This window comes from Bombina bombina, chromosome 4 (genome assembly GCF_027579735.1).
Source record: "Bombina bombina isolate aBomBom1 chromosome 4, aBomBom1.pri, whole genome shotgun sequence".
NCBI classification, from domain to species: domain Eukaryota; kingdom Metazoa; phylum Chordata; class Amphibia; order Anura; family Bombinatoridae; genus Bombina; species Bombina bombina.
Window position 1 is genome coordinate 170,237,498 of NC_069502.1, and position 72,089 is coordinate 170,309,586.

The 72,089-nt window shown below is 40.0% G+C and overlaps 1 protein-coding gene across 1 annotated transcript; it reads right to left on the reverse strand.

The window, feature by feature from the left end:
• Positions 1-15,042: 15,042 nt before the first annotated feature.
• On the reverse strand, positions 15,043-47,633 carry KLF11 (KLF transcription factor 11). Its single transcript, XM_053709694.1, has 4 exons — positions 47,478-47,633; positions 41,538-41,798; positions 19,784-20,729; positions 15,043-18,254 (listed from the first exon to the last, which is right to left on the reverse strand). The coding sequence occupies exons 1-4, from the start codon at positions 47,517-47,519 to the stop codon at positions 17,956-17,958; spliced, it is 1,548 nt and encodes a 515-aa protein (XP_053565669.1). The 5' UTR covers positions 47,520-47,633; the 3' UTR covers positions 15,043-17,955.
• Between the last annotated feature and the right edge of the window lie 24,456 nt (positions 47,634-72,089).

A 72,089-nucleotide genomic window follows, 5' to 3' on the forward strand; every position in this document is an offset into this window, starting at 1 on the left:
CGTAAGAAATTTATCTATCTGCTCTTGTCGTCTAGGTATGTTATGTACATGGGTGCTTGGTGTGTTATGTAAATTGTAAAGATCCATATAGTAATTTCGGAATATGTTAGCTATTGAATGGGATGAATGGTGTGTTTGGTTACTTTTATCTTTTAGTTGGAGGATGTATGTTGACTTTGTCTTTTTCTTAAGGTATCTTGCTAGTGCACGACTCGGTTTGTTATGAGTAATATAATTTTGTTGTTTAAGAAAGATGTTTTGCCGCCTAAATTCTTTATTCAGTACAGATGCTAAATCACGGCGTTCTTTAGAAAGTAAATCCAAAAGAACGGTGTCCGCTGGGTTATCTTTATGTTGCTGATCTAATTTATCTATGTTTTTAATAAGTTCTGTAGTTTTTTCTCTTTTAAGTCTGTTAAGTCTTGCTTTATGGGCTATTAGTTCCCCCCGTATAACACACTTATGTGTTTCCCAATTGGTTCCCGGGGATGTGTCCGATTCTTTATTAAAATGAAAGTATTCTGTAATGTGTTCTGATAGTTTCTGTTGTATTTCCAGATTAGTAAGCATTCTATCATCTAGCCTCCATATGTAGTTAGTTATAGGTTTACTGGGCCATTTGAAAGTAGCAAGGACGAGTGCATGGTCAGACCAAGCGACCGGAAAAATGTTTGCTGTCCCAAATAGGCACATCCCCGTAATATCTGTAAAAATGTAATCTATTCTAGTATGTAGTTTGTGTGGATAGGAATAGAAAGTGTAATCTTTATCTTTAGCGGTTATGTGTTTCAGTAAGGAATTAGTTTTTGTTATCACTGATGATGGCGTAGAGGAGTGTTAAACTGAACAGTCAAGTTCGGTTTGTAAAGGTATATTAAGATCCCCTCCCATGATGAGTGTGCCCTTTTGATGTTCTAAAATCAGATTAGATAGTTCTTTCATAAATATATGTTGTTTCGATTGTGGTGCATAGAGGGATACGATAGTTATTGGGCGTCCATACATTAGGCCTATGACCATTATATATCTTCCTTCCTTATCTCTTATAATTTTGCTGTCTTGAAAAGGTATTCCTTTTTTAACTAATAACCCTACTCCCTGAATTTTGCGTTTAGGATGTGATGCATAATAGCATTTGCCAAATTTGTATCTAAAAGTCTTGGGCTCTCTACCTTTCAGGAAATGTGTTTCTTGTAGGAGAATAATATCCCCTTTGTGTCTTTTAATATCAAATAGTGCAGTAGTGCGTTTTCTTGGGGAGTTCAGACCTTTGGAGTTAATGGTTAGTATCCTTAAGGATGGGTCATTTACCTGAGTGGCCATATTTGTTGGTAGTAGGAGTCAATATGGATATGGCGAGGTGAGAAGCAATAGAGGTGAAACATGCAGTATCAATACCATATATGGAAATTTTCGAACATTGAAACATTAGTAGAGTCCAGTCATTATACATAACAAAGAACCATAACATGTGTAAACATGAAAAAGTTGACATATGCCAACCACAATAGCAGAGGGAAGCTGTTGCCATACATCTCTAAAATATACTGTAGATTCAACAATATAGTGTTTTTCTAACTAGATAAATAAGAAAGAGAAAGGGTATGGGAGGGGAGAGGGGAGCAATAGAGAAAATTATGAAATCTTTGACAAAAACAAATCAACTAATCCGCTTTTATCTTTTTAGGACTGGTAGATATGCACTTATATCATTGCCTCCTTTAAGAGGGGGTTAATCCTATCTAATAAACAATGTATATATAAAACTCATGTTCTTAACTAAACAATATTTAACTCTAACGATATATTAAAGTTCCCAGAGAGTTCATTGAAAGATTAATACAACGTCATTGCAACAGGGAAAATTTTCCCCACGTGAAATAGTCCTCCATTTAAACACATCTGAGGTATTTAGTTTGGTTCTCAGTCTTTTACATATCAGTTCTGTGTGTTAGGAGGTGTGAACATAATGGCGTTAACCTAAATTAGTTCTACTTTTCCAACTGTCTTTTAAATGTTAATGCCATAAAGTATGTTGTATTGTAAGTGTCACTTGCTTGTCTGAAAGAATAGCTAGCACATAAATTGAAGGACATCAAAATTATTTCCATCAAGTATTAATACTTATCTGGTCTCGTTATTCATGCTGTCAGATCAATTCAGGATATTTGTAGTCTGATGGAGGGCCGTCATTTTCTTTTTCTCTGTATTGTGGTCCACTTTTGCCTCTGATCTTTTGGTTGTTGTGTTGGAGGGTTTTGCTCGTCAACAGAGCCATCAGTCGAGTAGTTTTGCGGTGCCTTAAAGTTGATATTTAGACCTTTGGACAGTGGCTCTAGGTCTGATGAATCCTTATACACAAATTGTTGTCCGGCATGGGATATGATGATACTAAAGGGAAAGCCCCATCTGTATTTTATTTTGTTTTCTTGAAGAGTAGATGTGATGAATTTTACCGCTTTCCTTTTTTCAATTGTTGCAGGGCATAGGTCCTGGTAGATTTGTAATTCGTGGTCCTGGAACTTGAGTGATGTAGATGTTCTCGCAGCAGACCATATGCGTTCCCTATCTCTATAATGCAGCAACTTTATAATTACGTCTCTCGGCGGTGCGTTTGCTAAAGGCCTAGGCCGCAATGCTCTGTGTGCACGTTCAATAGACATTTCAGTTATCTGCGTAGATTGTGTTATGGCGTTAAACATTTTGATTAGGTATGCTAAGATCTTATCTGGGGTTATTTCCTCATGTATTCCCCTGATTCTCAAATTATTTCTTCTTCCTCTATTCTCTAAGTCTTCCACTTTATCTTGTAATGACTGAATGGAAGAGGCTTGTTGTGCTAACCCAGATTCTGCTGAAGAGACCATTGTATTTAAGGTTTCCTGCCCTGCTTCAAGGTCTTCAATTCTGCAACCTAATTCATTAATATCTTTTCTCACTGCAGAGAGCTCTGATTTAATAAACGTTTTAAGGTCTGCTATGTCTGATTTGGAGGATAATTTTTCCATAATGGATCGTATATGTGAAAGTTGTTCTTGGGACGCCGGGACAGTTTGAGCAATCTGCTGTTGATCTGTGTTATCTTCTTTAGACATTTGTGTGCTATCTGAGTCTGTCTGTTCCTGAGGGGTAAAATATACTGTAAGATTGGATGTTTGATTTATTTGTTTACTACCTTTATCAGGTTTATTAAGCCGTCTTGCAGCCATATGTGCACTTTATTAGTGTTAATACAGAGATCTGAAGTTTCTATTATTATCTGTTATATCTTCTTTGTGTTGACGAGGGCTCTCTGCCCCTCTATTGACGATTTAAAGATAGAATGTGAGGGAAAGGGATGAATTATTTATTTCTGCATATGTCCTTTCTTATCTGTCTAAGTATTTCTCCCCTTTGAAATACCATCCTTTCCTCCTCACCTCCACTCCCTCCTCTATTTACATTGATATCTTGCTCTCCATCTATGTAACTATATTTCTGATAGCCTGTGTTGTCTATGCATTTATATATTTCAGGGCTGTGTAACAGTTATTAAACTTTCTATGCAGCATTTTATTATGTGCCTGCTTGCAAGATGGCGCCTTAGGATCATGTGCAACCTTCACCCAAGCTGAGTAATATCTGGAGGCTAAATATACCTTTAAGCTGTCCCAGTTTAGTAGCATTGCAGCCTCTAATAGCCAACTCCACAGGAGAGAAAAACTCTGACTGATGCCAGTGGCATGTATAATCAGCGTAGCTGCCGTTGTCTCCGTCTCTCCCTGTTGCGCAGTTAAAAATCCTGCGTGTAGTCTGACAGGCTCCGCTTCTTCAGAGGTCCGGTATGCATATTACTGATATTTGCAAGTCCTGAAAATCAGCACCTCATGTTTGGGGTATTCTCCCCTAGCGCCTTCAGTATTTGCAGTATAATAAAAACACTTTTTTATTTGCGATAAGGCAAACCACGGAGCTAACCTACTACACAGCCATGTCCCTGCATGGCCAAGCTCCGCCCCCCGGCGGAGCAACAGGTTTAAACACAGGCTTGATTCTAACTAAAGCCTGACAAAATGCCTGAATGTTTGGAACATCTGCCAGGTGCTTGTGTAAAAGGATAGACAAAGCAGATATCTGTCCCTTTAAGTTACTAGCTGATAATCCCTTCTCCAATTCTTCTTGGAGAAAAGATAATAGCCTAGGAATCCTGATCTTACTCCATGAGTAACCCTTGGAATCACACCAGTAAAGATATTTACGCCATATCTTATGATAGATTTTCCTGGTGACAGGCTTTCGAGCCTGAATCAAGGTATCATTGACCGACTCAGAGAAACCACGCTTTGCTAAAATCAAGCGTTCAATCTCCAAGCAGTCAAACGCAGAGAAATTAGATTTAGATGCTTGAATGGACCCTGAATCAGAAGGTCCTGCCTCAGTGGCAGAGTCCATGGTGGAATGGATGACACGTCCACCAGATCTGCATACCAAGTCCTGCGTGGCCACGCAGGTGCTATCAAAATCACTGAAGCTCTCTCCTGCTTGATTGGCAATCAGACGAGGAAGGAGAGGGAATGGTTGAAACACATAGGCCAGGTTGAAGGACCAGGGCACTGCTAGAGCATCTATCAGTACTGCCTGTGGATCCCTTGACCTGGACCCGTAACAAGGAAGCTTGGTGTTCTGACGAGATGCCATCAGATCCAATTCTGGTGTGCCCCATAGCTGAATCAGTTGGGCAAATACCTCCGGATGGAGTTCCCACTCCCCCGGATGAAAAGTCTGACGACTTAGGAAATCCACCTCCCAGTTCTCTACCCCTGGGATATGGATTGCTGAAAGATGGCAAGAGTGAGTCTCTGCCCATCGGATTATTTTGGAAACCTTTATCATCGCCAGAGAACTCCGTGTTCCCCCTTGATGATTGATATAAGCTACAGTCGTGATGTTGTCCGACTGAAATCTGATGAATTTGGCCACAGCCAGTTGAGGCCACACCTGAAGAGCATTGAATATCACTCTCAGTTCTAGAATGTTTAATCGGGAGTAGAGTCTCCTCCTGAGACCATAAACCCTGTGCTTTCAGGGAGTTCCAGACTGCACCCCAGCCCAGTAGGCTGGCATCTGTCGTAACTATGACCCACTCTGGTCTGCGGAAACACATTCCCCGAGACAGGTGAACCTGTGACAACCACCAGAGAAGAGAATCTCTGGTCTCCTGATCCAGATCTATCTGAGGAGATAAATCTGCATAATCCCCATTCCACTGTTCGAGCATGCATAGTTGCAGTGGTCTGAGGTGTAGGCGAGGAAACGGAACCATGTCCATTGCCGCTACCATTAGTCCGATTACCTCCATACACTGAGCCACTGACGGCCGAGGAATAGAATGAAGAGCTCGGCAGGTGGTTACAAGTTTTGATTTCCTGACCTCCGTCAGAAATATTTTAATTTCTACCGAGTCTATCAGAGTCCCTATCTCTATAATGCAGCAACTTTATAATTACGTCTCTCGGCGGTGCGTTTGCTAAAGGCCTAGGAAGCAATGCTCTGTGTGCACGTTCAATAGACATTTCAGTTATCTGCGTAGATTGTGTTATGGCGTTAAACATTTTGATTAGGTATGCTAAGATCTTATCTGGGGTTATTTCCTCATGTATTCCCCTGATTCTCAAATTATTTCTTCTTCCTCTATTCTCTAAGTCTTCCACTTTATCTTGTAATGACTGAATGGAAGAGGCTTGTTGTGCTAACCCAGATTCTGCTGAAGAGACCATTGTATTTAAGGTTTCCTGCCCTGCTTCAAGGTCTTCAATTCTGCAACCTAATTCATTAATATCTTTTCTCACTGCAGAGAGCTCTGATTTAATAAACGTTTTAAGGTCTGCTATGTCTGATTTGGAGGATAATTTTTCCATAATGGATCGTATATGTGAAAGTTGTTCTTGGGACGCCGGGACAGTTTGAGCAATCTGCTGTTGATCTGTGTTATCTTCTTTAGACATTTGTGTGCTATCTGAGTCTGTCTGTTCCTGAGGGGTAAAATATACTGTAAGATTGGATGTTTGATTTATTTGTTTACTACCTTTATCAGGTTTATTAAGCCGTCTTGCAGCCATATGTGCACTTTATTAGTGTTAATACAGAGATCTGAAGTTTCTATTATTATCTGTTATATCTTCTTTGTGTTGACGAGGGCTCTCTGCCCCTCTATTGACGATTTAAAGATAGAATGTGAGGGAAAGGAATGAATTATTTATTTCTGCATATGTCCTTTCTTATCTGTCTAAGTATTTCTCCCCTTTGAAATACCATCCTTTCCTCCTCACCTCCACTCCCTCCTCTATTTACATTGATATCTTGCTCTCCATCTATGTAACTATATTTCTGATAGCCTGTGTTGTCTATGCATTTATATATTTCAGGGCTGTGTAACAGTTATTAAACTTTCTATGCAGCATTTTATTATGTGCCTGCTTGCAAGATGGCGCCTTAGGATCATGTGCAACCTTCACCCAAGCTGAGTAATATCTGGAGGCTAAATATACCTTTAAGCTGTCCCAGTTTAGTAGCATTGCAGCCTCTAATAGCCAACTCCACAGGAGAGACAACTCTGACTGATGCCAGTGGCATGTATAATCAGCGTAGCTGCCGTTGTCTCCGTCTCTCCCTGTTGCGCAGTTAAAAATCCTGCGTGTAGTCTGACAGGCTCCGCTTCTTCAGAGGTCCGGTATGCAGATTACTGATATTTGCAAGTCCTGAAAATCAGCACCTCATGTTTGGGGTATTCTCCCCTAGCGCCTTCAGTATTTGGAGTATAATAAAAACACTTTTTTATTTGCGATAAGGCAAACCACGGAGCTAACCTACTACACAGCCATGTCCCTGCATGGCCAAGCTCCGCCCCCCGGCGGAGCAACAGGTTTAAACACAGGCTTGATTCTAACTAAAGCCTGACAAAATGCCTGAATGTTTGGAACATCTGCCAGGTGCTTGTGTAAAAGGATAGACAAAGCAGATATCTGTCCCTTTAAGTTACTAGCTGATAATCCCTTCTCCAATTCTTCTTGGAGAAAAGATAATAGCCTAGGAATCCTGATCTTACTCCATGAGTAACCCTTGGAATCACACCAGTAAAGATATTTACGCCATATCTTATGATAGATTTTCCTGGTGACAGGCTTTCGAGCCTGAATCAAGGTATCATTGACCGACTCAGAGAAACCACGCTTTGCTAAAATCAAGCGTTCAATCTCCAAGCAGTCAAACGCAGAGAAATTAGATTTAGATGCTTGAATGGACCCTGAATCAGAAGGTCCTGCCTCAGTGGCAGAGTCCATGGTGGAATGGATGACACGTCCACCAGATCTGCATACCAAGTCCTGCGTGGCCACGCAGGTGCTATCAAAATCACTGAAGCTCTCTCCTGCTTGATTGGCAATCAGACGAGGAAGGAGAGGGAATGGTTGAAACACATAGGCCAGGTTGAAGGACCAGGGCACTGCTAGAGCATCTATCAGTACTGCCTGTGGATCCCTTGACCTGGACCCGTAACAAGGAAGCTTGGTGTTCTGACGAGATGCCATCAGATCCAATTCTGGTGTGCCCCATAGCTGAATCAGTTGGGCAAATACCTCCGGATGGAGTTCCCACTCCCCCGGATGAAAAGTCTGACGACTTAGGAAATCCACCTCCCAGTTCTCTACCCCTGGGATATGGATTGCTGAAAGATGGCAAGAGTGAGTCTCTGCCCATCGGATTATTTTGGAAACCTTTATCATCGCCAGAGAACTCCGTGTTCCCCCTTGATGATTGATATAAGCTACAGTCGTGATGTTGTCCGACTGAAATCTGATGAATTTGGCCACAGCCAGTTGAGGCCACACCTGAAGAGCATTGAATATCACTCTCAGTTCTAGAATGTTTAATCGGGAGTAGAGTCTCCTCCTGAGACCATAAACCCTGTGCTTTCAGGGAGTTCCAGACTGCACCCCAGCCCAGTAGGCTGGCATCTGTCGTAACTATGACCCACTCTGGTCTGCGGAAACACATTCCCCGAGACAGGTGAACCTGTGACAACCACCAGAGAAGAGAATCTCTGGTCTCCTGATCCAGATCTATCTGAGGAGATAAATCTGCATAATCCCCATTCCACTGTTCGAGCATGCATAGTTGCAGTGGTCTGAGGTGTAGGCGAGGAAACGGAACCATGTCCATTGCTGCTACCATTAGTCCGATTACCTCCATACACTGAGCCACTGACGGCCGAGGAATAGAATGAAGAGCTCGGCAGGTGGTTACAAGTTTTGATTTCCTGACCTCCGTCAGAAATATTTTAATTTCTACCGAGTCTATCAGAGTCCCTAGGAAGGAAACTCTTGTAAGGGGGGAGAGAGAACTCTTTTTTATGTTCCCCTTCCACCCATGAGATTTCAGAAAAGCCAACACGATGTCCGTGTGAGACTTGGCTAGTTGGAAAGTCGACACTTGAATTAAGATGTCGTCTAGATAAGGCGCCACTGCTATGCCCCGCGGTCTTAGAACCGCCAGAAGGGACCCTAGCACCTTTGTGAAAATTCTGGGATCCGTGGCCAACCCGAAGGGAAGGGCTACAAACTGGTAAGGCCTGTTCAGAAAGGCGAACCTGAGAAATTGGTGATGATCTCTGTGAATAGATATGTGCAGATACGCATCCTTTAAGTCCACAGTGGTCATATATTGACCCTCCTGGATCAGTGGCAGAATAGTCCGAATAGTCTCCATCTTGAAAGATGGGACTCTGAGGAATCTGTTTAGGATCTTGAGATCCAAGATTGGTCTGAAAGTTCCTTCTTTTTTGGGTACCACAAACAGGTTGGAGTAAAACCCTTGCCCTTGTTCCGCTTTTGGAACTGGGTGAATCACTCCCATGGTATGTAGGTCTTCTACACAGCGTAAGAACGCATCTCTTTTTGTCTGGTTTGCAGACAATTGAGAAAGGAGAAATCTCCCCCTTGGGGGCGAATCTTTGAAGTCCAGAAGATATCCCTGGGAAACAATTTCTAAAGCCCAGGAATCCTGAACATCTCTTGCCCAAGCCTGAGCGAAGAGAGAGAGTCTGCCCCCTACTAGATCCGGTCCCGGATCGGGGGCTACCCCTTCATGCTGTCTTGGAGGCAGCTGCAGGCTTCTTGGCCTGTTTACCCTTGTTCCAAGCCTGGTTAGGTCTCCAGACTGACTTGGATTGAGCAAAGTTCCCCTCTTGCTTTGCAGCAGGGGAAGAGGAAGCGGGACCACCCTTGAAGTTTCGAAAAGAACGAAAATTATTTTGCTTGGTCCTCATTTTATTTGTTTTATCCTGAGGGAGGGCATGGCCTTTCCCTCCAGTGATGTCTCAAAATAATCTCCTTCAGTTCAGGCCCGAATAGGGTCTTTCCTTTGAAAGGGATGGTCAAAAGCTTAGATTTTGATGACACATCAGCTGACCAGGACTTAAGCCATAACGCTCTACGCGCTAAAATGGCAAAACCTGAATTCTTTGCCGCTAATTTAGCCAGTTGAAAATCGGCATCTGTAATGAAAGAATTAGCCAGCTTAAGAGCCTTAATTCTATCCAGAATATCATCTAATGGGGTCTCCACCTGAAGAGCCTCTTCCAGAGCCTCGAACCAAAAAGCAGCTGCAGTAGTTACAGGAACAATGCACGCAATAGGTTGCAGAAGAAAACCTTGATGAACAAAAATTTTCTTTAGGAGACCCTCTAATTTTTTATCCATAGGATCTTTGAAAGCACAACTGTCTTCAATAGGTATAGTTGTACTTTTAGCCAGTGTAGAAAAAGCTCCCTCCACCTTAGGGACCATCTGCCACGAGTCCCGCATGGTGTCAGATATGGGAAACATTTTCTTAAAAGTAGGAGGGGGAGCAAACGGAATACCTGGTCTATCCCACTCCTTAGTAACAATGTCTGCAATCCTCTTAGGGACCGGAAAAACATCAGTGTAAACAGGAACCTCTAGATATTTGTCCATTTTATACAATTTCTATGGAACCACAATAGGGTCACAATCATCCAGAGTCGCTAACACCTCCCTGAGCAACAAGCGGAGGTGTTCTAGCTTAAATTTAAAGGCCGTCATATTAGAGTCTGTCTGAGGGAGCGTCTTTCCTGAATCAGAAATCTCTCCCTCAGACAGCAAGTCCCGTACCCCTACTTCAGAACATTGTGAGGGTATATCGGATACGGCTACTAAAGCGTCAGAAGGCTCAGCATTTGTTCCTAACCCAGAGCTATCGTGCTTCCCTTGTAACCCAGGCAGTTTAGATAAAACCTCTGTGAGGGTAGAATTCATAACTGCGGCCATGTCTTGTAAGGTAAATGAAGTAGACGCACTAGAGGTACTTGGCGTCACTTGTGCGGGCGTTGTGACACTTGGGGAGAACTAGATGGCATAACCTCATTTCTTTCTGCCTGAGAATCCTCTAGCGCTACATTCTTAAGGGCTACAATATGCTCTTTAAAATTTATAGACATATCAGTACAAGTGGGACACGTTCTAAGAGGGGGTTCCACAATGGCTTCTAAACAGATTGAACAAGGAGATTCCTTGATGTCAGACATGTTTAACAGGCTAGTAATGAGACAAGCAAGCTTTGAAAACACTTTATTCAATGTAAAAACAACAATTTAAAAAAACGGTACTGTGCCTTTAAGAGAAAAAAAAGTTCTGCAAAACTGCTTAAAAATGCAGCAAAATTTTCGAATTTTTTTACAGTAAATTCAGTAAGCCTTAGTAAGGTTGCCCCACCAGTAAAAGAAGTAATTAACCCGTTAATAACGAAACCGGATTGACAAGTGTCAAAACCGGAAAATACACAGCCAGCACCTTGCCACAGCTCTGCTGCGGTGCCTACCTGCCCTTAGGGGATGAATCTGAGGGAACAAAGCTTCGTTTTGGCCCCAAAATTGAGTCAGGACCCTCCTGTGTTGCAGCTTGCTGTCCAGTAGTAAAAAAAAACTGTGCATCTTAGGCCCGAAAATAGGCCCCACCCACCTCACTCGATGTCTGTGGGGCCTTAAAATAACAAACTAATGTGTTTCAAACAGCCATGTGGGTTATAAAACCTTAATATGAGCCAAATGAACCCTCCAAATAAAAGTCCCCAAAAACGTTTTCCATATTTCTCACAATAAAAACGTTTGCTCTATTATAAATATAAGTGTCAACCAGAAAGTAACTTAGCCCTTATGCAAGCTTGTAATACCACAATAAGTCTCTGATTACAGCTTCCCCTTCCTCTTCCCCTCATGGGGATACTGTCAGCCTTTTCTTGAAATATCACAGTTTTTCTAGAAAAAAATGACTGAACATACCTCAGTGCAGCATAGCATACAAACCGTTCCTCACACTGAAGTTTTCCTGTACTCCTCAGCTTCTGTGGGAACAGCAGTGGATCTTAGTTACAAATGCTAAGATCATCATCCTCCAGGCAGAAATCTTCATCTATTTTCTGCTTGAGAGTAAATAGTACACACTGGTACCATTTAAAATAACAAACTCTTGCTTGAAGAAAATAAAAACTAACATTTTGTCACCACAATCACTTTACCCTTCCTACTTGCTTAGAGCCGGCAAAGAGAATGACTGGGGGGTGGAGTTAGAGGAGGAGCTATATAGACTGCTCTGCTGTAGGTGCTCTCTTTGCCACTTCCTGTTGGGAAGGAGAATATCCCACAAGTATTGGATGAATCCGTGGACTCGATACATCTTGCAAGAGAAAGGTTGTGTAGCTGTGTTATGTTATATCTAGGAAAACGCATTATAAGCAAGTGTTGCTTGACACACATCAGACTGATATACTTCAGGAAAGTTTTCCTCTGTGAAAAGCACAACTGGGCTAAAAGAGGCTGCTCCTAGGTGGTAACTCGACATAGAACAAGCCACTGAGATGTTGTTTGTTCCTGGTAGAGCGCTTCTCTCTTTGTATGCAAATTTTTATGACACTGGGGTGGTCTCCCTAAGGGTGATGGGGGAAACCAGATATGGACTCCTATATGGCTGCACCTCACTGACGAGGCCCAATTGAAGGCCAAAATGATCGTCTGGGTTTGTCATGTTCCTTGTTCAGAGAAGAATTTCCTGGTTAATACTTAGATAACATAAATCACTAGTGTGTGAATTATGTCTGAAAAGGTTATGCTTTTATACACTGTAATGAAGTATCTTCTGATGTCAAAAAAATGAATTAATACTAAAATATAACTTTTATTATGATTGATAAAAAGAGACAGCTTATATATGTGGTATATTGCTGTCCTCACTTTTTGATTTAAAAACACTTCTCCTTTAAGTTGACATATATTATTGGTTTAAATCTGGAGTTGAATAAAGTAGTAGGAATTGTTAGGTATAATATCTATAGCCTAATAACCTTTCAATTATATTTCTAAATTGTTGTAGCCTTATTCATGGCTCGTTGCAGAAATTATTATGTTTTGATTATAGGCTTTATAAAAAAAGTTTGGAATTCCTATGTGATACTTTAATCACTGATGTTGGTATAAGTTAAGAGGTGACTAAAGAGTAGAAATATAACTCGTGTGGCTACATATATCAATAATGAATTTTATTGAACTCGACTAGAATTGTACTTTTAGTGTGATGTTTGTGCACAATTGGTTACTTAAGTGTTAAAGCAACCTGTAGTTACTTGCTTCTTCTTATAAGTTGGTACTTTAAAAGTCAAGAGCTAATAGAAGGAGAGTTCATAAATTTTCTGCAGCAAACAATAGTATAGTGTTGGTCTAATTATATGACAGCTTTAATTATACTGTTATTTAAAGTACTGTTGTACTTGTATTCATTCCTTGCAGTAACGCTTACGCTTCTTTTTAGTTATATTAGATCCGTAATAGGCTTATTACATTCAAGCCTTTTATTTAGATCTTGTGTACTGGAATGTTTTTACAATTTTTGAAACTATTAAGTAGCTGGATATGCTCTTCTGATTGATTCCATATACTGCTGCATTTGCAACTTGAAAATGAAACAAAATGTTTCCTTTTAAAATCTTGTACTCAGTATAATATTGTATCCGTTAATACTTGTCATAAATTGTTTTGCTAAGTATTTACTAAAAAGCTATGAAATTGTAGGAGGATAATCCTTTTAGCTTTGCTTTTTGTTTGTTGTTATTTTAGCAAAACAGTTTGTACTTATTACGAGGTATGCTATGTTAAAGGGACAGTCAAATCCCAAAAAAAAACCTTTCAGGATTCAAATAGGGCATGCAATTTTAAACAACTTTCCAATTTACTTTTATCACCAATTTTGCTTTGTTCTCTTGGTTTTCTTAGTTGAAAGCTAAACCTAGGAGGTTCATATGCTAATTTCTTAGACCTTGAAGGCCGCTTCTAATCTAAATGCATTTTGACAGTTTTTCACCACTAGAGGGAGTTAGTTCATGTGTTTCATATAGATAACATTGAGCTCATGCACATGAATTTACAGAGGAGTGAGTACTGATTGGCTCAAATGCAAGTCTGTCAAAATAACTGAAATAAGGGGGCAGTCTGCAGAGGCTTAGATACAAGGTAATCAGAGAGGTAAAAAGTATATTGATATAACTAGACATGTGCGATTCGATTCGGAAATTCGGATCGATTTGGATTTCCGAATTAAAATAGTGCAGAATTTACCGAATAAATCCGAATTAGTTCGGATTTATTCGGATGGCCATGGATTACACTAGTATTGTACAGTATATTAGGTTATATCAGTCTGCTATGGGTTACACCTAATATACAGTACATAATACTAGTCTAATACACAGCACATCCCACCAAATTCCGAATTTCCGAACCGAACCAAATCCAGCCGAATTTATTAGAATCCGAATGAATCCGAAACTAATCCGAACCGAATTGATTCAAATTTTTCCGAATTCGAATCGATCCAAAATTCGAAAAAATCCGAATCAATCCAAACCGAACCGAACCGAATTTTTTCGCCATGCACATATCTAAATATAACAGTGTTGGTTATGCAAAACTGGGGAATGGGTAATTAAGGGATTATCTATCTTTTAAAACAACAAAAATTCTGGTGTTGACTGTCCCTTTAAAGCCATTTGCCTGGCTTTTTTTCCTAACACCTGAAATCTAATGTCTTTGAGCCTTTATAACTTTTGTGTGCAATATTTTTTATATATATAAGACAGTGCTATTATGGGTATAACAATACTTTGTAATTCATTTTTGATGTTTTTTTGTGCAACTTTTTTGTATCGTGAAACAGTTAACCAGAGCTCTGAAGTTGCGCTAATCATTCTATCATAACTTGTGACTGCACTCAAGCGATCGCGTTTACTTTCAACTCGTAATATGAGCAATAAGGCCAACGAGTGCAAACACTAGCGATAAACCCCTTATTGCTCACGTGCAAACATTTATGCTCCACTAGTAATCTGGTACTAAATGTTTAATTTTAAAAGGTCTGTATTATCACACATTGTGTAATATTGTCTTTATGTATTATGTACGTTTATGTCGCTGCATTAAGCTAATTGGGTTGTTGGCGTAATACAGGTACGTAGGAAATAAATAAAGCATGCCACATAAATTGTAATATTATGTAACATGTCACACAAAAAAAGTTTGGAAGCCACTGTCCACAAAGATTTTAATTTATATTTTTTGCCACATTTTAAAATAAAACTATATTGGCAGCACAGGTTAGAGTTAGTATAGGTCCCAAATGGATTTTACTCTGTAGCTTTGCAGAACACCCAATTTATTGTTAGAAACTGCAGCATAAACTGTTCACTGAAACCTCATTGATCCGCTGAGTGTGACCTGAGATTCTCCACAAAAAAAAGGTATATCAAATTTGTTACAGCCAAATACAGTTGTGTAGCTGTGTCATGTTATATCTGGGAAAACACATTATAAACAAGTGTTGCTTGACACACAAATATATCCAGACCAGAGCAGATCAAAAGTATTTAGACAATCATATATTTCCAGGAACTGGAATTGTGAATGAGTAGGATAATGATAACAATATAAAAAAACACTAACACAAGTTTATTTTATGCAAATAAAATGTTTATCGGATTTCAAAAAGTGACAAAAGTCTCATAAAACAACTGAATTTACAAACATATTTATGAAATATTTAATAAAAGAAAATACTTATAAGCTTAATGTACAAAAAGTAATTAGTATAACTTGGGCAAAACAATGCAGGAAGGCTGCATTTCTGTTCATGCTACAAATGGCCTATTTAGTATTATAGTACGCAGAATTATTTACCGGTACTCATATAACCCCTTGAGGAATATAGGGAAATACAAGTTTAACCACCTGGTTGCCAGAAAATGTTTTAGCTGTCTTTAGCAGCCAAGATGTTAAAAATGTAGGTGTGTAAACGATCTATGATTGTATTGGAGGATCAAGGGCAAAATTAAATGACTAGATCGTGATGTCTCAGCTCAATAAATATTACACAACTATAAAAAATCCCTGCAATATAAAAAGGTGACTGCACAAAATCACAGTGGTAACACTGATGTCAGAGCACCAATATCATCCTTGTGCATGAAAGACGTGGGAGTGATTATATTTGTACATTTAATTCACAAAAAGTGATTATATTTGTACACTCATCATGATTTAAATACTACAAATAAGCTTTGCCAATTTTATCACAGTCCACGGCTCACCTTACTTGCTACAATATTTTGTAGGGCTGGTATAATGTGTTTATAAAATAAAAAATAGATTTTTAAGAAAAAAGGGTATATAATATTTAGAATATGTTTTCTTATAAATGTACAACAACAAAATTGTAAACATTACTGAACTAGAATTTCCCCAACATATTTTGTAGGGATTACTCTGTGGACGTTATTTATAGTCATGTTAGATTTCAGCTGTCATATGAATTTACAGGTTTTTTTTTTTAATCTAGACTTTTAATACAATAAAAGGGTTCGGTTATTTTTATACAAGTCTAGATAAAAATATAGAACCTATAAATTCATATTACAACTTACATCTACCACTGTTTATTTGCCAAATTAAAAAGTCTGATAAAATATATTCTAAATGCAAAGGACCCACTTGATGGCAATGATGCAACAATATACTGTGGTGTTCCATGCACAGCCCTTACTGAAATCTTAAAATGGTTCCTATATCTGCCATTGTCTTTAATAAACGTATGCTATGGGACAGGTGACATTTGTAGCATTACAGGCCCAGAAAGAAAAAAAATACAACTGAGGAAGCCTCTACGTGAAGCACAAAAAGGCTTACATAAGCAATCAATGCATGAGGTAATAACACTGAGTCATTCAAAAAGTACAGTGATACAAAACAAGATTTTTTATTCTGTCTAGGTACCTTTCCACAAGAGGCCTGCAGTGGACAGTGAATCGTGATATGATTAATAGGCAAAAACTTGGTCGTTGATACCTTGTGTTAGTTTATTTACAAAACATTCTATGTACACACTGTACCCTAAACTTAGCACAATGTAAGGCAGGTGCTAAGATATATCTGAAACTTGGGAGCCATCAACACACATATAATTTGGAGCCAAACATGGAGCTTTTCATACAAACACATGCAGAATAATCCAATAAGTTGTGGTTGAGAATTCCCCCATAAAATATATATGAAGATTTATTTTAGTAGATTCAGAAAAACAGATCTAAGGTGCTAGGCATATTTTTAGGAGCAGGAGCAGTGGTCAAATTGAAAAGATCCACTAAACCTTATTTTTTATACCCCTGATTTAAGGCATTTGTTACCAAGCTTTGGCACATTAAACATATCATTAGGTATTGTGGAAATTAAATTTTCAACTCTTCCCCACAGGAGTGCAGCCTTGGGATTAATGAATGCATAAATGAATTCCCATTTAACATATGTTAAATAAAAGAAAGTGAATGATTACATACAATACGATAAAACATGGTAAAACGTTACATACAGAAGAATAGTGCAAATACTTATTAAACAAGCTTTTTTCAAATTCCCTTTGATGAATATACAAGATGAACTTATCAACTATGTTTTAACCTATATGTGATGTGCATTTGGTTTGAGAACAGACAGTATAGCTACAGGGCCTGAAACTATGTTGATCTAAATACAATATAAACTTGTAAACACAGACTCACATAGGGAAAGGCAGAGTTGCGTTATATGATTGTACGAACAAAAACAATCTACAAGCCCTCCAAATTTCCGGTGTCTGTCAGAGAATTTAAATTCACAATAAAAGTTGCACAATGTTGATAAAAACATACTCTGTGAACAACATATTTTCTACTCACTTAGGAATTGATGATCAAAAACTCACCAGCACTGAGAGAAATTATGCTAAATCTTTGCATTTTTTCAGCATTATGTTGTTATGTAGGTGACTCTATTTCACATCCCTGCATGTCTAGATAAACAGCTCTCAAGCTAAAATTTGCCTTTGTAAAATTATTTCAGAGTGCTTGCTACTGATAAGACTTCTTAGATAATCTTGATAGAGCAGAGAGCTTAAGATCACAGGGACCTCAGTCCTTTTAAGTGCCTTACAGATTGAAAGCAGACACATACACTCTTATTTACTGCACACGTGCCCTGTCTCTCTGCAATACATATATATCCTTTCTGCCCTATTATAACACATCACAATTTCTGAAAACTGATACATGCTACTTCTGGCAAAATCATGAGCGCAGAAAAAAATCCACTTTTAAAAATTCTGCATCTGTTGCTAGCTTATTATTGCCAGTAAAATTTAGCTTTGCTTTCTCTGCAAAATTGAGGTTTTTATAAAATTGCGTATTTATCAGAATTTCTGTCATTTATGGTTATGACTTAATAGGGCGGCTGGATTCAAAATATGTATTGTATATGTGTTCAAAGTCAATGGCGTTTCAGAGCATTCATCCAAAGGTGAATTTTGATGAAAGTTTATTCATTCCCCAAACTTTTTAAACAGCAGGAGGTATTGAAAAGAGCATGCCTAAGGAAGGCCCAGTGTTCTGTGATACATCTGATGTTGCAATTTTGTTCAACTTTCCAACTTCTGCCTGCCATGCAGGTATTTTCTTATTGGCTGAGTGTCGTCGAGCGTGCTTGGTCAAGTGGTCACTGCGCATGAATCTGCGGTCACATACAGAGCAAGCAAATTTTTTCTCGCCTGTGTGAGTTCTTCGGTGCCTTGAAAGTTCATCTGAGCGTGCAAACTTTTTATCACAGCCTTCCCACCTACAGCTGAAAGGTTTCTCACCTGCAAGTAGAGAGGAAATTTAATAAAAATTGCCAAAACGTTGCAAAAATGATTTATAAGATACAAGAGTATTGTGATTTCTAACAACATTTATGGTTATTTTATGCAAAGTCTACCTCAATCATATAAAATAATTTAGTTTACTGCACAAGAGCTTTCTCTTGATTTGCACGACCTAAACAATGATGGAGATGAAGATGCACAATTCAGATTTTTCAAAGCTAACTCTACTAAATATCTTTCACTTATCAGATTTAACTGAAAACAACTCCAAAACAAGACTTGTTATACAAACAATATGATCATGGTTAGCCTTGTTGTCTGCAGACTCAAGCGAGGATTAGCTAATCCAATAATGCAAAAGGTGGCTAGAGTTTGGCTATTGAAAAACAATTGCAGTAAAAAGGATGTTTATTTGTTTTAAAAACATTAAGGCTTCAATGATATGTTATTCACTGTTCTCCACAGAAGATTTTGCAAGCCAGGAGGCATTATAAAGTAGCCCCGGTGGGGGCAGTGTAGTACTTTCTTATATTGTAACATTTTCTGCTATCCAAAGCACAAATTCATTGCAAATTTGAATTTAAATGTATTTAATAATAATTTAAGCAATAAACATTGGGAAAAAAAAAATATTAGACAATTTTAGCTCATTTTTAGCCGGGTGGTCAGTAAAATGAGTTAGGTGGTTCACCCATTAAAAAGGGCCTTGGGAGAACACTGTTATTCTATAGGAGCATAAGATAATTATCTTGTAATTTCAAGGTCTTTACTGTCCCTTTAAATGACAAGAACAAAATACCTTTTTTTTATTAAATTAAGAACAATGTGAACATCTGCCCTAACCTCTCTTTAAAAGCCTTTGCGCAGTACAGTGAGCGCTACAGTGCGCAGTACAGTGAAGACAGGGCCCGGGTCCCTTTTGTTAGGTTTGGCTCTTATATTTTAGGGACCCTATTGTCCTGTTATCCCCCTTATAAAATACATTCCAGCTGCAGCCAAATCAACACTATCATTCTGTAGACCGCTGCCAGCTGAAACCTCTGCCAAATGAAAGAGGGCTGTGGCCTACACGATGGTGTGATGTTGATTTGAAAAACTACCATTCCCAATATGTTCCACAGCTCGCTGGTCTGCAGAGGGAAGAGGGAGCAGTATATTGCAGCCAGCTGAGAATAGTGCAAAATAAAATCCTGCCAGTTATATCTTCACATTTTCATATCTCTGCAGTTTTAATAAATAATCTACAAGCATTTCAAAGCGCATTCTTTAAAGCTTTTTAATATCTATTTGAGCTGGTGATATGGGAAGGGGAATCATCTTGAAAGTTTCACCAAAGGGGAGGCCCACGTGTAAGACTTTAAAAACCTCTGCTCTAAATTTATAATTACTAACTTTGACTTTACCATACCTTTAACTTCAATTCATGCAGCTTAAGAATTTCATACAAATTCCAAAATGTCCTCTTCTCAGACAGTTATATAAATAAAATCACCTTTTACAGCGCTATAAATTCCCCTGTAACTCACCTGTATGTGTGCGGAGATGTGCTTTGAGGTGAGAACTTTTCAAGTATGTCTTCCTGCAACCAGAAAAGTTACAGACATATTTACGCTGCCTGGAAAAGTCCATCTGTGGTGGGCTACTTTGGCCTGAAGCAATAAACACTGGGGCAGGTGCTAGGGGTAATAGCTTTGTGTTCCCTACAGTCATAAGTGTTTGTGGACAATGTGGAGATGGCTGAGTGACAGATGCTTGAGGGAAGACAAACATCACAGCTCCCTGAGACATAGAAGTCCCCATAAGCACTTGTTGGGGAACTGGTGCATTCTGGGGCAGGATCGGCTTTACTGTATGGGATACAGCCTGTGCAGGTGGCTTAATAAAAGTAGAAATAACACCAGGTTGTGCACTAACTGGAATCATCTGGCAAATGACAGGGGGGCTGGGTGCAGGAACAGTAGCTGATGGGTTACAGTCACTAGAGTCTTCACATTCACATTTTGGTGGTGGAAGTGCCTGGGCATTAAGCTGGCAGCTTGTGTTTCTGTTAGGACATGCATTTGTGGGCTGGGAAAGGTGCAGTGCTAGAGGTTCACTCCTTGTGGCATCAGAGGCCTGTATGTCCTTGGAAGGTACGGAATGTTGGTCTTTTTTGCTTGCTCGGGAGGTTCTGTCTTCTGCTGGTACCTTTGTTTTCACTGAAGCTGCAGGAATGTAGTTAAACGCAGAGCTGTCAGCAGTGTGACGTATCACACTAGTGGCCATCGCCCTGCATGGTGGAGATGTTTCTGGACCCTGAGAAGGCTGCCTGTGGACGCTTAAAACCAATGGTTTGGATGGATTTGATGAAGTGACTGAACATCCTGAGCTATTCGACATGACAGTAACTGTCTTGGAATACGTGACATGGGAGTCAGGCGGGAGCGTTGTGCAGGGCTCAACAAAATCTGGACTGTGTGGTGGAGTCATGCACTGAAAAGAAAAAAATAATGGCAAATATTACAACTGCATGACTGGATGTGTTCTTTATACACCGTTCAGCTCACTCAAGCAAAATCTGCAGTCTAAATATTACATCCCTGTGGGCATACCAGTAATTGTATGATATTTTAACATATTATGACCTTTTCAGTAGTAAGATAAACTGGTTAATAGCAGATTTTAAAAATAACAATCTAAATCCTGATATATTGAATTTTGTCTTCACTGTATCACTACATTCCTGGATTGGGAGCTTAAAGCCCATATTAAATATGTTTAAGAAAATACAATGTGAAATAAACATACACATATTCCATAAAATAATGTAACCAAGAAACATATTAAATGTTTATAAAACCCACAGGGATGTACTAGGTTTGTTTGTAAAATAATTTACAAATATTTTTACTAATACAGGTAAATTGTTTATTCCCCTTTAATGAGTTCTCAATACATAGACAAATCCAAACTTTCAATATCTGCAATAAATCCATTATTATTTAACTGTTTTTAAAATGGTGCTTTTACCACATACTACATAAATATACAAGTAAATAAAAACCTATCTTAACAACTTTATCAATTGATGAACAGCAGTGGGTCACTTGCATGTTAAACAATATAACTTTGGCAGTGGTAACATTTAGGAGTTTTGCTAAAGCAAGCATTCTGCAAAAAAAACTTTTCATAAAATATTTGAAATGCACTGATACACTGACCATATTTGAGTAATGCTTTTTCTAAGTACGAGAGAAACATTTAGTATTGATCCTTTAAACATAAATGATTGCAGTCTAATTCATGAAAGCTGTGTTACAAACCATTGCAAAGTATTTGACACCTATTTACATGCAAAAATAACAACAATCAGAGCATCGTCATCTCAGGAGGAGACTGGTCCAAAGGGAGGTTTCTATAGTGAAACTAGGAAGTAAACAAACAGGCTACATAAACAAAGAATCAACCATATATCAGTATTTGTAAACGCCAGTTCTAATACAAAAGAACTCATTAATGTGACTGACTGAGTTAGTTGTTTCATAAAAACAAGACGTCCTGACATCAGTTGAAGGCTGAACTCCTAACCCTACAAATGATTTTCTTTGCAGAGGTCTTTCAGCATTTCCTGTAAATGGCTATTTATTAGCGTTTTCTAGACCATTTTTTTGTTGCATTTCCATTCTTCTCTAGATAAAAAACAGAATTTATGCTTACCTGATAAATTACTTTCTCCAACGGTGTGTCCGGTCCACGGCGTCATCCTTACTTGTGGGATATCTCTTCCCCAACAGGAAATGGCAAAGAGTCCCAGCAAAGCTGGCCATATAGTCCCTCCTAGGCTCCGCCCACCCCAGTCATTCGACCGACGGACAGGAGGAAATATATATAGGAGAAACCATATGGTACCGTGGTGACTGTAGTTAGATAAAATAATTCATCAGACCTGATTAAAAAACTAGGGCGGGCCGTGGACCGGACACACCGTTGGAGAAAGTAATTTATCAGGTAAGCATAAATTCTGTTTTCTCCAACATTGGTGTGTCCGGTCCACGGCGTCATCCTTACTTGTGGGAACCAATACCAAAGCTTTAGGACACGGATGAAGGGAGGGAGCAAATCAGGTTACCTAAACGGAAGGCACCACAGCTTGCAAAACCTTTCTCCCAAAAATAGCCTCCGAAGAAGCAAAAGTATCAAATTTGTAAAATTTGGCAAAAGTGTGCAGTGAAGACCAAGTCGCTGCCTTACATATCTGGTCAACAGAAGCCTCGTTCTTGAAGGCCCATGTGGAAGCCACAGCCCTAGTGGAGTGAGCTGTGATTCGTTCAGGAGGCTGCCGTCCGGCAGTCTCATAAGCCAATCGGATGATGCTTTTAAGCCAAAAGGAAAGAGAGGTAGAAGTCGCTTTTTGCCCTCTCCTTTTACCAGAATAAACAACAAACAAGGAAGATGTTTGTTGAAATCTTTTGTAGCCTCTAAATAGAATTTTAGAGCACGGACTACGTCCAAATTGTGTAACAAACGTTCCTTCTTTGAAACTGGATTCGGACATAAAGAAGGTACAACTATCTCCTGGTTAATATTTTTGTTAGAAACAACCTTAGGAAGAAAACCAGGCTTAGTACGCAAAACCACCTTATCTGCATGGAACACCAGATAGGGCGGAGAACACTGCAGAGCAGATAACTCTGAAACTCTTCTAGCAGAAGAAATTGCAACCAAAAACAAAACTTTCCAAGATAGTAACTTAATATCTATGGAATGTAAAGGTTCAAACGGAACCCCTTGAAGAACTGAAAGAACTAGATTTAGACTCCAGGGAGGAGTCAAAGGTCTGTAAACAGGCTTGATCCTAACCAGAGCCTGAACAAATGCTTGAACATCTGGCACAGCTGCCAGTCTTTTGTGTAGTAAGACAGATAAAGCAGAGATCTGTCCCTTTAGAGAACTTGCAGATAATCCTTTCTCCAAACCTTCTTGTAGAAAGGAGAGAATCTTAGGAATTTTTATCTTATTCCACGGGAATCCTTTGGATTCACACCAACAGATATATCTTTTCCATATTTTATGGTAAATCTTTCTAGTTACCGGTTTTCTGGCCTGAACCAGAGTATCTATCACAGAATCTGAAAACCCACGCTTCGATAGAATCAAGCGTTCAATCTCCAAGCCGTCAGCTGGAGGGAGACCAGATTTGGATGTGCGAATGGACCCTGAACAAGAAGGTCCTGTCTCAAAGGTAGCTTCCATGGTGGAACCGATGACATATTCACCAGGTCTGCATACCAAGTCCTGCGTGGCCACGCAGGAGCTATCAAGATCACCGAGGCCCTCTCCTGATTGATCCTGGCTACCAGCCTGGGAATGAGAGGAAACGGTGGAAATACATAAGCTAGGTTGAAGGTCCAAGGTGCTACTAGTGCATCTACTAGAGTCGCCTTGGGATCCCTGGATCTGGACCCGTAGCAAGGAACCTTGAAGTTCTGACGAGACGCCATCAGATCCATGTCTGGAATGCCCCATAATTGAGTTATTTGGGCAAAGATCTCCGGATGGAGTTACAACTCCCCCGGATGGAATGTCTGACGACTCAGAAAATCCGCCTCCCAGTTTTCCACACCTGGGATGTGGATCGCAGACAGGTGGCAGGAGTGATCCTCCGCCCATTGAATTATTTTGGTCACTTCTTTCATCGCCAGGGAACTCCTTGTTCCCCCCTGATGATTGATATACGCAACGGTCGTCATGTTGTCTGATTGGAACCTTATGAATCTGGCCTTTGCTAGTTGAGGCCAAGCCCTGAGAGCATTGAATATCGCTCTCAGTTCCAGAATGTTTATCGGGAGAAGAGACTCTTCCCGAGACCATAGACCCTGAGCTTTCAGGGATTCCCAGACCGCGCCCCAGCCCACTAGACTCTGCGGAGGCTCATTCCCTGGGACAGATGGTCCAGGGTCAGCCACCAACGGAGTGAATCTCTGGTCTTCTGATCTACTTGAATCATTGGAGACAAGTCTGTATAGCCCCCATTCCACTGTTTGAGCATGCACAGTTGTAATGGTCTTAGATGAATTCGTGCAAAAGGAACTATGTCCATTGCTGCAACCATCAACCCTACTACTTCCATGCACTGCGCTATGGAAGGACGAGGAACAGAATGAAGAACTTGACAAGTGCTTAGAAGTTTTGACTTTCTGACCTCTGTCAGAAAAATCCTCATTTCTAAGGAATCTATTATTGTTCCCAAGAAGGGAACTCTTGTCGACGAAGACAGAGAACTTTTTTCTATATTCACCTTCCATCCGTGTGATCTGAGAAAGGCCAGAACGATGTCTGTATGAGCCTTTGCTTTTGACAGGGACGACGCTTGTATTAGAATGTCGTCCAAGTAAGGTACTACTGCAATGCCCCTCGGTCTTAGAACCGCTAGAAGGGACCCTAGTACCTTTGTGAAAATCCTTGGAGCAGTGGCTAACCCGAATGGGAGGGCCACAAACTGGTAATGCTTGTCCAGAAAAGCGAACCTTAGGAACTGATGATGTTCTCTGTGGATAGGAATATGTAGGTACGCATCCTTTAGATCCACGGTAGTCATAAATTGACTTTCCTGGATAGTGGGTAGAATCGTTCGAATGGTTTCCATCTTGAACGATGGTACCCTGAGAAATTTGTTTAGGATCTTCAAATCCAAAATTGGTCTGAAAGTTCCCTCTTTTTTGGGAACTACGAACAGATTGGAATAAAATCCCATTCCTTGTTCCTTTATTGGAACTGGGTGTATCACTCCCATCTTTAACAGGTCTTCTACACAATGTAAGAACGTCTGTCTCTTTATTTGGTTTGAGGATAAGTGAGACATGTGGAACCTTCCCCTTGGGGGTAGTTCCCTGAATTCCAGGAGATAACCCTGAGAAACTATTTCTAGCGCCCAGGGATCCTGAACATCTCTTGCCCAAGCCTGAGCAAAGAGAGAGAGTCTGCCCCCCACTAGATCCGGTCCCGGATCGGGGGCTACTCCTTCATGCTGTTTTGTTAGCAGCGGCAGGCTTCTTGGCCTGCTTACCCTTGTTCCAGCCTTGCATCGGTTTCCAGGCTGGTTTGGGTTGTGAGGCATTACCCTCTTGCTTAGAGGATGCAGAATTAGAGGCCGGTCCGTTCCTGAAATTGCGAAAGGAACGAAAATTAGACTTGTTTTTGGCCTTGAAAGGCCTATCTTGTGGAAGGGCGTGGCCCTTTCCCCCAGTGATGTCTGAAATAATCTCTTTCAATTCTGGTCCAAATAGAGTTTTACCTTTGAAAGGGATGTTAAGCAATTTTGTCTTGGATGACACATCCGCTGACCAAGACTTTAGCCAAAGCGCTCTGCGCGCCACAATAGCAAACCCTGAATTTTTCTCCGCTAATCTAGCTAATTGCAAAGCGGCATCTAAAATAAAAGAGTTTGCCAACTTAAGTGCGTGAACTCTGTCCATAACCTCCCCATATGGAGTCTCTCTACTAAGCGAGTTTTCTAGTTCCTCGAACCAGAACCACGCTGCTGTAGTGACAGGAACAATGCACGAAATGGGTTGTAGAAGGTAACCTTGCTGTACAAAAATATTTTTAAGCAAACCCTCCAATTTTTTATCCATAGGATCTTTGAAAGCACAACTATCTTCGATAGGAATAGTAGTGCGTTTGTTTAGAGTAGAAACTGCCCCCTCGACCTTAGGGACTGTCTGCCATAAGTCCTTTCTGGGGTCGACCATAGGAAATAATTTCTTAAATATAGGGGGGGGGGGAACAAAAGGTATGCCGGGCTTTTCCCACTCCTTATTTACTATGTCCGCCACCCGCTTGGGTATAGGAAAAGCGTTGGGGTGCACCGGAACCTCTAGGAACTTGTCCATCTTGCATAACTTCTCTGGAATGACCAAGTTGTCGCAATCATCCAGAGTAGATAACACCTCCTTAAGCAGTGCGCGGAGATGTTCTAATTTAAATTTAAATGTCACAACATCAGGTTCAGCTTGTTGAGAAATTTTTCCTGAATCTGAAATTTCCCCATCTGACAAAACCTCCCTCATGGCCCCTTCAGATTGGTGTGAGGGTATGACAGAACAATTATCATCAGCACCCTCCTGCTCTTCAGTGTTTAAAACAGAGCAATCGCGCTTTCTCTGATAAGTAGGCATTTTGGATAAAATATTTGCTATGGAGTTATCCATTACAGCCGTTAATTGTTGCATGGTAATAAGCATTGGCGCACTAGATGTACTAGGGGCCTCCTGTGTGGGCAAAACTGGTGTAGACACAGTAGGAGATGATGTATCATGTTTACTCCCCTCATCTGAGGAATCATCTTGGGCAATTTCATTATCTGTGGCAGTACTGTCCTTACTTTGTTTGGACGCTATGACACAATTATCACATAAATTTAAATGGGGAGACACATTGGCTTTCATACATATAGAACATAGCTTATCCGAAGGCACAGACATATTAAACAGGCTTAAACTTGTCAACAAAGCACAAAAAACGTTTTAAAACAAAACCGTTACTGTCTCTTTAAATTTTAAAAAGAAAACACTTTATTACTGAATATGTGAAAAAGTATGAAGGAATTGTTCAAAAATTACCAAAATTTCACCACAGTGTCTTAAAGCATTAAGAGTATTGCACACCAAATTTCAGAGCTTTAACCCTTAAAATAACGGAACCGGAGCCGTTTACAAATTTAACCCCTATACAGTCCCAGCTATAGCCTTTGCTGAGACCCAACCAAGCCCAGAGGGGAATACGATACCAACTGACGCCTTCTAGAAGCTTTTCCAGCAAATTTCAGATCCTCACACATGCATCTGCATGCCCTGCTCTCAAAAAACAACTGCGCAGTAATGGCGCGAAAATGAGGCTCAGTCTACAACTAGGAAGGCCCCCTGACTGGAAAAGGTGTCTAACATAGTGCCTGCCGTTTAATAAACGTTCCCCAAGTTTATAAATGCGAATTGTCAGCATAAATATGAATAAAATGCCCAAATAAAGCAATCGATTTAGCTCATAAAAATGTCTACCAGTTTTTTAGCCCATATTAAGCCCTTTATTCTGTTTGTTTGACTAAGAAAATGGCTTACCGGTCCCCATGAGGGGAAATGACAGCCTTCCAGCATTACATGGTCTTGTTAGAAATATGGCTAGTCATACCTTAAGCAGAAAAGTCTGCTAACTGTTTCCCCCAACTGAAGTTACTTCATCTCAACAGTCCTATGTGGAAACAGCAATCGATTTTAGTTACTGTCTGCTAAAATCATCTTCCTCTCACAAACAGAAATCTTCATCCTTTTCTGTTTCAGAGTAAATAGTACATACCAGCACTATTTTAAAATAACAAACACTTGATAGAAGAATAAAAACTACATTTAAACACCAAAAAACTCTTAACCATCTCCGTGGAGATGTTGCCTGTGCAACGACAAAGAGAATGACTGGGGTGGGCGGAGCCTAGGAGGGACTATATGGCCAGCTTTGCTGGGACTCTTTGCCATTTCCTGTTGGGGAAGAGATATCCCACAAGTAAGGATGACGCCGTGGACCGGACACACCAATGTTGGAGAAAACATAATTTATGCTTACCTGATAAATTCCTTTCTTCTGTAGTGTGATCAGTCCACGGGTCATCATTACTTGTGGGATATTATCTGCTCCCCTACAGGAAGTGCAAGAGGATTCACCCAGCAGAGCTGCTATATAGCTCCTCCCCTCTACGTCACCTCCAGTCATTCGACCAAGGACCAACGAGAAAGGAGAAGCCAAGGGTGTAGTGGTGACTGGAGTATAATTTAAAAAATATTTACCTGCCTTAAAAAACAGGGCGGGCCGTGGACTGATCACACTACAGAAGAAAGGAATTTATCAGGTAAGCATAAATTATGTTTTCTTCTGTTAAGTGTGATCAGTCCACGGGTCATCATTACTTGTGGGATACCAATACCAAAGCAAAAGTACACGGATGACGGGAGGGATAGGCAGGCTCTTTATACAGAAGGAACCACTGCCTGAAGAGCCTTTCTCCCAAAAATAGCCTCCGAGGAAGCAAAAGTGTCAAATCTGTAAAATTTGGAAAAAGTATGAAGCGAAGACCAAGTTGCAGCCTTGCAAATCTGTTCAACAGAGGCCTCATTCTTAAAGGCCCAAGTGGAAGCCACAGCTCTAGTGGAATGAGCTGTAATTCTTTCAGGAGGCTGCTGTCCAGCAGTCTCATAAGCTAAACGAATTATGCTACGAAGCCAAAAAGAGAGAGAGGTAGCAGAAGCTTTTTGACCTCTCCTCTGACCAGAGTAAACGACAAACAGGGAAGACGTTTGTCGAAAATCTTTAGTTGCCTGTAAATAAAATTTAAGGGCACGAACTACATCCAGATTGTGCAAAAGACGTTCCTTCCTCGAAGAAGGATTTGGGCACAAGGATGGAACAACAATCTCCTGATTGATATTCCTGTTAGTGACTACCTTAGGTAAGAACCCAGGTTTAGTACGCAGAACTACCTTATCCGAGTGAAAAATCAAATAAGGAGAATCACAATGTAAGGCTGATAACTCAGAGACTCTTCGAGCCGAGGAAATAGCCATTAAAAATAGAACTTTCCAAGATAACAACTTTATAACAATGGAATGAAGGGGTTCAAACGGAACACCCTGTAAAGACGTTAAGAACAAGGTTTAAACTCCATGGTGGAGCCACAGCTTTAAACACAGGTTTAATCCTGGCCAAAGCCTGACAAAAAGCCTGAACGTCTGGAACTTCTGACAGACGCTTGTGTAACAGAATGGACAGAGCTGAGATCTGTCCCTTTAAGGAACTAGCGGATAACCCCTTTTCTAAACCTTCTTGTAGAAAAGACAATATCCTAGGAATCCTAACCTTACTCCAAGAGTAACCTTTGGATTCGCACCAATATAGGTATTTACGCCATATTTTATGGTAAATCTTTCTGGTAACAGGCTTCCTAGCCTGTATTAAGGTATCAATAACTGACTCAGAAAAACCACGCTTTGATAAGATCAAGCGTTCAATTTCCAAGCAGTCAGCTTCAGAGAAGTTAGATTTTGATGTTTGAAAGGACCCTGAATCAGAAGGTCCTGTTTCAGAGGTAACGACCAAGGTGGACAGAATGACATGTCCACCAGATCTGTATACCAAGTCCTGCGTGGCCATGCAGGCGCTATTAGAATCACTGATGCTTTCTCCTGTTTGATTCTGGCAATCAATCGAGGAAGCATCGGGAAAGGTGGAAACACATAAGCCATCCTGAAGGTCCATGGTGCTGTCAAGGCATCTATCAGGACCGCTCCCGGATCCCTGGATCTGGACCCGTAGCGCGGAAGCTTGGCGTTCTGTCGAGACGCCATGAGATCTATCTCTGGTTTGCCCCAACGTCGAAGTATTTGGGCAAAGACCTCTGGATGAAGTTCCCACTCCCCCGGATGAAAAGTCTGACGACTTAAGAAATCCGCCTCCCAGTTCTCCACTCCCGGGATGTGGATTGCAGACAGGTGGCAAGAGTGAGACTCTGCCCAGCGAATTATCTTCGATACTTCCATCATTGCTAGGGAGCTTCTTGTCCCTCCCTGATGGTTGATATAAGCTACAGTCGTGATGTTGTCCGACCGGAACCTGATGAACCCCCGAGTTGTTAACTGGGGTCAAGCCAGAAGAGCATTGAGGACTGCTCTCAATTCCAGAATGTTTATTGGAAGAAGACTCTCCTCCTGATTCCATAGTCCCTGAGCCTTCAGAGAATTCCAGACAGCGCCCCAACCTAGTAGGCTGGCGTCTGTTGTTACAATTGACCAGTCTGGCCTGCTGAATGGCATTCCCCTGGCCAGATGTGGCCGATAAAGCCACCATAGAAGAGAATTTCTGGTCTCTTGATTCAGATTTAGAGTGGGGGACAAATCTGAGTAATCCCCATTCCACTGACTTAGCATGCACAGTTGCAGTGGTCTGAGATATAGGCGTGCAAAAGGAACTATGTCCATTGCTGCTACCATTAGTCCGATTACCTCCATGCATTGAGCTACTGATGGGTGTTGAATAGAATGAAGGACACGGCATGCACTTTGAAGTTTTGTTAACCTGTCCTCTGTTAGGTAAATCTTCATTTGTACAGAATCTATCAGAGTCCCCAGGAAGGGAACTCTTGTGAGTGGAAAGAGAGAACTTCTCTTTTCGTTCACTTTCCATCCATGCGACCTTAGAAATGCCAGTACTATCTCTGTATGAGATTTGGCAGTTTGAAGGCTTGAAGCTTGTATCAGTATGTCGTCTAAGTACGGAGCTACTGAAATTCCTCGCGGTCTTAGTACCGCCAGAAGAGTGCCCAGAACCTTTGTGAAGATTCTTGGAGCCGTAGCCAGTCCGAATGGAAGAGCTACAAACTGGTAATGCCTGTCAAAAAGGCAAACCTTAGATACCGGTAATGGCTTTTGTGAATCGGTATGTGAAGGTAAGCATCCTTTAAATCCACTGTGGTCATGTACTGACCCTCTTGGATCATGGGCAAAAATGTTCGAATAGTTTCCATCTTGAACGATGGAACTCTTAGGAATTTGTTTAGGATCTTTAAATCCAAGATTGGCCTGAAGGTTCCCTCTTTTTTGGGAACTACAAACAGATTTGAGTAAAACCCTTGTCCTAGTTCCAACCGCGGAACTGGATGGATCACTCCCATTAATAAAAGATCTTGTACGCGGCGTAGAAACGCTTCCTTCTTTGTTAGGTTTGTTGACAACCTTGACAGATGAAATCTCCCTCTTGGGGGAGAGGATTTGAAGTCCAGAAGGTATCCCTGAGATATGATCTCTAACGCCCAGGGATCCTGAACATCTCTTGCCCAAGTCTGGGCGAAGAGGGAAAGTCTACCCCCCACTAGATCCGGTCCCGGATCGGGGGCCCTCAATTCATGCTGTCTTAGGGGCAGCAGCAGGTTTTCTGGCCTGTTTGCCCCTGTTCCAGGACTGGTTAGGTTTCCAGCCTTGTCTGTAGCGAGCAACAGCTCCTTCCTGTTTTGGTGCAGAGGAAGTTGATGCTGCTCCTGCTTTGAAATTACGAAAGGAACGAAAATTGGACTGTCTAGCCTTGGCTTTGGCCTTGTCCTGAGGCAGGGCATGACCTTTACCTCCTGTAATGTCAGCAATAATCTCTTTCAAGCCGGGCCCGAATAAGGTCTGCCCTTTGAAAGGAATATTAAGCAATTTAGATTTAGACGTAACATCAGCTGACCAGGATTTCAGCCACAGAGCTCTGCGTGCCTGAATGGCGAATCCTGAATTTTTAGCCGCAAGTTTAGTTAAATGTACTACGGCATCTGAAATAAATGAATTAGCTAACTTAAGGAATTTAAGTTTGTGTGTGATGTCATCTAGTGTGGATGATTGAAGTGTCTCTTCCAGAGACTCAAACCAAAATGCTGCTGCAGCCGTGACAGGCGCAATACATGCAAGAGGTTGCAATATAAACCCTTGTTGAACAAACATTTTCTTAAGGTAACCCTCTAATTTTTTATCCATTGGATCTGAAAAAGCACAGCTATCCTCCACTGGGATAGTGGTACGCTTAGCTAAAGTAGAAACTGCTCCCTCCACCTTAGGGACCATTTGCCATAAGTCCCGTGTGGCGGCGTCTATTGGAAACATCTTTCTGAATATAGGAGGGGGTGAGAAAGGCACACCGGGTCTATCCCACTCCTTAGTAACAATGTCAGTAAGTCTCTTAGGTATAGGAAAAACGTCAGTACTCGTCGGTACCCGCAAAATATTTATCCAACCTACACATTTTCTCTGGGATTGCAACAGTGTTACAATCATTCAGAGCCGCTAATACCTCCCCTAGTAACACACGGAGGTTCTCAAGCTTAAATTTAAAATTTGAAATGTCTGAGTCCAGTTTATTTGGATCAGAACCGTCACCCACAGAATGAAGCTCTCCGTCTTCACGTTCTGCAAACTGTGACGCAGTATCAGACATGGCCCTTGCATTATCAGCGCACTCTGTTCTCACCCCAGAGTGATCACGTTTACCTCTTAGTTCTGGTAGTTTAGCCAAAACTTCAGTCATAACAGTAGCCATATCTTGTAATGTGATTTGTAATGGCCGCCCAGATGTACTCGGCGCTACAATATCACGCACCTCCTGAGCGGGAGATGCAGGTACTGACACGTGAGGCGAGTTAGTCGGCATAACTCTCCCCTCGTTGTTTGGTGAAATATGTTCAATTTGTACAGATTGACTGTTTTTTAAAATAGCATCAATACATTTAGTACATAAATTTCTATTGGGCTCCAGTTTGGCATTAACACATATAGCACAGAGATATTCCTCTGAATCAGACATGTTTAACACACTAGCAAATAAACAGCAACTTGAAAATACTTTTCAAAGTAATTTACAAATAATATGAAAACGAACTGTGCCTTTAAGAAGCACAGAAAAAAATTATAACAGTTAAAATAATTAAGTTATAGCATCAATCTTTGTCAGAATATATAGCAAAGGATTGTTCCCCTCAGCAATTAAACAACACAACTTTAGCAAAGGTTTAATCCCATTAGCAAAGATAACAATTTCTGAAAGCAGGAAACAAATTACAGAATAAACGTTTTTATGTCAGTCAAACTATAATTCTCACAGCTCTGCTGAGAGAAAATATTTGATGCATAGTAAAAGCGCCCCTCCCCCACACACACAGCAGTGAGGGAGAACAGAAACTGACAGAAAAAACAGATTTAAGCAACTGCCAAGTGGAAAAAATAGTGCCCAAACATTTATTCACTCAGTACCTCAGTAAATGAAAATGATTTTACATTCCAGCAAAAACATTAAACATAATCTCTAGTTATTAAACAACTTTATGTCTTTCTTACAGTGTAATTCTAGTGAAATACCATTCCCCAGAATACTGAAGTGTAAAGTATACATACATGACATTATATCGGTATGGCAGGATTTTCTCATCAATTCCATTGTCAGAAAATAAAAACTGCTACATACCTCTATGCAGATTCATCTGCCCGCTGTCCCCTGATCTGAAGTTTTACCTCACTCCTCAGATGGCCGAGAAACAGCAATATGATCTTAACTACTCCGGCTAAAATCATAGCAAAACTCTGGTAGATTCTTCCTCAAACTCTGCCAGAGAGGTAATAACACACTCCGGTGTTATTTTAAAATAACAAACTTTTGATTGAAGATATAAAACTAAGTATAATCACCATAGTCCTCTCACACGACCTATCTAGTTGCTGGGTGCAAGAGAATGACTGGAGGTGACGTAGAGGGGAGGAGCTATATAGCAGCTCTGCTGGGTGAATCCTCTTGCACTTCCTGTAGGGGAGCAGATAATATCCCACAAGTAATGATGACCCGTGGACTGATCACACTTAACAGAAGAAATACAGTTGTTGATAGGAGCATACATATTACTTTTATTTTCTCACCCTCTGTATAGAAAATAAAATGCTCTGATGAAATAGAACATTTTATTTTTACATTAGAATGTCCCATTAAACAGGACTAGAGTAACGTAGGTGCTAGGCCACACACGATACATTAAACATTATTGTGCCTGATAGTTTGTGAGCACTGATAGTAGCTGTGTTGCGCCTACACAGGTACAACACCCAGGCTCCGCCAGGTTAATTAAACAGACACCTAATTTAACAATAGAAATGCTCAAGAAATGTTAAGATTGGTTAAGTGTCATCATGTGAGATTGTTTTTTGTTGTCCATCATCCTTTTAGCTACAGGTTTTTATTTAATGAACCTATTTAACACAGCCTATATGCTTGTGCACGTGTCAGTGCCTTGTTATTAGTGCCAGTAGAAACTGAACATGCTGTTTATTTTAACAAGTATTCCATTCCTTACCTCCTTCTGGTTATTTCACTCAAGGAGACCGTCTTGTGGGCTGCACCAAGGAGCAGTCAGATGGGAGACTGTCAGTGTGCAGCACGTTATGCCACACCATTTCTAAGAGATTTTACTGCACTGAGTTCCTGTCTTCTAATGAAATTGACTTAAAGGGACACTAAACTGTTGTTGTACATGCAGCATTTCAAATGATTTCCTAGAGTGCAACTGTATTTAAATATTTTTAATAACCCCCACTGCACCTCATCTTACCATCCCCGCTTCCACCTATCTCCATTTCTCCATAAAGGGGTTATACACACAGTAAAAGTGCCACTCAGGACCCAAGGAGCACTGTGGGTACTTAGTGAAAACCTCCACTGATCCAATCAGCAGTGCTAGTCACACAACTCAGATGTCACCCCCCCACCACACACACACACATATATATATATATATATATACATATATATACACACATATACATACACACACACACACGTATATATATATACACACACACACACACACACACATATATATATATATATATATATATATATATATATATATATACTAGTCCTAAAGCCCGTTCACACGGGCCATTTTTTGCAGTACAGTGGTCCCACCCCTGGCGTTCTCTCCCTCCCACTCTCTTTTGCTTTCTCTCTCTCCCCCCTCTCTTTTGCGCTCTCTCCCCCTCTCTCTCTCTCCATCTCCCCCCCCTCTCTCTCTCTCCCCTCTCTCTCCCCCCCCCCCTTTCCCTCTCTCTCTCCCCTCTCTCTCTCTCTCTCTCCCCTCTCTCTATCTCACCCCTCTCTCTATCTCCCCTCCTCTCTCTCTCTCTCTCGCCTCTCTCTTTCTCTCTCCCCTCTCTCTGTCTCTCTCTCTCCCCTCTATCTCTCCCCCCTCTCTCTCTCCCCCCTCTTTTGATCTCTCTCCCCCCCTCTCTCTCTCTCCCCCCTCTCTCTCTCTCTCTCCCCCTCTCTCCCCTCTCTCTCTCCCCCCTCTCTCTCTCTCTCTCCCCCTCTCTTTCTCTCTCCCCCCCTCTCTCTCTCCCCCCCCTCTCTCTCTCTCTCTCTCTCTCTCCCTCTCTCCCCCCTCTCTCTCTCTCCCCTCTCTCTCTCTCTCCCCCCTCTATCTCTCTCCCCTCTCTCTTCTCTCTTTCTCCCCCCCCCCTCTCTCTCTCTCCCCCCTCTGTCTCTCCTCTCTCTCTCTTGCCCCTCTATCTCTCCCCACCTCTCTCTCTCCCCCCTCTCTCTCTGCCCCTCTATCTCTCCCCCCCCCTCTCTCTCCCCCCTCTCTCTGTGTCTCTCCTCTCTATCTCTCTCCCCCCTCCCCCCCTCTCTCTCTCCCTCTCTCTCTCATTCTCTCTCTCCCCCTCTCTCCCCTCTCTCTTTCCCCTCTCTCTCTCCCCCTTTAACTCCCCCCTCTTTCTCCCCCCTCTCTCTCCCCCCCCCTCTCTCTCCCCACATCTCCCCCCTCTCTCCACATCTCCCCCCTCTCCCCACATCTCTCCCCATCTCCCCCCTCTCTCCACATCTCCCCCCTCTCTCCACATCTCTCCCCTCTCTCCACATCTCTCCCCTCTCTCCACATCTCCCCCCTCTCTCCACATCTCCCCCTCCCTCACTCCACATCTCCCCCTCCCTCACTCCACATCTCCCCCCATCTCTCCACATCTCCCCCCCTCTCCCCACATCCCTCCACCCTCTCTTGAGCTGTTTGAGCTCTCTTCACGGGCCTTCACGCTAGGCTCCGCCCCCTTCACGGGCCTTCGCGTTAGGCCCCGCCCCCTTCACGCTCGGCCACGCCCACTTTTGCTCGGCGCAGTCGGCAGAACAGGTAGGGACTTAGGCCAGTGTGTTTATCCGCGTGCAGTCTCTACTGCGCATGACAGCTTCGGACAAACACACTTGGCCTTTTATAGTATAGGATATATATATACACACACACACACTTTTCAGGTGAACACGATGGTAATAGTCATCACCTTCCTACACGCATGCAGCATTTGAGGGGGCACTTATAGAGACTTTATTGCCCTTTATAAACACAGAGAGGTATAAGACACCAATATGTCAATACTAACTACAGGGATATAATACTTTTATGGTGCTCTGGTCATTTAAAGGGACCCTAGTACCAAAATAAAAAGCAATAGAGTGATCACCTGAAAGAATCATAGGCATTTGAGGGACGGTATATGTTGAGTTAAAATTATTCTGCAGGTCATTTTGAAATGAAATGTAATGTTATATTAGGCAGCTACACTAAAGCAGCAGCTTGATTGCAATGTGTTGATTAACCGAAGAATAAAGCAGCTATTAAAGTTTTATAAAATATTGCAGCTGTTAAAAATAGCATTGCAAATTAGCTGCAGAGAATTTTTTTTTTTATTGTCTCGAATAAATGTGTTTCCTTTGTTCTTGGTCTAACATCACATTAGGGGCTCGATTTATCAAGACCTTTTCTCCCCTTTGACTGCGGGTTTGCACAAGCGAACCGGCAGCCAGGATTTATCAAGCAGCAGTCATCAGACCGCAGCTTCCCTGCCCTGTTCTACACCTCTTAGGTGGAGAAATTCAATCTCCCTAATCTTGCCCGACCACGGTGATTAACACGCTCCATGGACAAGCCGGGCAGACAGGGGTGAATGTCCGCCCCAAGATGATAAATGGAGCCCTATAAAAGGTAACAATTTAGTAATAAAAAAAGGTGCACAGATGAGTATAAAAATAGATATTTTATGAGATAATATATGCAGACATCCTCAGACTTGGCCCTCCAGAAGTTTTGGAACTACATTTTCCATGATGCTCATCCAGCTGATATGCTGGATGAGCATCATGAGAAATGTAGTTCCAAAACCTCTGGAGGGCCAAGTTTGAGGATGTCTGATATATAGGATGAATTTCGTTTGGACTTTTTTTTTTTTTTTAATAATTTCTTACTACAATGAGTTTGGACATGGCATGCATACAAAATGTGTTAAGCCCCTTTTCTGGGAAATCTATATTTAGTGCAATTTTAAAATACTGTATTATCTAATATTTAAAGTGAAAGTAAATCCTAGCGTTTTACAAACACTAGGATTTACTACTGAAACAAATAAAGGGGACTTTCATTCATGAAGTATAAAGGTACTTCATGTAGAAAGCTCCTTTATTTGATTCAATCGATCGCCATTTTTACCTGGTACAGGAACCCACAGCAAAAAAAAAAAAAAAATTTGGCTAAGAGGTGACGTTTTCACCTCTTAGCCAATAGTCGTGCGGTAAATTCGGCTTCCATGGGCGCCAAGCTGGATTTACCGCACGGCTATTGGCTAAGAGGTGAAAACGTCACCTCTTAGCCAAATTTTTTTTTGCCGTGGGCTGCTGTACCAGGTAAAAACGGTGATCGATTGAATCAAATAAAGGAGCTTTCTACACGAAGTACCTTATACTTCATGAATGAAAGTCCCCTTTTTTTGTTTCAATAGTAAATCCTAGCATTTGTAAAATGCTAGGATTTACTTTCACTTTAAGACCTACTCATTTTCTGCACAAAATTGCAAGATGGTGCAAAATGACAAAAATTATACATTTTATCTTTTGGTGTTCAATTATTATTTGTCACTGAACATTGTAGACATAAATTGCTAACTTTTGATATTTTGGGAAGATGAACTAATCTTAAATATTAAATGTGTGTTTGAAGCATTAAAAGGGGACGAGAAACCCCCAAAAATACATTAATGATTCGGACAGAACACACAATTTTAAACAACTTTCAAATGTAATATTTACTCTTGTTATCCTTTGCTGAAGGAACAGCATTGCACTATTGGCAGTTAGCTGAACACATCTAGTTAGCCAATCACAAGAGATAAAAGTATGCAGGCACCAATCAACAGCTAGCTCCCACTAGTGTAGGATATGTGCATATTCATTTTCAACAATGGATACCAAGGCAACAAAGTACATTTGAAAATAGCAGTCATTTTAAAAGTGTCTTAAAATAGCATGCTCTATCTGATTCTTGCAAGTTTAATTTTCACTTTCCTATCCCTTTAAGAAATAATAACTCCTGTGCTCCTACTTACCATGTACAACATGCAAAAATGACACAGATATTGTAATTGGTTTATTTTGCATTTCATATTGTGGCATTTTTCTATATTACAGTATTTTTCTAATTTGATTCTACAAAATAATTTGTCTGCTGAAAAAAATATATAGGTATAATTTGTGTGGGTAGCTCACAAAAAATAAAAATAAACTTTATGTGCCAAACTACCAAAAACAGATCTGGCACAGGGGTGTGAAATGGCTCAGCACACAAAGGGTTAAGATACTTTTCCCAAAACATTTTTTTTTACCATTCAAAATACAGAAAAAAATGTTCCCCTTAACAATAGTTTCTATTATTGGATGTTTTCAGTGTAACAATTCCCTAACTTGAATATATCCTTCAATTAAAAAAAAATGAAACATTTGAATGTTTATTCTCAAAGACTAACATGGGAATCAATATTACTGTATTACATATAAATATAACATTGCATTTTTTCTGAAAACTGTCACAATCAAAATAATTACATTTCATATTAATTTACAACAATTAATCTCAGAATGTTAACAGAAATTAGGCCAACATTCTTTTTTTTCCCAAATGCTATAAAGCAAGTGGTGGTTAGAGCTTAAAGGGACATAATACTCATATGCTAAATCACTTGAAACTGATGCAGTATAACTGTAAAAAGCTGACAGGAAAATATCACCTGAGCATCTCTATGTAAAAAAGGAAGATATTTTACCTCACAATCTCCTCAGCTCAGCAGAGTAAGTTCTGTGTAAAAAGTTATACTCAGCTGCTCCCAGCTGCAGGTAAAAAAATTAAAAAAAATGAAAAAATGAACAGCAGCCAATCAGCATCAGCAGTGCTGAGGTCATGAACTCTTACTGTGATCTCATGAGATTTGACTTAACTCTCATGAGATTTAATAGTAAGCTTCCTTTACCTGATTGGTGAAATAATATGAGAGTGCACGATGCTCATCCCTTCAGATGTTCCAGGACAGACACACTAAAATGCTGCTTAGAAATCCTTTACAATGGGAGGTGGCTACTGAGGAACTTTTGAGGTAAAATATCTTTCTTTTTTACATAGAGATGTTCAGGTGATATTTTCTAATCAGCTTTTTACAGTTATGCTGCATCACTTTCAAGTGTTTAAACATTTGGGTATTATGGCCCTTTAACTATTGAAAAACAAGTGCAGCAAACAAGATTTGAATTTGTGTTAAAAAAATTAGAATTGTTTGATTAAAATATTTTCTAATCATAAATGTAATTAGCTCTGCGAAATCTGTTGGCGCTCTACAAACAAAAATAACTGATAATAATAACAATTATTAATGCCCCTTTAACCCCTTCACCCAAAACAACGTATATATATATATATATATATATATATATATATATATATATGCACGACGTGCGGTACTTTGGCTATCGTACTGCACGACATATATATATATATATATGCTGTTAAGATACAGCCGAGATCTGGAGCTCCTGAAGCTTCAGGCATCTCCCGCATATGGAGCATCAGCATGATCGGTGCTCTGCCTCCATATGAGGGCAGATGCCTGTTCGTTACAGGTGGTGACACTGTGTGTGTCATCGTCTGTAACTATCTTCTGCTGGAGGTATGGGCGGGAGGTATTGGCGGGAGGCGGGTGGGCGGCCCAGCAGTGGAGGCGGGTGAGAGTGGGAGGAAGTGGGAGGGGTCCTACGCTACGGAAAAAAAAGGAACAGGGAGGGATGGGGAAGCTACACTATGAAAAAGGGGGTGCGGGGGACCCTAAACTAAAGATCGCTGGTTGGGGGGCACTACGCTACGGAAAAGCAACAAAAAATTTTTTTTTAAAAAAAAATATTTTTTCGCTAAAAAAAAAACATACAAAAAAAAAACGGTTTTCAGGTACTGGCAGTACCTAAGATGGCGGCAGTAGTTAGGGCAGGGTAGGTTTAGAGAGCTGTTTGGGGGGGGGGGTCAGGAAGGTGGGGGTAAGGGGGATCCTACACTGCAGAAAATCTAAATATATATATATATATATATATATATATATATATATATATATATATATATTTTGAAAAGCCTTAAGTTTTCATACTGGCAGGCTGTCTGCCAGTACCTAACATAGGGGTGACCAGTGTGTGTGTGTGGGGGGGGGAGGCAGAGAGCTGTTTTGGGAGGGATCAGGGGTTGGGAAGTGTCAGATGGCAGGGTAATCTCTACACTAAAGCTAACATTAACCTTTTAAGCTACCTAATTAACCCCTTCACTGCCAGGAATAATAGAAGTGTGGTGTGCAGCTGCAATTAGGGGCCTTCTATATATCAAAAAGCAATGGCAAAGTCATATATGTCTGCTATTTCTGAACAAAGTGGATCCCAGAGAAACTTTTACAAATATTTGTGCCATGATTGCACAAGCAGTATGTAAATCATTTCTGTCAGAAACCTAAATTTTGTGAAAAAAGTACCAATTTTTTTTTTTAATTGATGGCATTTGGCAGTGAAATGGTGGCATGAAATATACCAAAATGAGCCTAGATCAATACCTACTTAAAAAATATATATAGATTTTACAGGTAAATATAAAAACAAGGATCTATTTCATTTTAAATGGAGTGATAGCAAAAATTCTAAAAATGCTCTGGTATTTTGGGCAAGTTTTTGTCTGGAAGTTCCGGAAGTGAAAGGGTTAAAGGGACAGTCTAGTCAAAAATAAACTTCCATGATTCGGATAGGGAATGTCATTTTAAACAACTTTCCATGGTACTTTTAGCATCAATTTTGCTTTGTTCTATTCGTATTCTTTGTTGCAAGCTAAACCTAGGAATGCTCATATGCTATTTTCTTAGCCCTTGAAGGCCGCCTCTTATCTGAATGTATTTTTACAGTTTTTCACAACGAGAGGGCATTAGTTCATGTGTGCCATATAGATAACATTGTGTTCACGCACATGGAGTTACCTAAGAGTCCGCACTGATTGGCTAAAATGAAAGTCTGTCAAAATAAATGAAATAAGGGGCAGTCTGAAGAGGCATAAATACAAGGTAATCACAGAGGTAAAAAGTGTATTAATATAACTGTGTTGGTCATGCAAAACTGGGTTGTGGGCAATAAAGGGATTATCTATCTTTTTAAATAATACAAATTCTGGTGTAGACTGTCCCTTTAACAAGATGCGTAAAATGTATCCACTAGCCCTGTAAATGTTGTCCCTCATTTGAGAAAAATGAATACCCCTGGTCACAATACATTTAAACACTATAATTTTTTTGCTATATATTTTCTTGATAAAACATGGTAAAATAGTTTGTTTTAATACACATAAATGTATATCTTCATCCTTACCAGTGTAGAAAGTGAGTGAAAGTCCTTTGACAGCGTTGGGGCAGACTCACACTGCATGGTAAAATCAGAGGAGTCAGACGCAGGAGTGAGCGGTCTCATCTTGAGGGCTTCTGGCTTCTGTGACATTTGTCCCCATGAGCTCATGCAGACCAGAGCTTCTACAGCTTCAAAGTCGTTCTGTTCCAAGGTGCTACAGGTAGATCGCTCGCTGTCATGTCTCTTTCTTTCCAGTATGGATTCACAGATATCCATAAAGTCTAACTGTAAATAAAGAAGAAAAAACCCGTCTTCAATTAGCTTCAAATGTTCGCAAGCTATGATGCCTCATTACAGGGACATAAAACTGCAATATGGAAATACTAGAGCACTTTCAAAACGCACTATGGCTTGTATAGAACAGTGTGTTTAACCCCGAACAGCTCTGGAGCAGAGATACGCTTCCGCTCCAGAGCTGTCGAGGTTACACTGTCGCATGGGGCAAGCAATAGTGCAATTAGACTAATGTTTGCTTTAAATCAATATGTCTAGCATTTGTTAGGGTGTAGATTCCCTTAAATTATTATTATTTTTTTAATACTACCTCTGTATTTATTAACTATGCTTTTTAACCTTGCCTTAAATGTGTGAAAAATAGAATATATATATATATAGCGCAAGATGTTATATTTAATTAGCGTTTTAATATGACAATAGATACAGTATGTCTGTAAATAAAATGCACACTGCTAGCCTCAGACGTAATGTTTATGGCTCCTGCAGTTTCCATGTCCTCAGATAACCTGAGCAATATGGCGATTCTGAATAAAAGCTGTTAACAGTTCTCTCTCTCGCTCTTGACTCCAGGATTATCATTTTCTTTTTTATTAGAGCTAGACAATAATTAACTGAGGTATCTGGACTAGGTGGCATTTAGTATTGAAAAATTATCTTTTTCTGAAAATGACTATTAACATAAAACACTTTCTAAACATATCAATATGCAGCAAACCAAGGGCCAAACTGGTATATCATTTCCAGTAAGACATAAGAGACAGTAATGGAATATGGAGAGCAAGAGGGTACCACATCACATACACGTACGAAAGATTGTGAACTTTGAACACAAGAATTTCTGTTGCTATGTAAATTTGGATTACGCCGGGAGAGTCACGAGTTGGATGTAGTAAAAAAAAAAAAAAGAATGCTGGAGCGGCACAAAGAGATGTGACCTTTGATATGTGTCCACTAAAATACATGGTATGCAGTTTTATTTAAAAAAAATACACTGATGCAAGATGTGTCACAATCAGGAAACTCCAAGAGAGCATGTGACTGAGCTTAGTTAAAAAAACTCTCTACTCTGTACTAGACCTAAAAATATCCCCTTTTAATACCACCCACACTGATCCTATCCAGAATAAGTTAACTGGGTTGTCCTTGGTTTTCCCAGATTAATAGGTTAAAACCCAGAAACACAATTTGGCACACACAAAAAAAAACTAAACACAATACTCTTTTATATCGTTTGTAACATAGTTCATATATTAGACAAAGTCAAAACTTAACTGAATATTTCAAATGAACAGAGTTACGGTGCATTTATATAAAAAAAAGAAAATAAACAAAATTACACAACACAAACAGAAAAAAAAAAAAAATAACTGACTGCTTTGCCAGCATGATTTGCTTTTTTATGGAAGATTGGAGAAAAGAAATAGGCATCCACTAAATTATCTGGTGACTCGGAAATGAATGGCACAATTATATTTTGCAGTACATTCAATACATTTTGGGCTGATATCCAGTTACTAGCCTAGCCCTTCGTACAGGGATGGCAAGGGGCTGTAATGCCTTCTTTATAGCAGGCTTAATAAGCCAGTTCCCAAAACTTGGCTGAAACTACATTATAAATGTTTACAGGTACATTTAGTAATACAATTAAGAGTAATCATATTTTGGAACCAAATATAATTATTTTAATACCAGACATCTGTTACATTTAGTCAACCATTAGCATAAAATAATTAAAAGCTATCCTAAGAGATCCTAGTGCAGTGATGACTAACCTTGGCACCCCAGATGTTTTGTAACTACATTTCCCATGATGCTCAAATAGAATGCATTGTGCCTAAGCGTAATAGGAAATGTAGTTCCAAAAACATCTGGAGTACCCAGATTAGCCATCACTGTCCTAGTTCATTATTATCAGGGATGTGTATTTGGTGATATCTGTTGTCCATTAGCAAATGACAGTTTCAGAAGACAGCCTTGACCAAAACACCCAATCCAGTAATGAAATAAGTTATTTTTCTTTGATTCTTGGTATCTTTATTTGAAAAAGCAGGAATATAAGCTTACAAACCGGCTCATTTTTGGTTCAGAACCCTGGGTAGCGCTTGCTGATTGGTGGGTACATTGAGCCACCAATCAACAAGCGCTACCCTGGTGCTGAACCAAAGATGGGCTGGCTCGAAAGCTTACATTCCTGCTTTTTCAAATAAAGATTCCAAGAGAACGAAGAAAAATAGGAGTAAATTAAAAAGTTGCTTAAAATTGCATGCTCTGTCTGAATCATGAAAGAAAGAAAAAAATTGGGTTCAGTATCCCTTTAAGCAATTCACTTTCATCCAGAAACATACTTTAACCCAGGGCTCAATAAACTCAGAGACCAGGAAGCCACTGGCTCCTAGAATTTTACCCCTGGCTCCTAACTTTTTTTGGTTATTCGCCCGACCGCGCCACTGTGACAGGAGCGAGCTGCACTTAGTGCTATGGCGCGGTCGGGCCGGGCTGTGACTATACAGCTGGCCCAATGCGCTGACTAAAAATAACAGACCCGCTCAGCAGAGAGCGGGTCTGTAAAAGCGCCATATTTTTAGCAAATTAAAAAGGTAAAAAATGCATTTATGGCTATAGCACCTAAATAATGTTATATAATTCTGCACTATGTGCAGAATTATATAACATTATTTTTAAGGTTTACTGTCCCTTTAATATTCTTACTGGCTCCTAAATTTTAACAGATTTATCGACTTCTGCTTTAACCTACACTATCCCAGATACCAGTTACCTCAGGATATTATGACAACATAACTCTTGCAAAACCTTGATATTGAGCAATCACTTGCAATGCACAGTGTCAGTTTTCACTAACATACCAGTCAAAGGCTATTTAAAGGAACATAGTACTCTTAAAGGTACACTGCTCAGATGTTTTTTACGTTCCAAAAAAAAAAGAATTACAATCAGATTTTCCTGGGCTGAATAAACCATGCATGTCAGGGGAGCATCGATCAGCCTGTGAGCAAAAGGTACCCATTTTACACAAGGAAATCCCTGCTAGAATAAAATTGTTATTCTGAAACTTTTCCCACATTTCTAATGCAGAGTTCCCCAAGCTATGTGGAAGAGTTAAAGAGTCAGTAAACACTTTGCAATTACATTTTTTTGTATTTTTGCAATAAAGTAACATACTGTGTGAGTTTAATGTTTTTAGTGTGTTGTCACTCTGCTGCAAATGTTTTTTACATAGAGATGTTCAGGTGATATTTTCTAGTCAGCTTTTTACAGCTATGCTGCATCACTTTAAAGTGTTTCAACATTTGGGTATCATTGTCCTTTAAGTGAAAGTTTCCCTTAAAGGGCCATAATACCCAAATGTTGAAACACTTGAAAGTGATGCAGCATAGCTGTAAAAAGCTGACTATAAAATATCTCTGAACATCTCTATGTAAAAAAGAAAGATATTTTACCTCAAAAGTTCCTCAGTAGCCACCTCCCGTTGTAAAGGATTTCTAAGCAGCATTTTAGTATGTCTGTCCTACTAGGACAGCTGAAGGGATGAGCCTCGTGAACTCTCATATTATTTCACCAATCAGGTAAAGGAAGCTTACTATGAAATCTCATGAGAGTTAAGTCAAATCTCATGAGATCACAGTAAGAGTTCATGACCTCAGCACTGCTGATGCTGATTGGCTGCTGTTCTTTTCTTCATTTTTTTTTTTTTTTTACCTGCAGCTGGGAGCAGCTGAGTATAACTTTTTACACAGAACTTACTCTGCTGAGCTGAGGAGATTGTGAGGTAAAATATTTTCCTTTTTTACATAGAGATGCTCAGGTGATATTTTCCTGTCAGCTTTTTACAGTTATACTGCATCAGTTTCAAGTGATTTAGCATATGAGTATTATGTCCCTTTAAGGAAGTTTACTATGCAATCTCATGAGATCACAGTAAAAGAGTTCATGACCTCAGCACTGCTGATGCTGATTGGCTGCTGTTCATTTCTTCATTATTTTTTTTTCAACAGCTGAATTATAACTTTTTACACAGAGCTGAGGAAATTGTGAGGTAAAATATCTTCCTTTTTTACATAGAGATGCTCAGGTGATATTTTCCTGTCAGCTTTTTACAGCTATGCTGCATCACTTTCAAGTGATGTAGCATATGAGTATTATGTCCCTTTAAATGTCCCCCTAAAGGGGAAATTATGAACATCAGTTTCATGGTTTTGAAGATGTGCTTGCGGCAAGGGATGCTGGGATTTATTTTGACTATGAAGTGTGTGTTTCAGGGTACTCATAAGGTCTGTTTTTAGATCCTATGATCATTCACATATCAAATCAGGGTACAGCTTAAATGAGTATAATGGTTTAGGAACAACTGTTCAAAAAAATTCTGATAGTTTAAAAGGATGTGGTAGTTTCTCAAAGAGCTCAGTCAAGAATATGAATCGAATTGATCTCACACCTCTTCTTCCCATCAAATAATAATAAAAAATAATATATCTATATACACACACACACATATTTACTATGTGTGTGTGTGTCAAATCAATATTAACAAAAAGAAGTGTGTGTGACAAATAGTGTACAATGTAGGCATTGCTGGCTGTGTTATGAATGACCCATTTCTCCCTGTTTACAGCAGCTAACCCCACCTCTATATTACTAATCTGTGCTGCTGATGGAGAGTCACGTGCAGGCAGATACCTGTCAGGTCAGCAGACCGACTAATGCAAGTTAAACAAAAAAACGCTACAGGTTAAAGAGACAGGAGGTTGTGAGACTTTATTTGTACAAACCACACCCCGTCTCCAGATAACAAATGTACTTGTTGTCATTGCATCTGGGGTAACAAATGTGCATATTGGATTTCATTATCCTACAACTATGCACAATAATAGCCCATATCTCTATGATACACAATGGGTAAACATCCTCGCAGCTCCAACCTCCAGCAGGTGTGGCCTCAGCGATCCAAATATAGCACCGCATAACGTCATTGCATTAAAATAGCCATGTGAGGAGGGCTGGGCTGTGTCTGGGAGGAGGAGGCAATGGGCGTGTGATAGGAGGCAACCGGGGCAGGACCTGTTGTGCACTGACCATCCAAAAAGCAGGTCTAAAAGCAAAAAAAAATACTGACTAACCCCATCAGTGCCAAACTAAGACCTGCACCCACCCTGGCAAAGGATTACTATGTCTGGTAGAATTCGTATCTGCTTTTGTCCACAGAAAACATATCCCTAGTGTACAGGTAATACCAGGGATATATATACAGAAGGCAGGCATAAGATACATAAGATAATAATAATAAGGTTAGTATAAAACTGTTCACGGGCTATGACAATCAGCCCTTTGTTTACTATGACAAAATCCAGTTTACAAAGAGGTGGCATATAAAGAAAATAGAGTGCTAACGTTTACCATTCATTTCCTCATATAAACTTATCTAAACGTCACAGTGATAATCAGATCTTCTACACAGTGACAAACATATAAACATGTAGTTGTGTAATTCTGCCTAACACACAAGAATACAGGATTACAGTCTGTGTATTTGCACTGATGTAAAGTTAGAATACAGCTATGATACAGTGACAGTCTCTTTAAACATACAGCTACAATAAAACGAGAACTACTCATGAGTAAAAAAAAACAGGCATCACTGGCACTACTTACAGTGGTTGAGTGCTGCCTGTCTGTGGTCGCTAGGTTAAGCATCTTGCAGGTCTGTTACACTATAACAAAAGATGGAGATGTAGAAGCAGCAGGTCCTTGTGCTGCCTGCATGAGCAAGGCTGCTCATCAGCAATAACAAGCGTCCCTTCCTTACACAGGGGATGTACCTCGTCATCTTGCATGCACTGGGGAGGGAGGGGCGCTGGCTGCAACAGCCCACACATCCATACAGGGGGGCGGGGAGGCAAACTGAGGACATAGCCCTCAATGCCCTGCTTACGGACGGCTAGCCAATCGTATCGCAGCCGGTCTCTATTCTAGCCAATCATTGTGGCACAAGGAGCGTGATCAGCTCGTGGAGGAGACATGCTGCTGGGGATGTTCCAGTGACTCGGCGGCTGAGTCTGCTAGCGTTCAGGTGAAGTGAGAAAACTGAAAACTAGGGGAAAGGTCGTGCGGCGGTGGAGGCGGGCTGGCTTGGCTGAGAGCCGATAGAGAAGGCTTGCCAGTCAGTCACACTCCCGCCTACAACATGCTTTTGTAACAGTTACAAATATTACACACCGAGAGCTGTTTATACTGCGCACTGGCTGCTTCCAGCTTGTTGACACATATGTTTGTAACTTTAAAAAGAAACTAGCCTTCGTTTATATGATTGTATTAACGTTGCATTTTGTTTTTAATTATCTGTCACCCTTATTTTTCTTTGTACATTTCTGGGTGCAAGTTTAGTTTTGGGGTAAGTGGCTTTCAAACAATTTGTTAATGATCTGTCACAGGTTAGAATTTCCTCTGTCCCATGAATAGCCATTGCTCTAGACCCCCCCTTCTTTTTTCTCTCACTGGTCGCACAAAGTGGTCACACCCATTTCCTAGTTATACAAATTGGTTTGGAAATCTTTAATCTGACTAGGCATGCAATTTGTCCAGACCACTTAGCAGCTGCCATTTAAATAAAACAACCTTTGCAGAACTTGCTAGCTATTACCAAACTGAGGAGGACGGTAGCTAAATTCAATAGTAGAGTAATCATATATGTAAAACACTAATTGCTTTCTACATTTCCAAACAAAAGTGTGATTAGTGGTCATATCTAATTAGCTGTAAACACCATGTGTGAAGCCCCAATGTTTGTTCCATTTATCTGCTTTATTATTGTAAATTAAATACAGAAGGGCTATATTTATCAAAGGGACAATATGCGTCCTTTTGTTGTAGGCTTTTTCATGCAAGCCTTCAATTGACATTAATGAAGCAGTGGATTATAAGTCCGTTTCCTAAACCCTCTCCAGCATCTGGACTGATCGACAGGTGATTGACAAGCCCGCTCTTGTGCAAGAGTAGGGGGGGACATTGTACAATAAATACTGGCAGCAAATGCTGCCTTCATGTTACAGGGTACACTGCCTGTGAACCTTGTCCATTCAAATAATGATAGATCTGCCCTGAAGTCAACTGTTAGTGTCAGAATTGTAAAACTCTATATATTTTATTATTATCAGTTATTTGTAGAGCGCCAACAGATTCCGCAGCGCTATAAACAAAGGGGAGTACAACAAAACAATTAAAGGGATCAAATGGGTAGAGGGCCCTGCTAAGAGTTGCACTGTTGTAATCCACTCTTAAGTGATCTACAAACAGCTGGACTCTTGGGCTTACATTCTAAGGGGGTTCAGGGGATAGCAATGGAGGAGTGGAACTGGTATAAAGTAAGGTTAGCATAGGTTGTATGCATCCTTAAACAGTAGAGTCTTTAGGGAGCGCTTGAAGCTTTCAAAACTAGGGGAAGAAGTCTTGTAGGGCAAGGCAGAGAGTTCCACAAGCTGGGAGCCAGTCAGGAGAAGTCCTGTAAACGGGAGTGCGACTGAGGTAACAGAGAGGAGGAGAGTAGGAGGTCATGAGCAGAGTGAAGGGGACGGGAGGAAGAGTATCTGGAGACAAGGTCTGAGATATAGTGGGGAGCAGTGCAGTTGAGGGCTTTGTATGTCAGAGTGAGAATTTTGTGTTTGATCCTAGAGGCAAGAGGAAGCCAGTGAAGAGATTGGCAGAGAGGAGCAGCAGATGAAGAGCGACGTGTAAGGAAGATGAGTCTGGCAGAGGCATTCATTATGGATTGTAAGGGAGCTAGGCGGCAGGTGGGGAGACCAGAGAGGACAGAGTTGCAGTAATCAAGGCAGGAAAGGAGAGAGTGGATTAAAATCTTAGTTGTCTTGTGTAAGGAAGTGTCTAATTTTGGAGATGTTTTTAAGGTGGAAGCGGCAGGTTTTAGCCAAGGACTGAATGTGAGGAGCGAAGGAAAGATCTGAGTCAAATGTGACCCAGAGACATCAGGCATGCGGGGTAGGGGTAATGATGGAGTTGTCGACAGTTATAGAGATATTGGGGGTGGAGATTTTGGAAGAAGGGGGGAAAATGAGGAGCTCAGTTTTGGAGAGATTTTGCTTGAGGTAGTGAGAGGACATCCAGGAAGAGATGTGAGAAAGACAGTTAGTGACACGGGTTAGCAAGGAAGGAGATAGGTCTGGTGCAGAGAAGTAGATTTGGGTGTCATCGCATACAAATGATATTGGAAACTGTGGGAGCCTAGTGATGATGTATAGATTGAGAAGAGAAGGGGACCGAAGACAGAGCCTTGCGGTACTCCGACAGAAAGTGGTGATGGGGCAGAGGAGGCCCCAAAGAAGGCTACACTGAAGGTACGGTTTAATAGGTAGGAAGAGAGCCACGAAAGGGCTGTGTCACAGATGCCGAAGGATTGGAGGGTTTGGAGCAAAAGAGGGTTGTCGACAGTGTCAAAGGCTGCTGACAGATCAAGGAGGATAAGCAGAGAGAAGTGGCCTTTTGATTTTGCTGTAAGTAGGTCGTTGGTGACCTTAACAATAGCTGTCTCTGTGGAGTGATAGGGACGAAATCCAGATTGCAGCGGGTCAAGAAGGGAGTTTAACGTAAGGAAATGGGATAGGCGTGCATATACTAGTTTTTCGAGAAGCTTTGAAGCAAGAGGGAGGAGGGAAATAGGGCGGTAGTTGGATGGGGAGGTAGGATCAAGGGAAGGTTTTTTGAGGATAGGTGTGACCAGTGCATGTTTCGTCGATGAGGGAAATGTACCAGTGCTGAGGGAGAGGTTGAAAATGTGTGTTGGTATAGGGGTAAGGGTAGCAGAGAGGGAGGGGAGTAGCTGTGAGGGGATAGGGTCAAGGGGACAGGTAGTGAGGTGAGAGCGCAGTATAAGTGCCGAAACTTCTTCCTCAGTAACAGGGGAGAATTAACTAAGTTTCAGGTTATGAGGGTTGTGGTTGAGTGAGAGCATTTGAGGGGGGGAGAGAATGGAATTATGTTGAGAGCTGATTTCATGTCTGATGGAGTCAATTTTGTTAGTGAAGTGAGTGACAAAGTCTTGAGCTGACAGAAGTTGTGTTAGGAAGTGGGGGAGGGTGGACGAGAGTATTGAAAGTGGAGAACAGACGTTTTGGGTTTGAAGAAAGATTAGAGATAAGAGTAGAGAAGTAGTGTTGCTTGTGGAGATTAAGGGCAGAATAGTAGGAGTTCAAGATGAATTTGTAATGAAGAAATCAGCTGAACTCCGAGAATTTTCTCCAGTGCCACTCAGCAGTACGGGAAACATCGTGTAGGTACCGTGTCAGAGGAGTATGCAGGGCTGGGATGAGTGTAGTGATTTCCGAGCAACGGTAAGAGGGGCGAGATTGTCAAGGAACGGATATAAGGGTGGAATTATAGTGGTAGATAGATTGTTCAGGGCAGGAAAAGGAGAAGGATGAGAGGAGCGTTTAAGGGAATTAGCAAGTTGTTGCTGATCTAAAGAATAATGTTCTGTGAAGTTTGGCTTTTGTGAGGAGTTGTAGGAAGGGATGATATGTTGCAAGTAAGGAGATGGTGGTCAGAAAGAGGAAAAGAGGAGTTTGAGAGAGTGCATCGATAGCTAAAGATCAGGTCAAGAGAGTAACCGTCTTTGTGAGTGGGAGAATCAGTCCATTGTGACAGACCGAAAGAGGAAGTGAGTTGCAGAAGTTGTTTAGCAGATGAGGCAGTGGGATTGTTAAGGGGGATGTTGAAGTTGCCAAGAATGAGGGCAGGGGTGTCTGAGGAAAGGAAATAGGGTAGCCAGGCAGCCAAGTGATCTAGAAATTGTGTTTAGGAGCCAGGGGGTCGGTATATGACTGCAACACATACAAAGAGAGGGGAGAATAAGCAAATCATGTGGGTTTCGAATGAGGGAAAAGTGAGGGAAGAGATAGGATGTATTTGTTGAAAGGTGCAACGAGAGGAAAGTAAAATACCTACACCACCTCCTTGTCTGTTAACAGACCTAGGAGTGTGGCTGAAGTGGAGACCCCCATGTGACAGAGCAGCAGTGAATGCTGTGTCTAGGGGAGAGAGCCAGGTTTCTGTTAGGGCCATATAGTTTTAAAAATATTTTTGTTTTACTTACGGAGATAATAATCCCATTTTTTTTTTTCTTTTTTTTTCATGATTCAGATAGAGCATGCAATTTTAGGCAACTTTCTCATTTACTTCTATTATCAATTTTTCTTCGTTCTCTTGCGGTCTTTATCTAAAAGGCAGGAATGTAAAGCTTAGGAGCCGGCCAACTTTTGGTTCAGAACCTGGGTTACGCTTGCTTATTGGTGGCCACCAATAAGCAGGCATAACCCAGGTTCTGAACCTAAAATGGGCTGGCTCCTAAGCTTTACATTCCTGCTTTTTAGATGAAGATCGCAAGAGAATGAAGAAAAATTGATAATAGGAGTAAATGAGAAAGTTGCTTAAAATTGCATGCTCTATCTGAATCATGAAAGAGAAAACTTTGGGTTTAGTATCCCTTTAAGCTGACATCTGCAAAGCAAGTGTCTGACTATTTAACTATCGCTTATTGACTTCCTAACAACAATTTAGTACAACAAAAACTCAATCAAAGGATTATAAGGCAAAATAAAATTTCATAATTTTTACTGCACCTGACCAGGTTGAGCCTGCCAACCTCCCTCTCTTTTTTGCAGAACGGCTAGTTAAATTTTGCTAAGTGTGGGCCTCTGCTGATCTATTAATCCTTCAGACTATCCGAGCATTCCAGATATCGCTTATTTGCGTTCCTTTTCAAACACTGGTGTAGGAAAACAATGTTTGGAGTATTAACATTTGCAGAGAGAACAGAGCTGGGAGAGGGTGGGGCTTTAAAAAAAATAGATAACCTGCACATCAGGTGTCCACAGCTCAGCTTCTAGATAATTTGTTTCCCAAGACAAAAAATCCAATATGTGCCCCAACGCCAATTTCCTCAACAGCGCTCCCGACCTCAATGTTTACTGTTGGCATTAGAAGTGGTAACTTCAGACTTAAAATGTGATAAATTGCATGGTAATGAAGGTTAACAAAAAGAAAAGTAATCTAGGAATAGGTGGTAAAAGATAAAGTTCACCATCCTTGACATTTAGCATTCTGGTCATCTATTTTAGCTCTTCCAAATATTTTAGTATATAACTACTTGGGCTTTAAGATCATACATCCACTTTGTGGCCCTGCAGTATGCTTAATCAAACTTCAAAACACTCCCATTTTAGGAGTTATACATTTTGGCAGGCCATATTTCTATACATACACACACTTAAAATCTTCCATTTATAAAAGTAAAAGAGCCCACAAAAATATTGTACAGCCAATAAGCACATCTAGGCAAGTATTCCTGCATGCTTTGTTACAGAAGTATTATGTATACATTGTTACCAATGCACCGGAGAACTCTGGACAATATATGCAAATTAGACCTACAAGATCTCATGCTTTTTGTTTCCAGTCAGGGTCGGTGTTCTGTCAAAGAGCTACCTTGAGAAGAAAAGATTCCCTGACAAAAAGACCAGGGAGGGCGATGGTTACTGAACACACAGTTAATGGTGGTTAATTTAATTAAAACTTAACTTTCTTTCATGTAATTAGCAAGAGTCCATGAGCTAGTGACGTATGGGATATACATTCCTACCAGGAGGGGCAAAGTTTCCCAAACCTCAAAATGCCTATAAATACACCCCTCACCACGCCCACAATTCAGTTTTACAAACTTTGCCTCCTATGGAGGTGGTGAAGTAAGTTTGTGCTAGATTCTACGTTGATATGCGCTCCGCAGCAGGTTGGAGCCCGGTTTTCCTCTCAGCGTGCAGTGAATGTCAGAGGGATGTGAGGAGAGTATTGCCTATTTTGAATGCAGTGATCTCCTTCTACGGGGTCTATTTCATAGGTTCTCTGTTATCGGTCGTAGAGATTCATCTCTTACCTCCCTTTTCAGATCGACGATATACTCTTATTTATATACCATTACCTCTGCTGATTTTCGTTTCAGTACTGGTTTGGCTTTCTACAAACATGTAGAGGAGTGTCCTGGGGTAAGTAAGTCTTATTTTTTGTGACACTCTAAGCTATGGTTGGGCACTTTATTTATAAAGTTCTAAATATATGTATTCAAACATTTATTTGCCTTGACTCAGGATGTTCAACATTCCTTATTTTCAGACAGTCAGTTTCATATTTGGGATAATGCATTTGAATCAATCATTTTTTTCTTACCTTAAAAATTTGACTTTTTTTCCGCGGGGGCTGAAAATGCTTAATTTTATTGCGTCATCTTGGCGACAGATTTTTTGGCGCAAAAAATCTTTTCTGTTTCGGCGTCATACGTGTCGCCGGAAGTTGCGTCATTTTTGACGTCCTTTTGCGACAAAGATGTCGGCGTTCCGGATGTGGCGTCATTTTTGGCGCCAAAAAGCATTTAGGCGCCAAATAATGTGGGCGTCTTATTTGGCGCTAAAAAATATGGGCGTCGCTTTTGTCTCCACATTATTTCAGTCTCAAATTTTCTTTGCTTTGGTTGCTAGGAAGATTGTTCATTGGCATTTTTCTCCCATTCCTGAAACTGTCATTTAAGGAATTTGATCAATTTTGCTTTATATGTTGTTTTTTCTCTTACATATTGCAAGATGTCTCACGTTGCATCTGAAGTCAGAAGATACTTCTGGAAAATCGCTGTCTAGTGCTGGAAACTACCAAAGCTAAGTGTATCTGCTGTTAAACTTTTTGGTAAGCTATTCCTCCAGCTGTTGTTTGTTATTAATTGTCATGACAAACTGTTAATGCAGATATTTCCTTTAGTAATGTACCATTGCCTGTTGCAGTTCCCTCAACATCTAAGGTTCAGAATGTTCCTGATAACATAAGAGATTTTGTTTCTGAATCCATCAAGAAGGCTATGTCTGTTATTCCTCCTTCTAGTAAACATAAAAAATCTTTTAAACTTCTCATTTCTACAGATTAATTTTTAAATGAACATCATCATTCTGATTTGATGACTCTTCTGGTTCAGAGGATTCTGTCTCAGAGATTGATGCTGATAAATCTTCAATTTATTTAAAATGGAATTTATTTAGTTCTTAAAGAAGTACTAAATTGCTTTAGAAATTGAGGATTCTGGTCCTCTTGATACTAATTCTAAACGTTCTGATAAGGTCTTTAAATCTCCTGTGGTTATTCCAGAAGTTTTTCCTGTTCCTAATGCTATTTCTGAAGTAATTTCCAGAGAATGGGATAAATTGGGTAATTCATTTACTCCTTCTAAACGTTTTAAGCAATTATATCCTGTGCCGTCTGACAGATTAGAATTTTGGGACAAAATCCCTAGAGTTGATGGGGCTATTTCTACCCTTGCTAAACGTACTACTATTCCTACGTCAGATGGTACTTCGTTTAAGGATCCTTTAGATAGGAAAATTGAATCCTTTCTAAGAAAAGCTTATCTGTGTTCAGGTAATCTTCTTAGACCTGCTATATCATTGGCTGATCTTGCTGGAGCTTCAACTTTTTGGTTGGAAACTTTAGCGCAACAAGTAACAGATCATGATTCTCATATTATTATTCTTCTTCAACATGCTAATAATTTTATCTGTGATGCCATTTTTGATATTATCAGGGTTGATGTCAGGTTTATGTCTCTAGCTATTTTAGCTAGAAGAGCTTTATGGCTTAAAACTTGGATGCTGATATGGCTTCTAAATCAACTCTACTTTCCATTTCTTTCCAGGGTAACAAATTATTTGGTTCTCAGTTGGATTCTATTATCTCAACTGTTACTGGTGGGAAAGGAACCTTTTTTACCACAGGATAAAAAATCTAAGGGTAAGAACAGGGCTAATAATCGTTTTCGTTCCTTTCGTTTCAACAAAGAACAAAAGCCTGATCCTTCATCCTCAGGAGCAGTTTCAGTTTGGAAACCATCTCCCAGTCTGGAATAAATCCAAGCCTTCTAGAAAGGCAAAGCCTGCTTCTAAGTCCACATGAAGGTGCGGCCATCATTCAGCTCAGTGTGGTAGGGGGAGGTTAGTTTTTTCAAAGAAATTTGGATCAATTCTCTTCACAATCTTTGGATTCAGAACATTGTTTTCAGAAGGGTACAGATTGGTTTCAAGATGAGACCTCCTGCAAAGAGATTTTTTTCTTTCCGTGTCACCAGTAAATCCAGTGAAAGCTCAAGCATTTCTGAAATGTGTTTCAGATCTAGAGTTGGCTGGAGTAATTATGCCAGTTCCAGTTCTGGAACAGGGGATGGGGTTTTATTCAAATCTCTTCATTGTACCAAAGAAGGAGAATTCCTTCAGACCAGTTCTGGATCTAAAAATATTGAATCGTTATGTAAGGATACCAACGTTCAAAATGGTAACTGTAAGGACTATCTTGCCTTTTGTTCAGCAAGGGCATTATATGTCCACAATAGATTTACAGGATGCATATCTGCATATTCCGATTCATCCAGATCATCATCAGTTCCTGAGATTCTCTTTTCTGGACAAGCATTACCAGTTTGTGGCTCTGCCGTTTGGCCTAGCTACAGCTCCAAGAATTTTTACAAAAGTTCTCGGTGCCCTTCTGTCTGTAATCAGAGAACAGGGTATTGTGGTATTTCCTTATTTGGACGATATCTTGGTACTTGCTCAGTCTTTACATTTAGCAGAATCTCATACGAATCGACTTGTGTTGTTTCTTCAAGATCATGGTTGCAGGATCAATTCACCAAAAAGTTCATTGATTCCTCAGACAAGGGTAACCTTTCTGGGTTTCCAGATAGATTCAGTGTCCATGACTCTGTCTTTAACAGACAAGAGACGTCTAAAATTGATCTCAGCTTGTCGAAACCTTCAGTCACAATCCTTCCCTTCGGTAGCCTTATGCATGGAAATTCTAGGTCTTATGACTGCTGCATCGGACGCGATCCCCTTTGCTCGTTTTCACATGCGACCTCTTCAGCTCTGTATGCTGAATCAATGGTGCAAGGATTACACAAAGATATCTCTATTAATATCTTTAAAACCGATTGTACGACACTCTCTAACGTGGTGGACAGATCACCATCGTTTAATTCAGGGGGCTTCTTTTGTGCTTCCGACCTGGACTGTAATTTCAACAGATGCAAGTCTCACAGGTTGGGGAGCTGTGTGGGGATCTTTGACGGCACAAGGAGTTTGGGAATCTCAGGAGGTGAGATTACCGATCAATATTTTGGAACTCCGTGCAATTTTCAGAGCTCTTCAGTCTTGGCCTCTTCTGAAGAGAGAATCGTTCATTTGTTTTCAGACAGACAATGTCACAACTGTGGCATACATCAATCATCAAGGAGGGACTCACAGTCCTCTGGCTATGAAAGAAGTATCTCGAATTTTGGTTTGGGCGGAATCCAGCTCCTGTCTAATCTCTGCGGTTCATATCCCAGGTATAGACAATTGGGAAGCGGATTATCTCAGTCGCCAAACGTTGCATCCGGGCGAATGGTCTCTTCACCCAGAGGTATTTCTTCAGATTGTTCAAATGTGGGAGCTTCCAGAAATAGATCTGATGGCGTCTCATCTAAACAAGAAACTTCCCAGGTATCTGTCCAGATCCCGGGATCCTCAGGCGGAAGCAGTGGATGCATTATCACTTCCTTGGAAGTATCATCCTGCCTATATCTTTCCGCCTCTAGTTCTTCTTCCAAGAGTAATCTCCAAGATTCTGAAGGAATGCTCGTTTGTTCTGCTGGTAGCTCTGGCATGGCCTCACAGGTTTTGGTATGCGGATCTTGTCCGGATGGCCTCTTGCCATCCATGGACTCTTCCGCTAAGACCAGACCTTCTGTCGCAAGGTCCTTTTTTCCATCAGGATCTCAAATCCTTAAATTTAAAGGTATGGAGATTGAACGCTTGATTCTTGGTCAAAGAGGTTTCTCTGACTCTGTGATTAATACTATGTTACAGGCTCATAAATCTGTATCTAGGGAGATATATTATAGAGTCTGGAAGACTTATATTTCTTGGTGTCTTTCTCATCATTTTTCTTGGCATTCTTTTAGAATTCCGAGAATTTTACAGTTTCTTCAGGATGGTTTAGATAAAGGTTTATCCGCAAGTTCTTTGAAAGGACAAATCTCTGCTCTTTCTGTTCTTTTTCACAGAAAGATTGCTAATCTTCCTGATATTCATTGTTTTGTACAAGCTTTGGTTCGTATAAAACCTGTCATTAAGTCAATTTCTCCTCCTTGGAGTTTGAATTTGGTTCTGGGGGCTCTTCAAGCTCCTCCGTTTGAACCTATGCATTCATTGGACATTAAATTACTTTCTTGGAAAGTTTTGTTCCTTTTGGCCATCTCTTCTGCCAGAAGAGTTTCTGAATTATCTGCTCTTTCTTGTGAGTCTCCTTTTCTGATTTTTCATCAGGATAAGGCGGTGTTGCGAACTTCTTTTGAATTTTTACCTAAAGTTGTGAATTCCAACAACATTAGTAGAGAAATTGTGGTTCCTTCATTATGTCCTAATCCTAAGAATTCTAAGGAGAAATCGTTGCATTCTTTGGATGTTGTTAGAGCTTTGAAATATTATGTTGAAGCTACTAAGTCTTTCCGAAAGACTTCTAGTCTATTTGTTATCTTTTCCGGTTCTAGAAAAGGCCAGAAAGCTTCTGCCATTTCTTTGGCATCTTGGTTGAAATCTTTAATTCATCATGCCTATGTTGAGTCGGGTAAAACTCCGCCTCAAAGGATTACAGCTCATTCTACTAGGTCAGTTTCTACTTCCTGGGCGTTTAGGAATGAAGCTTCAATTGATCAGATTTGCAAAGCAGCAACTTGGTCCTCTTTGCATACTTTTACTAAATTCTACCATTTTGATGTATTTTCTTCTTCTGAAGCAGTTTTTGGTAGAAAAGTACTTCAGGCAGCGGTTTCAGTTTGAATCTTCTGTTTATGTTTTTTATTAAACTTTATTTTGGGTGTGGATTATTTTCAGCAGGAATTGGCTGTCTTTATTTTATCCCTCCCTCTCTAGTGACTCTTGCGTGGAAAGATCCACATCTTGGGTAATCATTATCCCATACGTCACTAGCTCATGGACTCTTGCTAATTACATGAAAGAAAACATAATTTATGTAAGAACTTACCTGATAAATTCATTTCTTTCATATTAGCAAGAGTCCATGAGGCCCGCCCTTTTTTGTGGTGTTTATGATTTTTTTGTATAAAGCACAATTATTCCAATTCCTTATTTTATATGCTTTCGCACTTTTTTCTTATCACCCCACTTCTTGGCTATTCGTTAAACTGAATTGTGGGCGTGGTGAGGGGTGTATTTATAGGCATTTTGAGGTTTGGGAAACTTTGCCCCTCCTGGTAGGAATGTATATCCCATACGTCACTAGCTCATGGACTCTTGCTAATATGAAAGAAATGAATTTATCAGGTAAGTTCTTACATAAATTATGTTTTTACTAAATTGAATATAAAAAGTGACTATGCACTCATGTTAAAGCAAAAAATAAAAACTCAAATAAATGGACTGCTCCCTGTATGTATAAGAACAGAAGGCGTTAGGCTGTCCGAATGGTAAGAGGTGGAAACAGAATTTATACTAGTAAGGCAATCCTCAATAGGTTGAGCAAATATGCAACTATAAACGAAACATTACCTTTAATTCATTCACCTATTATGTGCATGTACTGCCTACTACATGGGGTAAAAATCGTCCATATGTATGGGTACTTTTAATGGAACAGGGGAGGGTGTATCAAGTAGCATGTGTGTTAAGTATAGTGATTGGTGTAACTAAAAAAGGCAGGGAGATTAGATAGTCTCCGAATTTTCAGGATGGCCACTTGTGTGGCTGAGCTGAAAAACTAGTTTTGCGTGACGCTAACCAGTTGTATTTACTATTTACCTTTTTAAATACCATGTTAAATCACAATACCCAAAGGATCTTACAGGGATGAGGGGTCCTATCTGTGCTTACGTTATCAACAGCTGATTACCTCTTAATACCATTTTACAATATCACAATCATATAAGGGAATATTTCCTTGTAACAGTCATATAACAGTTATATAAATAAAATATAATCTTAGAATGTGGTATTAAGGATGTTATATCCTGTTGCAACTCATTACCCAAGAGATAGTGTTACCTTCTAAAGCCAGGCTAGATCACAATAGCAATAGAGTCTAGCAGGGATATATAACCCTGTTTGGGCTTACGTTCTAAGCAGGTGGTTGTCTTCTAATATCGTATTACAACAACATAGTCTTATAAGGGAATATTCCCAGAGATAGTTCTATATATTCTTAGATTACCTGTTAGTACCGTATTGAGTGTTTAGAATCCTGCTGATTAATTTACCTTCTAATACCAAGCTGAACCAAAGTCGCTCCAGACTCAAAATTACACCAACTAATTACTTTCTAATACTGTATCACAAAATTGCAATCTTGTGGGAGAAAAGATTACCTTTTTAATACCGCATTACATATATTAGTAGTTTAGATATAATATATATACCCAGGAACATAAGAACAAATTAACCCCAAAAAAGTAACTAGATTGAAAGTTCTGCTAGGAGAGCAGTTTAGAAATCCAGTAAATAAGTCAAATAGATTCAACCATTCCGCTTACAAATTACTGCGGTTACAAGGAGAGTTAAAAAATAACCATCTACGTACTAGGAAGCAGTGCGAACGCCTGACGCGCGTTTCGCAACTGCTTTTTCAAAGGCACCGGTCGTTTCCCATCCTGGTTATTTTATACAGACCTTAGCCAATCAGTTCTGTGTAGTAGCAGGCGTCACTGTTATGGTGACGCCCCTATAGGAGGAAGTGATGATAGGTTGGGAGGCGGAGGTGTGGCAGTAGTCGTCATGCTCAGTTCATACATACCCAATTTCTCAGGACGTTTTTGATTAAAGTGTGTGCCAAAATAACAGTTCGAGGGACATATCATCCAGATCTATTCGCATTAATGCATATATCCTGGCTCCAAAATATGTATATGCCTAGCTAAAAAATCATGACTTATAATTGGTTAACACGGTTCTGAACAGTGAGATCAGAGTCGATTTGTCAATCTGCCCCACACTGTCTAGATAGTCGGTCACTACGCACATATCGGCTCAAAAATACATGCTTTATTTAAACATGTATTTTGATACCCTTGATTGTTTTATGAATGAGGTCCCAAATCTAAAGAGAAAAAGCGATATGCAGCTTGCTGCCTATAACATACCAGTAACGCAGTAGACAAACGGAAAGCTATAAAGGAACATTAAGAATGATCTATCTACAGATTCTGCATTTTAACAGTCATGGGGAGGAGTGGCTTTTGTCAAAACAAGGTTGACATAGAGACCCATTCTTGTTGTGATCATTGTTAGGCACATAGTGCCCAGAATCAGCACTAGGTTGATTCAAATACCGCAATGCTCATATTACGAAATATCAAGTCTTATTTTCAGAGTAATCATTGAAATAAATCTAAAACAGGGACTAGGAGTGTGAACTCTTGATATATTATTTAGGTTCATAAAAAGGCACTATAGTTTGTTAGTTCATCCCCAGAGGTGACATACTCTGTAGCCAAAAGATCCATTTGGTTTCTGTTTTCAATAATTCAGTCTCAATGTTCCCTCCACGTATCCCTAATTTGATTCTCTGGAGTATCCAGCATTTCAAATCAGGTTTTCCATTATGATGTTCCAGGAAATGTCTAGTCACAGTGGTCAGTTTTTTTTATCCTTTTCCATATCTTTACGTGCGTTCTTAATATTGCAAATATGTTCCCCAAGTCTAGTTCTGAGTTCCCTTGTCGACATCCCCACATACCGTTTGCCACATCCACACATAATGCAGTATATTATATTATGTGTTCTACAGTTATAAACTTCCATCATTCTCTTTTTTTCCCTGTGGGGAAAATATCCAATTCCTTTACGTTAGACATGTAGGGACAGAATTTGCATGAACCACAGGGGTATGTTCCAGTGAGTTTATCTTTCCTTACTGGGATATTCTTCACAAAATTTACTTTTTACTATTTTGTCTCTTAGAGTAGGTGCCCGTCTACAGGTGACCGCAACTTGGTCACCTACACTTTTGACCATGTCTTCATCAGTATGTAAAATGTGGAGTTGTCTATTAAGAATCCTGGTGATCTCCTGATTTGCATTGTTAAAGGTGCCAATAAATCTTATACGTGTGTCGGTGGTTTCTTTAACCTTTGGTTTAAGCAGATCACTTCTGGACGTATAGAGTGCCTTATAATATGCCCTTTTTAGTATTCAATTCGGGTATTGCCTTTAAGTCTTGTCTAAAGAGCTTAACATTTTTAAAGGCCTCGTATTTTACCTCAAAAGTACACACTTATGCCCCTTTAAATTAACTGGGAGCATAACGTCAGAATGTTAAACCATTTTAATGGCGCTGTTCTGAATGGCTGCTGCTCCCATCTGTTTAAACTGCTGGTGCTGTGATTGTGTCTAGGTGATGTGCAGGGAGAGAGTTTCCACAGATGACAACTCAAGGTATTGATCTAGGTTCATTTGCTAAATTTAATGCCACAGTTTTGCTGATCATATTTAAAAAAAAAAATCATAAACTTTCCCAATGGAATTATTTACATAACTCTGTCATAATACAAATGGTTGTAAACGCTTCTCTTGAATCCCCTTTGCTCAGAAATAGCAGACAGGCCATGCGTGGCTTTGTCATTGCTTTTTGGTAATTAGGCCACTAATTTAAGCTCTGTATCACACTTTTAATATTCTAGGCATTGAAGGGGTTAATCAGGTAGCTTGTATAAAAAATAAGAAATTCTGATGACTAAAATGGCATTTTAGTCAAAACTATGACTAAAACTAAATCAAAATTTGCTGTCAAAATTAACACCCAAGGTGTTATAATCAATCCTTATCTAATTGCTGCTCTTTTGTTAACCCCTTAGTGACCGAGGACGTGCAGGGTACGTCTGAAAAAAAGGCAGTTAACGCCTGACGACGTACCCTGCACGTCCTCGGCTAAAGTGAGTGCTGGAAGCGATCAAGATCGCTTCCAGACACTATTACAGTACCGCAGAGATGCCTCGATGTCTAGGCATCCCTGCAGTGCTGTTCCGGAGTGCCGGGACCGGATTGATCACTCCCCCTTGAGTGATCACTTCCGGTTTTGCTCCACGTGGAGCCCGGCAGTGCAGCAGAGCATCGGAAGCGATCGGACACGCTTCCAATGCTCTGCTAGTGTGCTAAGTGCCTCGGTGGGTCGAGGCACTTAGTGTATAAAAAAAAAAAAAAAGGGGAATAAAAACGCTAAAAAAATAAAAAAGCCCCCACATATAGCCCCCCCCCCCTCCCCCATGAGGCTTCCAAAATGGCGATGCCCAGTGCATCATGGGGCCTCTCGGGGTGTCCCTAGCCTGCCTCACCATAGGGGCAAGCTAGGGTCACCCAATCTGAGCATTCCCACAAAAAAAAAAAATAATAATAAAATCTCCCATTTGTCTGATCAGGTCAATATTTGTAAATATTGACTCTGATCAGTGTGGATCTCCCTCCCTCTCCTCACTTGCTATTTTGTTGGAGAGAGAGAGAGAGACCTGTATTTTAGCAGAGAGAGATTTATTTCTTTTATTTGTTAAAAAATTTAAAATCCAAAGGCTCTTTTCAGAGCCATTAACCCCTAGCTTGCCAGTGATCACTATAAATCACTGGCAGTAGCACAGCTGCACTTTTTTTTGCTGTCTGTGCATTTTTTTAGGGGTTAATTTTTGTTGTTGTATTTTTTTTTAAAAACCCAAAGGCTCCTTTCAGAGCCATTTAGCTAATTTAATTTAAAGACTATTTAAACCCTAGCTTGCCAGTGATCGCTATAAATCACTGGCATTAGCATAGCTGTACTTTTTTGCTGTCTGTGCATTTTTTAGGGGTTAATTTTTGTTGTTGTAATTTTTTAAAAACCCAAAGGCTCCTTTCAGAGCCATTTAGCTAATTTAATTTAAAGACTATTTAACCCCTAGCTTGCCAGTGATCGCTATAAATCACTGGCATTAGCATAGCTGTACTTTTTTTAAAAAAAACCAAAGGCCATTTAGTTAATTAATTAATTTTGGTTTTCTGTGACAGATACAATAATGTCAAAGAAAACATATAGTGCTGAGGAGGCATATGCCATCCTTGCGTCAGTCAGATGCCTCTATGTCTGACTCAGACCCCAATTTTGACCCTGCCATATGCTCAGATACATCATTAGATGCAGTCTCAACTAATAGTGATGTATCTGTGGCTGCTAGCCCCCCTGCCAGCCCCCCTGCTAGGAGGCGTGTTGCTGCCATTGCCGCTGAAGAGTGGGTAACGCCTCATCTCCAGAGGCCAGATATCCCACCCTTCACAGCAAATGCTGGCATAAATATAGATGTGGCAGGTTTTAGCCCCCAACAGTTTCTGGAGGTGTTTCTGGGTGATGATGTATTGGGGAACATTGTCGCCCAAACTAATTTATATGCCCATGAGGACCGTGCTGCAAAGCCTGAAACATATTTGGCAAAGCAGCAATGGGCCCCCATCAATGTGCCAGAATTTAAAAAATTCTGGGCATTGACTATGCTGATGGGCATCATAAAGAAACCCTCCGTTCGCTCCTACTGGAGCAGTAGCCCCATCTGCTCTACCCCCATTTTCTCCCAGAGTTATGAAATGATTCTTCATTTCATGCACTTCAGCGACAACAGCCTGTGCCCCCCTAGGGAGCATCCCCAATTTGACAGGCTGTATAAAATCCGCCCCCTGATTACCCACTTTTCTGCCAGGTTTGCAGAGGCTTATACACCTGGAAGGAATATATGCGTTGATGAATCCCTGATGAAGTATAAGGGAAGGCTGGGATTCAAGCAGTATATTCCTTCCAAGCGCTCCAGGTATGGGGTAAAGGTGTATAAGCTCTGTGAGAGCGAGACTGGGTATACTCAGGCCTTCCGGGTGTATGAGGGAAAGGATAGCCACCTTGACCCTCCAGGTTGCCCAGAACATATGGGAACCACTGGCAAGATTGTCTGGGACCTGATATTACCCCTAATGAACAAAGGGTATCACTTGTACTTAGACAATTTTTATACAAGTGTCCTTTTGTTCAAGCTACTGTATTGCTTTGATACAGTAGCTTGCGGTACTATTAAAAAGAACCGCACAGGTTTCCCAGGACAACTTGTACGCACCCGGCTACAAAGGGGGGAGACCTCAGCTCTGCGCCAAGAGGAGCTGTTGGCACTTAAGTACAGAGACAAGAAGGATGTATACCTTCTTACCACCATCCACACAGAGAGGACGGTGGCGGTCTCTGTACGTGGCAGAGCTGAGATCATAAGGAAGCCAGTGTGCATCAAGTCTTATAACCGGCATATGGGTGGGGTTGATCTGGCAGATCAGCTGCTGCAGCCCTACCTAATTATGCGGAAGACAAGGGCCTGGTACAAAAAGGTTGCAATTTACCTAATGCAGATTGCAACCCACAACGCTTTTTTGTTGTTCAAAAAAGCAAACCCCGGAATGAAACAGACTTTTTTACAATTTCAGCTCCAGATCATTTCGGGGATTTTGTACCATGATGCACCTGCTCCCCGGGCGGTGATGGGAGAGAGCAGACTTGGGGCTACTCATTTTATTTTTAAAATCCCCCCCCCCCCTACTGCCGCAAAGCAGAGACCACAAAAAAAAATGCAGAGTCTGTACCAAGAGGGGGCAGAGAAGGGACACTTTATATCACTGTCCTGATTGCCCTGGACAGCCTGGACTCTGCATTGGGGACTGCTTCAAGCGGTACCATACAATGGTCAATTTTTAAAAAATAAATACATTTGCTGTTATTTTTTTTTTGTTGTTATTTTTTTACTTTTAATGTGCCAGATTTTTACATTTCACTAATATATTTTTTTTTTCTAAAATGGGGCTGTTCTTTTTTTTTTTTTTTTTTTTTTTTAAAAAAACCCCTGTCAAAACTATGCATGGGGGACATAGGTGTTCTCAAGGTGCCTTGCAGAAAACAACCTGTAGTATTTTTTTTGCACTAACTTACAACAGTCTCTCCTAAATCATAGTCAAAAAGCAATGTGTGTGTAAAAATGAAAATTGAAAAATTGCCACCATACACTTTCTCCAATTTTTTTGGCTAAAACGGTTGCTTCAAAGGCATCAAAGCACACCATATACAATACCTTGGGGTGTCAACATTTCAAAAATATGCACATTCATGGCAATAAATAAAAGTGGGGTTTACAATAGGCCCCAAACTAAAGATAGGCCTATCAGAAGAAATACTCTCACTTAATAACTAAAATCACAAGTCATAAAATTGTAACATAACCTTCCCAAAATCCTGGCAAACCTATGCATGGGGGGCATAGGTGTACTTAGGGTGCCTTGCAGAAAACAACCTGAAGTATTTTTTTGCACTAACTTACAACAGTCTCTCCTAAATCATAGTCAAAAAGCAATGTGTGTGTAAAAATGAAAATTGAAAAAATGCCACCATACACTTTCTCCAATTTTTTTGGCTAAAACAGTTACTTCAAATGCATCAAAGCACACCATATACAATACCTTGGGGTGTAAACATTTCAAAAATATGCACATTCATGGAAACAAATAAATTGGGGTATGTTAAAATACCCCCAAAAAGACAATAGGCAAAGAAAATATGTTAAATGTGAAAAAAAAATCACAAACGCATGTTGGACATTTGGCGTTACACCCCCCGAACAAGCCAAGAAACTTATGCATAGGTGGTATCACTGTACTCAGGAGATGTTGGTGAACACATATTGGGGTCTTCTTTGGCAGTAACACATAACAGGAGCTGAGAATTCATGTCTAAAGTACAATGTGTGTGAAAAATAACACACAAAAAATGACTGCCCAATAGTTTGACAAAGACTGGTGGTTGAATTAGTGCATGGAAAGTGTTAAAATACCAGCATTTGAAATACCCTAGGGTGTCTACTTTTCAAAAATATATGGTTTGATGGGGGTAAATTACATTGGCCGGCTTCAGAAATGTCCTACATAGGACATGGGTGCATGGGATGTGAAAATTCCAAGTTGAAAAACTGGAATGCGCCCCCTAAAATTAAGGCCTTTTAGCCCCCAGAGAACCCAACACACCTATACATGGGTGGTATCACTGTACTCAGGAGATGTTGTTGAACACATATTGAGGTGTTTTTTGGCAGTAACACATAACAGGGACTGAGAATATATGCCTAAAGTACAATGTGTGTGAAAAATAATGCAAAAAAATGACTGCCTAAAAGTTTGACAAAGACTAGTGGTTGAATTAGTGCATGGAAAGTGTTAAAATACCAGCATTTGAAATACCCTAGGGTGTCTACTTTTTAAAAATATATGGTTTGATGGGGGTAATTTACATTACCCGGCTTCAGAAATGTCCCAAATAGGACATGGGTGCATGATGACAGATATGAAAATTCCAAGTTAAAAAACTGGAATGCGCCCCCTAAAAATAAGGCCTTTTAGCCCCCAGAGAACCCAACAGACCTATACATGGGTGGTATCACTGTACTCAGGAGATGCTGCTGAAGACATATTGGGGTGTTATTTGGCAGTAACCCTTAACGTTCTCAGTAAATGTATTCTTGAATTGCTATTTTGTCAAAAAATCACCACTTTTTTTTTTTTCAAACTTTGGCATAGATTGGTGGTAAAATAGTTGCATGGAAAGAGTCAAAATACCCCATGTTTAATACCTTAGGTTGTGTTCTTTTAAAAAATATATATATATGTGAAGGGTTAATCAGGGATTCCTGACAGATATCAGTGTTCCAATGTAACTATCGCTAATTTTTTAAAAACAAATTTGGAAATAGCAAAGTGCTACTTGTACTTATTGCCCTATAACTTGCAAAAAAAGCAAAGAACATGTAAACATTGAGTATTTCTAAACTCAGGACAAAATTTAGAAACTATTTAGCATGGGAGTTTTTTGGTAGTTGTTGAAGTGTAGGAGATTTTGAGGGTCAAAGTTAGAAAAAGTGTGTTTTTTTCAATTTTTTCCTCGTATTTTATAAAAAATTTTATAGTAAATTATAAGATATGATGAAAATAATGGTATCTTTAGAAAGTCCATTTAATGGCGAGAAAAACGGTATATAATATGTGTGGGTACAGTAAATGAATAAGAGGAAAATTACAGCTAAACACAAACACCGCAGAAATGTAAAAATAGCCTTGGTCCCAAACGGACAGAAAATGGAAAAGTGCTGCGGTCATTAAGGGGTTAAAAACAAAACAAAAACAAAACAAAAAAAAAACCTATCTTCTTGTTTATGAAACTTGGTTTTATTTCATTTTAAGATAAAGACGTTATATTGCACAACAGTTAAATCTGTATTGCATGTTCAAACCTTAATACCATAAATAAAAACAGGTTAATAAACCTTTACTCCAGGAGTATATAATGAGTTTGGAAGTTCTAGAGCAGTGTTAATTTAATTGCCGAAAATGTTTCGAATCTATGAACAATCAATTGATTCTTCCTATAGAAATAAGAATAACCCACGAGTATGGGTTTACGTTATGCTGTGCCTGTGCTAGCTGCAGCAACTTTTTGTTGTGTTGTTACTTGATACTTGTTATAGTTATTAACAGAGAACTGTTAAAGTTTTTATATTGGGTAATATGTGCAATGGTGTTAAAGCCAATAAATTATTTTTTTTTATATTGTAAAGTTGCACTTCTGTTTGTTTATGAAACTTGGTTTTATTTAATTTTTAGTTTAATAAAGGCGTTGTATATCACAACGGCTAAATCTGTGTCTGTATTGCATGTTTAATCCATAATACCATAAATAACATGGGTTATGTTTACTCCTGGAGTATATAATGAGTTTGGAAATTACAGATAAATGCTTAAATAATGTATTACACTTTAACTAAACCCGTTAGATTTTAGTAGGCTAAAATCTACTGGAGATTTAGTCGACTAAAAATAGACTTAAACAATTCAGATGACTAAAATACAACTAAAATAGCATTTTAGTCAAGACTAAAACTAAGACTAAATTGAAATTTGCAGTCAAAATTAACACTAGTCGCCACCATATTATGTACTGGCAGACAGTCTGGCCCCACATATAAATAAATTAACCATACAAAAGATAGGGAATCAAGCACTCTTTTATAAATAATCAAACAAAATTTAGCATATAAATAAGCTACAATTCTGATCCATAATTTTACACAATGTTACCATATAAAGCCATAGATAACCAACAAATATTTATCACATTTGTAATATACCTCCAAGTCACGTGACTGAACACAGTACCCTTAAGGTGTGCACACACTTTAAATCTTTATTTTGCTGTATTAATATCCAGAATAGTACTACACTCATACTACACCCATGCTGCACACAGTACCCAAGATCATACAAGGGAATGTTTACTGGGGCAGGATAATAACTGGGATCTAAGTATAGTAGAATACTATTGATGTACAGATGTACAATAATATCACACATAATTACAGCATATTCAGCAGTATGATAGACCTTAGCAACAAATGCAGAGATATATTGTTACAAACAAACCAGGTGCGATGACAGTTCCCAATATGTATTAAGTCTCTGAGCAAGCAAAGTCAAACCAGGATGACCCTCCACAGATAGCGGACTTGCCAAAGATATCAAAACATCGACAATGAGCAAAAAATTATTCAGTGTGTCAATACACTTTATCTGTATTCAGAATTAGGGACTGTAATTCAAGTATGGTCGTTATGAAATCCAGTGTAACGCTCCTTAAGCTCCACCAACTGCTGCTAGATGCGCTGTGAACTGAGACGGGGAAAACACATGTCATGGATGAACAGCGTCTGCCTTCACTTCGGGTACATCATGTGCTTGAGCGATCCAATGCCTACGGCCGTTTCACCCCAACGTCACATGAAGGAAGGGGCTTCCTCAGGGCTGTTGGATCTTGGCCCTGTCATTGGTGATTATATTGGCCACAAACTCCTACTATTAGCATATAAAATAGTTAAGCAAATGAAAAAACGCAACATGTATATACAAAAGTGATACAACTTGCAACCAAAATATCAACATGCACAATCATTATTATACAAGTGTTAACTAGAAAAGTATGGGAATTAGTGACACAATTTTAACTCGTTAAGTGCGGCGTTCCGATTTTTTATCATGGGCTAGAAAAATAAAACAAAGTTATCTAAAGTGCCAATTTATTATAATTATTTGAGCAAAAATAAGAGAATAAAGAAAGAGGGGACCGAACTTATAGATATTCTTAGGACCATAATATACACCTTGGAATATATATATATCCACAAATGAAATTCTTATTTCATCTTGGAGAATACGTGAAGAAAATAATTCTCAGTGATACAAGTATTTTTATGGCAATCTACCACAAATTTTTAGATGAAACTGGCATATGTAATTTTTCATTGAGACCCACTGGGGAAAGTGTATTAAGGGTAATATCCATTTACATTCTTTTTGGAGGAGACACTTGTCATTGTCCCCTCCTCTTCCATGTAAAATACCCTTGTCAATACCTGAAAATCTTAGACAACTAGGATTGCTATTATGTTTTTCCTGGTAATGTCTTGCTACACTGCTTGTTTGCACCTCACCTTTAATGTTATCACGGTGCTCTTTGATCCGATCTTTAAAGATCCTCTTTGTTTTGCCCACATAGAATCTGGGACATGAGCATTCGAGTAAATAAACCACTCCTTCCGTGTTACAATTAAAAAGTGGTTAATACAGTATTCTTTTTGACAATTACCGGAGAATACTTTCGTCCTTTTCATAAATTCTCAGGTTACACACTTTCCGCAAGGGAAGTTTCCATTTGGTATGTGTTTATGCAGCCAATTCCCTTTGGGGGTAGACGATTTGAATTGTTTTTCTCTCCTGTTAAGTGTAGTCAGTCCACGGGGTCATCATTACTTATGGGATATTAACTCCTCCCCAACAGGAAGTGCAAGAGGATCACCCAAGCAGAGCTGCTATATAGCTCCCTCCCCTCTACGTCACACCAAGTCATTCTCTTGCACCCAACTAATAGATTGGATGTGTGAGAGAGGACTGTGGTGATTAAACTTAGTTTTTTATATCTTCAATCAAAAGTTTGTTATTTTAAACGACACCGGAGTGTGTTGTTTCCTTCTAGGCAGAATTTGAAGAAGAATCTACCTGAGTTTTTTGATATGATCTTAGCGGACGTAACTAAGATCCGTTTGTTGTTCTCGGCCATTCTGAGGAGTAAGGTAACTTCAGATCAGGGGACAGCGGGCAGGTTTCACCTGCAAAGAGGTATGTTGCAGTATATTATTTTCTAAGGAATGGAATTGACTTTGAAAATACTGCTAATACCGATATAATGTAAGTACAGCCTTAAATGCAGTAGTAGCAACTGGTTATCAGGCTGACATGTATATATGTTAACACTTAAGTATTTCTGGGGAATGGCACTTCACTGGGAAAATACTGTATGCATATATCTTTTAGCCTAACTTGCAGTGGGAGCGACTAGCAGCAGGCTTTTTTAAAGACATTTCATATATTGATTTTAAACGTTTGCTGGCATGTTAAATCGTTTAATTCTCTGAGGTACTTGGTGAAAATTGTTTGGGCTTTATTTTCCACATGGCTGTCGTTGTTTTAAATTAAAACAGTTTACTGAGCTCCCCTCACTGTTGTAGTGTGAGTGGGAGGGGGCCTATTTTGGCGCTTTTACTACGCATCAGAAATTCAGTCACAGTCTGTCTTTTTCTCCCTGCATGATCCAGGACGTCTCCACAGAGCTCAGGGGTCTTCAAAAACTAGTTTTGAGGGAGGTAATCACTCACAGCAGACCTGTGAGACTGTGCTTGACTGTGATAAAAACGTTTATATTGTCAATTGTTATACGTTTTTTTTCTGATATTAAGGGGTTAATCATCCATTGCTAATGTGTGCAATCCTTTGCTAATTTTGATTTATATATCTAATCCGGTTCATTGTTATTCAACTGTGACAGTTTTTGTGTGCTTCTTAAAGGCCACAGTAACGTTTTTACATATTGCTTGTAAATTTAGTTGAAAGGTATTTCCAAGCTTGCTAGTCTAATTGCTAGTTTGTTTAAACATGTCTGACTCAGAGGAAACTCTTTGTGCAATATGTTCAAAGCCGAGGTGGAGCCCAATAGAAATTTATGTACTAATTGCATTGATGCTACTTTAAATAAAAGTCAGTCTGTACATTG

Coding starts and splice junctions, on each gene's coding strand:
- KLF11 (XM_053709694.1), bottom strand. CDS start 47,519: ATGCTTAACCTAGCGACCACAGACAGGCAGCACTCAACCACT. Junction 20,730..41,537: donor TTCACTCACTTTCTACACTG/GTAAGGATGAAG, acceptor TTTTCTTTTCAG/TGCATGACTCCACCACACAG. Junction 18,255..19,783: donor ACATCTCCGCACACATACAG/GTGAGTTACAGG, acceptor CTCTACTTGCAG/GTGAGAAACCTTTCAGCTGT.